Source organism: Bidens hawaiensis, unplaced genomic scaffold (assembly GCF_021521415.1).
Source record: "Bidens hawaiensis isolate Kalapana, Puna unplaced genomic scaffold, B.hawaiensis_p1.1 tig00003244_1, whole genome shotgun sequence".
NCBI classification, from domain to species: domain Eukaryota; kingdom Viridiplantae; phylum Streptophyta; class Magnoliopsida; order Asterales; family Asteraceae; genus Bidens; species Bidens hawaiensis.
Window position 1 is genome coordinate 675275 of NW_027491178.1, and position 71097 is coordinate 746371.

Sequence of the window (71097 nt, forward strand, 5' to 3'; positions counted from 1 at the left end):
AGCAAGTAAAAAGGCACCACATAGAAAGCCAACTGCAGTGGTCGTATTTTATTAAACCTTTCAGCATACAGGTATCCTAAATACTTAATGAAAGCAAGAGACTTGAGTACTGACCATAACTTACATTATACTTTCAGCTTCAATGACAGCCTCTTGTTTAATAAGATAGCGGTTGAAACTGTTCCGGTCACCAACACATAATATTACTCGAATTTCACAAAACTAGGACACATTACCAAGTAACATCATGGTACACGCAAAACTGGTCACATAACCTAAAACAAAAAACCTAGCAATTAGAAACCAGAACAAGATACAAAAAGACTGGACATTTTTACCTCACCGATAACCTCTCTTCGGCTTCCGAATATTAAGAAACCGATCCAACGATCCCAACGCGTCTTCAAATTTGCGAATTTTAAGGAAACCCATAATCACACTCACTTCATTTTCTTGAAACTTTGCAGTTTTCATAACCTGATCCACTATCTTAACCAAAGTATCCTCCATTTGCAGGGCAAGAAGCCCTTCAGCCAGCATGTATATACAACCAAACTCGGGTACATAACCTTTAGAACTCATCTCAAACACAAAATCAACCGCCTGCCCGATGGGCCCGTCACCCAAACACAATCCTTTTAAAACAATCTTGTATGACACCTCATCAGGCGGACAACCCTTTAACTCCATTTCTCTAAAAAACTCCATTGCAGCATCCACACCGCGCTTTTTAAACAGTGTTTGAATAATGGGATTATACGAGTGTGGTGTAACAGCCATGTTTTTTAACTGAATGGTTCTAAGTAACCTACAAGCAACATCTATCCTACCCGCTTTGCATAGCCCTTGAATCAACGTTCCGTACGTGACTATATCGGGCTCGCACCCGTTTGTAGCCATAACTTGAAGAACATCAGTTGCTTTTTTAATATCACCTGCTTTACAAAAGTGAGAAAGAATTGAATTATAAGTGAATTTATCGGGTTTCAATCCTTCGATTATCATCTGGTCCATAAGTGTAACCGCCTCTTCAGCCCGTTTGTTTTTACAAAGCCCGTCAATAAGCGTGTTGTAAGTAACCACGTTTCTTGACACCCCGTGAAGCTCCATCCTGTCAAAGATTTGACCCGCTTCTTTGACTTTCTTGTTTTTACAAAATCCGTCTATAAGCGTGTTATAAGTTATCACGCTTCGTGGGCAATTGCTTGATTCCATTTCTTTCAAAAGATTCAAAGCGGGATCTAGTTTTCTTTTAGAACAATAATAACCGATTAACATGTTATAAGTAAACTCATCCGGTTGACAACCTTTAGTTTTCATTTCATTAAACATCTGTAACGCAGGTTCGAATTTGTTGGATAAACAAAGACCTTGAATTAGAGTATTAAAAGTGCAAACATCGGGCGTGATTCCTTTATTTGTTAAAGAAAGAGCAAGTTCAGAGGCTAATTCAACTTGGTTTTCCTTACATAAACCACTAATTATCGTGTTGTATGTTATCGTGTTGGGGGACACGTCACGTGCCAGCATTTGGTTAATAATTTCTTTTGCCTCTTCAACTTTACCTAATTTACACAATCCCGAAACAATCGTGTTGTACGTGTACACATCCGGATCAAAACCATCGTGAACCATGATATCCAAAAGCTCCAACGCATGTTTCACATGGCCTGCTTTGCATAGCCCGTTAACCAAAGTGTTGAATGTAAACCGGTCCGGATAAAACCCCTCCTTTGACATTTGTTGAACAAAACTCAAAGCTTTTGAAACTTGACCTAATTTGCAAAATCCATGAACCAAAGTGTTGACGGTTATGTTACTCGATTGACATTGAGCCGATACCATTTGGTCTTTGATTCTCAATGCACCGTCAAAATTCCCGTCTTCGATAAACCCATGCATCAGGGTCGTATACGTCTTTTCATCGGGTACTAATCCGTGAGTAAACATATCTTCCATCATCAAAACCGCCGGCCTCATTTGATGAGCTTTACAAAGAGCTTTAATCAAGATATTAAAAGTAGAAACATCTCGTTTAATTCCTTTACTCGACATTAACGAGTTAACATCCTCGACTAGCTTCAATTTGTTTGCATCAACAAGAACATTCAGTAAAAAGTTATAACTATACATCCCCGGTTTCACTCCAAACTCTTCTTCCATAATAAACAAAACACAAACCGCCTCGTCATACAATTCAACCTTTGCAAAACTTTCAATTAATATAAAGAAAGTATCTTCAGAAACCTTACACGAAGACCGTTTCATATCATTCAACACGCCCCTAATCGAATCAACCGAACCTACTTCACCAAGCTTCTTAAGCATTTCCTCAAAAACGCTCAAAGACGGTTCAAAACTTGGTTGGTTCAAAGCCCATTTAAACGCATCAAGCACCGCATGTTCAGTGTTTTCACCACGTACAATATCGAGAACTTGTTGTTCGATAGGGGAAACAGTGAGTTGTTCATGGTCTTTAGTGGATGCAAAAGAAACGATACTTGATGGTTTTGCGGGAGAGCAAATTACAGATGGGTGGTTTAGATTTTGAGGTAGTGTCCATGGGTCACAACTTAAACAAGAAGAAAGGGCCATTTAACTTATTCAATTGATTTAAACTCATTCAGGCATTTAAACAAACACCTGGCGGGCAACTACAGTTTCGTATAGTTTTAGTCTAATAAATCAAAGCCCACAAAAAACCATCCAACAAACTGAACATAGAGTTAAGTTGCGCTATCAGTAACACCAATTTGATGAGTTTGATGTTGATTTGTTGGATTATTACACGAGAATTTGACTAGTGGAAGTGAAAGAGACGAAGAAACCGAACCTGGGTATGTGACAAGCGATTAGAAAACTGCAAAGATGAAATCTTCGAGATGATTCAGTGAAGTGAGAAATGAGATATGACAAGTGGAAGAACAAAGAAGATTACAGAGAGAATCAAGTGAGTGCTTGTGTGACGTTTAAATGTTTAATGGATAAACTATCTTTTACGAGCATCAATAGATTGCTAAATTTGGTAACTTGCAACTTATGATATTACCAATTTTACCCTTGCCCTTTTCTTTTCTTTTCATTTTCTATTTTTGATTGATTTGCGGTTTCGTAACTATGGTTTTTACAAATCTGCATTTTTAGTTCAATAATTTCAAACTTGTGATTTTCGTCCTTGTGGTTTCATTTCACATGCAATTAAACCCAAATTCATTAGCCATGTTAAGTATGGTCGTTAAAACCATCAACGTGCCCCTCACATGAGGACCATTTTTGTCATTTTTTTCCCAAATACACCACAGCCCCTCACGTGAGGGGGCTTGTGAATTATAACTTGGGTTTATTTGGGGAGAAAAAAGACAAAAGTGTCCCTCACGTGAGGGACACGCTGATGGGTTTAACGACCAGAGTTAGCGGGGTTAATGAATTTGGGTTTAGTTGCAAGTGAAATGAAACCACAAGAACGAAAAATCACAAATTTGAAACTATTGGACTAAAATCGCAGATTTGGACAAACCACATGGACAAATACCATAATTTACTCTTTTTTTTTTCTTAATACTTTAATAGTCAATTTTAGTCATCGTTAGCAACTTTGACCTCAATACAACTATATGGCTTGTATCATTAGTAGCATGTATGAAAAACAATACAAGTTTGTACTTCGCTAGCCAGATGTGAACCTCGAACTTTTATATGGAGAAGGGACTCGATATGTATAAAAATTTTCCGAGTAAACGCGTAAATTTACATTATTGAGTAAAAAAAAAGTTAATGTGTGTGTCCCGCGGGGGGGGGGGGGGGGGGGGTGGAGTTGAGATCACCTAGTCTCTTCTATGTTTCACCCTTGTTGATAGCACTTCAGCACTTGATACCTCAATGGCAAGTTTGTATTTTGATGGCATTTTATGTAACAGTTACAAGTGACAATGGATATAACTATCAACTCACACACTTTCACTAAACGTTGCAATTGTTTTGACTTCCCGTTCCCTATATACGAAATTCACTTGATATGGTTCAAAGTGGTTGAATCAAAATGGGTAAATCAAAAGTCGAGTTTGACTATGGCTAAATCAAAATGGGACCAAATAGTCAGGTTTCTCGTCATAGGAAGAAGTTACATAATGGTGTTACTTGATGAAGAGCCGACACATGTGGTGTTTAAGAGAGTAAAGAACGTTTTTTTTTGAGTTGTGAGACCGACCGTTGTGGGCGTTTTGGCATGGGGAAAGCGCCCCAAAGCGTCGGGGTACACCGCCTCCGGGGCACTTTGGGGTGTTTCTTGGTGATGGGCGTTTTGCGCAAAGCGCCGGTGTGTAACAATCTTACCAACCATTTTCCCCCCAATAAATCCGACGAATCAATATTATATTATAAAAGTTAATTAATTCATGGGTAATGATTGCAAGGGCTTTATATCACTACACCACTTTATACAAAATCTGGATTGTTGACTAGGAAGTCACATGTAGCAAAACGTCCAAGTTTGGGGCTTTACCACTACACATGATTTAATCAATCCAAAACATCCGGTGCCTATTTGTAGTACATATTGGGGGAGATGGTTTAAAAAAACGGTAAAAATAAGGCTAAAAATCCTTTATACGACGGCTAATAGAACACACACGGCTACAACCAGTTCCACTATAGTCAGTTCTAAAATGCCCGGTTCCAAACCAGTTTCTTGGAAACAAATAGGAACCGATGTCAACATGTCTGGTAGGTTCGGAACCAGTTTCATGAATCATTTTTCACATTTCTACTTGTAGCCAAACTTACAACAATCTAAAGTACTTAATGTGTTGTTAATTGCACAATATAAAAATATGAAGGAGAAAACACAACACTGTCAATGGTAGAAACTTTTTATCTTACCCTTTTGCCATTCACCTTATGAACTTTATCAGGTCCAAAGTTGTCGTGTTTAACAAAGCTAGGACGATAAGTCATCCACCTACCTGGGTAATGAAGGCTCAACGTCAGGCTTTTAATAGTATTTGTGTTGAGACAATATGCCACAGGTGGACCTTGAACTATAAATATACTAGCTCCGTTTAAACCACCCATGAGACACAACGGCCGCCCACGAAGAATACACCCTAATACTTCATCTTGGATAGCTATCTCTTTACACCAAGATTCCTCATTCACCATCCAAACCTCTAATCGTGACGAACACCAAGAAAGCCGACTTAACCTACCTTTTAGTACCCCCAACTTATGCTTTGATTCTTGCTCGTGTCCCTCTATGGCCGGAGGGGACGGAAACAACTCAAATGTCTCCTTTACAAATCAAAATCATATACTTCCTTAATTACCAAGAAGGAAATACACATGACTATTCAGAAACACGCCAGCATGTGGACTATAATACCATATATAAGGTACCACTTGCTCAATCAAAGTAATCTGTCCTACAACTCTCCAATGAACCGTACCAAGGGTGTACACGTCTACTTCAACGACGTGATCCACGGACACTTTACGACAGCAAACCCGTACCACTTTGTATTCGCCTGCTTTTGAAACACCAAAACGATAAAAGTAAAACAATGGCTTCCAATTAAAACGCGGTTCAGGGAGGGTGATATATACTTCGTAGACAGGATTGAATATGTGAATGGAATCATCATGTGAACAACAAGCCACCAAACCGTTGACGGAGCCCACTTGAGCTATGAAGGAAGAACCATGCAGAGGAGGAGCACGTACAATTGTTAATATCAATCCTCTTGACAAGGCAGGTGGGATAATAGGCTACGGCTTCTTCGTGTTGGATCTCCACCCATGCTAAACATCCTCCTGGCCGAATTTTGAGATCTTGAAGCACGGAATCGTCAAGCATTAGAGCCTCACGCGATCTAGACAGGTGAAGGTGGACAAAGTAAGGATCGGAAGCAAGATCATGCCAACTTTTGGACACGCACTTGCAAAACATGATTGATTTCACCGGAAGTCTTGAAAAAATGTCCAACATTAGACTTGAAGGTAATACTTCTTCCATCCGGGATGATTTAGAAGACGTATTTAACGTGACTACTAGCGTTTGAAGGGTATTGAATCATGAATTTGTGCTGTTAGCCAGGGCTTGTAATCTTTTATGTATAGTTTGATTGGGCTGGACCCAAGCCGATTAAGAGTTGGTAACAATGTAACAAACTAACTGTTATGTTGCCAATTAGAGGTTTGAAAAATAAGCACATCTTTGGATAAAGGTTCTTGCATATTAGTGGTAGTATTTTCAGCTAGCAACGATGCGCAAAATTTTGGAGCCAAACAACTTAAAATAAAATTTTAATTAGAACAATTTTTTGCATTATAAATCTGATACAATACACACTATTTATCCAGATTACATGCTACACACATTTATACATAATGATCCGGTACCTAGCTACCAACCATTGCAAGTTTGCAACTCTTTAGAAGAGATGTAGCGGTTGTCGGTTGATGACCCATAATGTTTTGACCCATACATACTTATACTTGTCTCCCTTTTTTTTTGAAATTAATGTCAACTTTTTTGTGTGTTAGGCCACCACACTCTCAAAATTTGGAGAGTCATGTTGCCCCAATCCAACCAAAATTAATAAGACTAAGAAGTTTTAAGAAAATAAATAGTAATATAATAATAAAGAGCTCATTTCAATTGAACAATGTTTTCAAAAGGTTGGTTGAACCAGTAATACTGGGTTGCGCACAATAGGTTGGCACTTTGAGCTATTTGCTAGAACAAAGTACCGACGGTTTTTTTTCTAAAATTTTAGGTTTTTCTTCTAAAATTTTAATTTAAACCGGCAAATCAGTTTTAAGACCTAGAAATTTTTTATATTTTGTAGCCCATAATTTTTGAAAATGAATTTTAATCTAACAATTAAAACTAAAACTAGTAAGCTGAGAACATCAATTGTGATGGCGACAACACTTCGATGTCCTAAACCTATCGCACGCTTTTATTTTAAAAAGAACTTTGTTTAAAAATCGAGCGCTTTTGTATTATTGATTTTTGAATTATTTTTTAGTATGGAATCATGTAATTTTGGGTTATTTTTAAATGGAATCATGCAGTTTTGGCTTGTAATATTTCATGTATAGTTTGATTGGGTTGGACCCAAAGCCATTAAAGAGTGGTAACAAAGTAACAAGCTAACAATTGATAAATTTGTTACAAGCTAACAATGTTATATATGTTGCCAATGTTAATATTTCATGTATAGTTTGATTGGGTTGGACCCAAAGCCATTAAAGAGTGGTAACAAAGTAACAAGCTAACAATTGATAAATATGTTACAAGCTAACAATGTTATAAACAAGTTTGAGAGTAAGAGGCACAATGTTATATATGTTGCCAATTAGATGCTTGAAGAACAAGCGCATCTTTGTATAAAGATTCTTGCAGGTTAGTGGAAGTATTTGCAGCAACTATGTACAAAATTTTGGAACAAAGCAACATAAAATAATAATAATAACAAAAAGAGTAATAATAATCTTTTGTATTGTAAATCTGATACAGATCACACACTACACACATTTATACATAATGATCCGGCACCTACAGCAACTCCTTAGAAGAGATGTCGCGGTTGATGACCCGTAACTGTTTTGACCCATATATACTAATACTTGACTTGTTATGTTACTAACATATAGAAGAAAAAACAACAATGTCAATAGGTAGATTTTTTTCCTTACCCTGTTGTCATACACCTTATGAGCTCCCTTCCATGATCCAAAGTTGTCGAGTTTAATAAAGCTAGGACGATAAGTAATCAAACTATGGAAGCAACCCCGCAATTCCAGGTATAGAACAGTATTTGTGTTAAGACAATATGCCATCAGTCTTGATGTACTATGATCATATAACATAAAAATACTAGCACCATTTAAACCATCCACGAGACACAAGGGTCTCACCCCTTGTGGTCCAAGTTTAAACCTTACAATTGCATCTTTGATAGCTATCTCTTTATACCAAGATCCCTCCTTCATCACCCAAACCTCTAATTGCGAAAAACACCAAGACACTCGACTTAATCTACCTTTTAGTACCCCCAACATATGCTTTGATTCTCCCTCATTTCCCTCTCTGGGACCCGCACCTGGAGGTGACCGAAATAACTCAAATGTCTCCATATTCAGATCAACATCATAAATATCCTTACCAAGAAGAAAATACACATGACTATTCACAAATACACCAGACATTGGAGCATGTGGATATTGATCAAGTTCCACATACCCAGTTAGTTGGTAAGCGGTTCGACCCAAAGCTCTCCAATGGAACGTACCAAGGGTGTACACATTAACTTTAACCTCGTGTTCCAATGGATCTACGGATACTCTATGACTGCAAATCCGTATCATTTTATACTCCCCGGCAGCTGAAACTCCAAAACCATAAAACCGTGGCCGCAAATCTGAAATCAGTCTAGAAAGGGTGATATATTCTTCCAAGACGGGGTTAAATACGCAAACAAGATCATCCGGTCGTTGACAGGAGACCAAACCATTCACGGAGCCTACTCGAATTATCGAGGTACCATCTAGAGAAGCACAAAGGTTAAGATTAAGGCTCTTGTGTCGATAAGGGAGGTAATCGGCCCACTCTACCCACTCTAAACTTCCTGGCCGATTTTTATTCAAATCTTGATACGCGATCTCGTGAATTATTAGAGCCTCACGTGATCTCGACAAATGAAGATGAGCGAAGTACGGATCGGAAACAAGATCACGCCAGTTTTTGCACACGCACTTGCACAACATGATTGATTTTACAGTAAGTCTTGAGAAAATGTCAAACATCAGACTTGAAGGTAACACGTCGTCTATCGATGATCCGTGATCATGTCGAGAAGACATAACTAGGATTTGATATGGTTGTGAATATGCAGATCAAACTGGAAGTAATATGTAAGGCTTTGTAAGTACTAAGTACTTATGCTTGTCTGTAAAGTGTAAATGGCTACAAGGATTCCACTTGCTAAAGTTTGGTGGTTGTCGTATGCAATAAATAATGGATGATTTTGGATTAATATTTGATTCAACCTAAGTTTAGAAATTCTTATGAGTTTTATCCTAAGTTTGGATTGAACTTAATTGTATTATTATTATTGTGTAACCTAGGATAGGATAGTAAATATTTAAGTTGGTTATGTCCGGTTCATAAACTGGTTGACTACCAAGAAATATTAATTTTAAATATTTAAGTTGGTTATGTCCGGTTCATAAACTGGTTGACTACCAAGAAATATTAATTTTAATCCCTCCATTAGTAACTAATAAGCATGATTCTTGATCAATAAAAATTCTGGTTATGTAATTCAATCCGATATGTTAATCCAAACTATCCCATTATTGGCAAGGTTGAATTAATCAAGAGACTAGAAATGTATGTAAGCAATCGATCAAAATAAAATCCCATAATTGCGATTAAACAGACACAATTGAACTGGAAGTTGCACAACCGTTGATGATATGCAACACTGCGTAGAGAAAACACGTTCACTTCGACTTAACACTTTTAAGAGTAAACTGCGGCTTTCGTCCATGTGGTTGTCCAAATTTGCGGTTTTAGTCAGATAGTTTCAAATCTACGATTTTTGTCCGTATGGTTTCATTTCACTTGCAATTAAACCCAACCCCACTAACCCCGTTAAGTGTGTTCGTCAAACCCATCAGCGTGCCCCTCACGTGAGGGTCAGTTTTGTCCTTTTTTCTACCCAAATAAAGCCAAACCCTAATTCACAACCCCCCCCCCCCCCTCACGTGAGGGGCTGAGGTATATTTGTGTGTGTGTGGGGGGGGGGTAGAAAAAATTGTCTCTCGCGTGAGTGGCACGCTAATGGGTTTAACGATCATACCTAACGGGGTTAGTGGGTCAAATTTAATTGGAAGCAAAATGAAACACATGGACGACAATCAAACATTTGAAACTATTAGACTAAAACTGCAGATTTAGACAACCACGTGAATGAAAACCGCAGTTAGATCATTATGGTCATTATATCACATATATTTAGCATTTTTTTATAAGAACTAAGAGATAATGTATGTGGAAGCCACCAAGTATTAAACTTTTTCATTTAGGCAAGGCTACGCGAGTATGCATCTAGTTTAGTTTACATCCATCTAAATATGCTGGAATATGTTGCTTTTCGATGGAGATAAATACAAGGGTATTTCGTTATTTGGCATGTTTTGACCGAATTTGATATAAATGAAACTGGATACATAGTTAGAAGTTTTAAAGAAGTTGAAAACAAGACTCGTTTTGCAACCCCTACTATTAATGATTGTATTGATTTGACGACAGGCAAAGATGCATATAGAGAATGGGGGCATTCAAGGAATCATTTGAAAACGTGATTTCCTTTCTACAAATTAACAATTCATCAACACCAAACATCCAAAAATGATAATAATGAACAAATGTGATCAGTTAAGCTTTGTTTGTTTCCTATAATACATGGAAAAGATTATACACGTGTTGTATAAATAAAAGTATAATAAAGTTATGGTATACCGTATAAGCGTATACATACCTTTTTGAATCTAAAAAGCTTGACGTATGGTCAACCTATCATCCGCCGTTGACCAAAACCCGGTTTATCACACACACCGTCGTAAACTCCTCACTATTCTCGGTATGCTTCCGATTCCCAAACACACGTAAATCAGTTAATTAGTTAGTTAATCAAACAAGCTTTCATCTGTCCAATCGGACTCGATTAGTTTTTAATTTTAATTTCATTTTGGTAGTCGTTTCATAAGAGGAGTTAGGGTTTGAAGAAGAGCATCAGCAATGGTGCCTTCATCACTCCATTTCACCGCCTTCGTTTGTTGCATCAGTTCGTCTTCTCATCGTTTGAAACCTCGTGTCGAAAATGGCGATCGTCGTGGTAATCTTAGCTAACACACCGTCTGTTATTCCTTTTCTTTTTCGTATTGTTTTTTCGCTTTTTATTACTGTGTTCTCTGTTTGATACCGGAACTGTGAATCGGACCGATCGATAAGTGGAAACCGCCTTGGACGTTTTGAATTGTTACGATTTAGGTTTGTGTTGAAGTTTGGGGGCAAACAGCTTTGATTTGACTCAGAAGGTACATTTTGGATACGTATTTGACCTAATGTCGCTTTTGAATCGTTATGTTGTTGATTTCTGTTAGATTTACTTCATGTGATTCGCAGTTTCTGATTTTCTATGTGTTTTATTACTAGTGCATTGTTTTGAGTTTTACATGTGATCTAGTAAACTTGAGTTAGTTGTTGCGTTTAACGATTGTGTGGTTTCTAGATGGTGCAGGCTTATGTGAATTGATGATAAGCAACTGATTATCTTTGGCATTGTGGTTGTGTTAACTTATCTGGTTAGTTAAGAGTTAAGGCAATCACTGTCCGACTACACATGTTATATTTGCTTTTTTGGTCAATGAATGAAGTTGTAAATAGATGTATTTAGTCACAATATTGATTTGATTTACTAAAATCATGAAACCGAGTTAACTTTGTTTTGTGGTCTTACATGTGGTATTTACGTGTTGATTCTTAGATGCTATATATTTATGGAACTGTAGGTTGATTTTACTCTTGAGTTTATTAAAATTGATTTGTTCACTAAAAGTAACGATTTTCTTACTACTTAATTCGTAAGTACATGACAAAAAATTTCGTTAGTAGTTGGTGTCAATGTGTCATGCTACCAGCTTTCTTATCATTTTCGTTTTGAAAATCTTATCCTTAGTACCATGTATATATGTGTGATGTTGGATAGATACTAACAAATTCAACACCACTTCAGCATATATGATAAATATATGCCTGTGTGCATGTTGATACGGCTTGAATGCTAGTCTACTATATCATGCTGGAATGTTAATCTCTTAGTATATGAATCGCGCACTCGTTGATTGAAGATGATATTAGTATAATGATAATCTGGATGGCTTGAATAAAGAGTTGCATGCTGTGTTATGTGTAATTTGTTTTCAATGGGCTTAAAACTGAAATCATGTTAATGTTGGAATTTCATATGCCCGAGACACATATTTATATTAATGTGGCTAACTGTGTTTGATCCAAGTCGGGTCATACCCAATAACAAGCTAGACAACACCAAATGTATTCTTTTTAGTGATTTGATCACTTAAACGAATACCGAACACTGCGCAATTAGAAAATTGGTTTTCTAAATAATTACACTTGATGATTTAAATAAATTATCTGGATAATTTATTTATATATAAATTAATTATTTAATTGGTTAAATAATTAAGATAGCATGTATGTTTTATAAAATTAGTTTTATAAAGTATGAGATGGAGATGTTTTAATTGTTAAAACAAAACAAAAAAAAAAAAAAAAAGGAAACCGTCCACCCCTCAAGTGGGTGGAGGTTTTGGTCCAATTAGATTGCATGCTACCTTTGCATGTTATGATGTCTTGTTTTAAAAACACTCCATACAACATACATGCAATTTTGACCTACTCTTGGTATCTTTTTCAAGTGTTTTACAAGCTTCAAAATCTCTCTCTCCCTCTCCATAAACTCACGGCAGCAGCAGCAGCAGAAAAAGGAGAGCTTTGTGAGCTTGTTTTGTGTTCATAAATCCTAGCAAAACAACTTGGTGTTGTCACAAATAGCTTGGGGTATCACACTCTTGAGGTCTTCTTCTTTGGAGGCTTGTCATTCATCCACCATCCCTTCAACAACCCACTTGTTCTTCTAAAGGTAGAAGAAGGTACAATTTACATTTTGTGAGCATCTTGTTCTTGTAATTTTGATCCTTGGCTTCGGGTTTTTAGTTTTAACATAATGGTATGTTCATAACAAGTTTTATAACACTAGCTTCCGTTGCGTTTTCTAGTTAAATATGGTTAACTTAGACTTTGATAAACTTGCATAAAACCAACAGTTAACACATACATGTGTAAGTTCATGGACTCCACGATGTCATTTGATGAATGCTATATAATCCGACAAGAATCCTTTAAATTTCATACAACTTAAGTTACAACTGATAACATGAATTGATCTGTGATATTTAATTTCAACCAGTTACGGTGTGATTTGTCAGTTTATTGTTGATTCACAGTTTATTACATTTCAGTTTCAGTTGCCATATGTTGACAATGGATATAGACATGCCAGCCTCTATTGATGTAAACAAAAGCCATGGGTTGTGTACACTTGAATCTACCAATGCAGCCACTGAAGATCATTCTGTGAATAAACTTGGGAATGATGTAATCGAGTCTCTGAATATTGACAAATACGAGGTTCCAGGATCCAAACCACCATTTGATGATTATAATTTTCAAAAGAAAGACAAAGCTATAGATTCATCTTGCTCGTGTTCTTCATCTCCTCTGTCTGTAAGCATTACCTTTATTTGCAGTAGTTGACTAGTTGTAGCAAGTTCGACCACTTAATTTTTTAATGGGCTGTCTTTTACCTTAAATCTGTCAAATGAGTCGAAGTAGGTTTGTGAAACAACCGAGCGTTCAGTGAATCGTTCATTAACCGTTTGTTGGGTGGTTAGTTTATTTGTTAAATGAGTGAACATGAACAAGGTTTTTTTGTTCGGTGTTTAATGAACATGAACACATGTCTTATTCGTTCATTTACACTCTTTTATATATTCATTTAAAATTAAAATTTGTAAGCCGCTACAATTTGTTGTACTTTTAAGAAAATAAAATATCACCTCTTATAGTTTAGTCTAGTTTTATTAATTTCTTAGTCTCAAGTTCTCAACCTATTGATGTTTACGTTTTACTTTTAATTGGTGTTCATGCGCTTATGTTCAGTCATCTAGGTTCAACTATGCTTCTTTGTCTACATTCATGAACCATTCGTTACATACTATTAACAAATTAACATAAACGAACATGAACAAGAAAACCCTGCCCGTTTTGCTGTTCGTGTTCGATTGTTTCTTTTGGTTTAAGTTAAACGAACGAACACGAACATGCCCCTGTTCATGTTTGTTTGGTTCTTTTGCAAGCCCAAGTCAAAAAAAGGATTCAATTAAAAGAGAAACGGGTCAAATAAAGAAAAGGGACTTGATATATTATTTTATACATTGGTTCATATTGTTAGTGCAATAATGTTGTTCTGTAATCATAATTACCGCATTCACTTTTATAAAAAAGAACACTTTTTATTGCCCTGTTTATGCTTTGGTTTTCCGCAGCCGACGGTAAAGCCTGTATCTGCAATGAAAGGTAGTCGAGAGGGCCCACCTCAAAAGCGGACTGTGAAGTGGGCCCCGGAAGTTTATGATCCAGTTCCAACCTCAGTTTCTCATGCAGTAACAAACAACAAGCCTCAAAAGAGCAAGAAGAAGTCAAAGTCCAAACAGAAAAATGGAAGCAAGTCATCACGTGGAAATAAACACAAAGACAAATTGGCAGGTAAAGGAGGAGGCGTTTAGTTCTTTCGGTCAGTGTGGAAACTTGGTTTTGGAGAGAACAGGTATGGTTCTTTCAGTCGGTGTGGAAACTTGGTTTTGGAGTAGTGGTACCTATGGGTGCTATGCCACCATTCTATTTTGCTTTGAATTGAATCTCTTTTGCTGATAGAGATTACTCATAGAATCGTTATTTGTATGTGTGTTTGTGTGTGTGTGTGTATAGTGTGTGTGTAAGCTCCAAACGAGAACCACTAAAAGTTTGAGAAGCGTTAAAAAAAGGAGAACCACTTTTTAGCATCGGATAAGCTTGCTGAGGCGATGATAGTTTTGTTACTAAAGTGAAACATCTTCGTTTTTACCGGATATAGTCTATTTACCGTTCAATAGAGATCTCTTTACATGATAAATGATATACCATTTACCAAAATTGAAACTCATTTAATTGAATTGTATGTTTGTAGTTAAACAAGAAAACTGAAGCTTATTTGAAATCAATAGAAATTAATAAAAAAAAACATTATGATATGGAACTACATATCGAGAGAAAGTTGAAATCAATAGAAACTAAGAATTGAGACATTTAGGGGGTGTTTGGGTGAACTTCTAAAATTTATTATTTGTTTGTTAAAAATCAAAAAGTGTTTGATAAAGCAACTCCAAAAACTTCAAAATGGAGCTTTTTAAAAGTTGTTTTTGCTTTTCAAAAAACAAATAAGTAAAAAAACAATTTTAAAAGCTCCCCCAAACACCCCCTTAATAATGGTTAGTATCAAGCTTTATGATATAAAACTAAGAATTTAAAAATATTAACATACAAAACGAAAGACTAAATTATGAAAATACAAATCAATAAAGTGAAAACTATTAAAGATTATGTCGGTTATTGATCAAACAAAATACGGAGAGAACTTGAAAGATAAAGACCGCATACTTCATCCATTGTCCTTGGGGCATGCCTGTAGCTAAGGTGAAAAGGGTGAGACAGGTGGGCTATACATCAAACCCACTTGGGTATGAGAGAAGGTGAAAAATCCGTCTATACATACGGCCATACGGGTAAAGCGAGAAATAGGGATGAGAGAGGGCTAGCCCACAACATAGAGTTGTTTATTTTCTTGGTTGAGTTGTGTAGAATGAAGGGTAATTGAGAGTGATATGATATTTACGTGATACATAATTGAAAAGAAGAGATGTTCCATATTTATAGTATAATATATTTTTTGTGTTTTAATTTTACGTGATTATTGGTCTATTATATGTAAATCTATTACTTTTAAATCTTAAATTGTACATTATTATTATTAAAAACAGATTCACCATTAGACCCGAAGTAGAGGGGCGACGCCCTTTCCACATCACCTTTTATTTTTAGTTAAATCATTTCACCACTTTCAAATGGGCGCCAAACAAAAAGAATGTCCTTCGAGCACCAATGCATTAACGAAACAAGAGACTAAAAAAGTTTTCAGCTAAACCATTACATGTTTTTCAATGAAAAATTGGTAAACACCTCATACGTACGTAACAATAGCATAACAATAAGTTTATTTTTTAGTTAAACCACTCTATGTAACTTTACAATATATAAAAATAGCCTGACTTCCTACAGTTCCTAGTTCCTACAATAGTTGAATACCAGCTTCAATAAAATTACCAATTGTGACAATCGTCAATTTCAGGTTAACTCCGTTAACTCAACTCCGTCAATTCAAACTTAAGATCATTGAATCTATAACGCACACTTCATTACATTTAAACTAGGGTTTAAATGACGCTTAACACTTACTACATGTGTAGTCTTTCGGGATTGGCACCGAAACGCAAACGAGTTGACGCAAACGATTGATAAATAAACGAAAAACGTCAAAACAGTAATTATGTGATAATTATGTGTTAGACTTATGTGTTATGTGATAACATGGTTATAAACATTAACTCAAGATGTAAACTAGTTAGTTAAGTTAGAAAAACAACAATTGAAAGTAGAGGGACTTGAGTGTAACTTGTATGTCTATAAATATAGCCTTAATAACTTAACCCTAACTTATTATCATAACCCCAAGCTCCGATCGGCCTCCTTCCTTGTGAACCCTTGGCTGCCGTCCACTTTATACACACATTCAACCAAGAAATCAAGCTTGTGATTGAAGAACTAGGTGCTAGAAAGGTATAATTGATCATCCTATACATTCTTGTTGCTTGATTTTGATGTTTGTTGGGTTAACCACAAACCCTAAGCTGCCGATTTTGTGTATGTATATAGCTAATATGATTGTGGTTGATTGAATGATGATTTGATAACTAGATTGAATCTTGTTGCATGTTGATTGTTGTGTCTTTGATTTGAGTTCAAACAAAAATCCTAATCTTGTATGTAATGTGTAATTGATGTGCATGGATGGTGTTTATGGAGTCTAGAGGGTTATATGAATGCATGATAGTTCATAGATTGTTATTATGTTGAGTTTGGATGCAAACAGTTTCTGGACAGAATGTGTATATGATGTTTAAGTGACTGTAACGAAGTGTAAACGTGAAAATTGGTTGAGATTATTGGTACTACAGTAAACTAGGTTGAGTCTAGTTTCTATAAAGTATAAATTTGTAATTTTTGGACAAGTAGAAGTTAACTTTTATGATTTTACAAAAACGTTGTGCAAAGCTGAGCTGTTAGACCTGCTGTTAGGTTGTTTTGTAAATGTTATATCTCATGAACTACGAGACCAATTGGGTTGGTTCCACTTCTGGAAGTTGACTTATTGAGTTAGGAACCTAACCCAAGTGGTCTTGCATTTATTGGATTTTTCGTTTAACGGGAATTGCAAATAACATTCTGTTGCGCATGAACTTGACTGTTATGAGTTTGCTGTAATGATTTGATGATTGTGAGAAAACTATGTGGAATAAAAATATAATTAAATATGTTCTGGAAACCTAAGACATATGTGCTTCTGTGATGATTTTTGGTAAATTAATTGAGATGCTATGATCGGTGAAATAGTACAATCTTTCTAGTAGGATTTCTGTCTCGGTGAAACTAGCTGCTGAGTTGGGTAAAGATGCATGAAACATGATACTTGCTATATAATTGTTATGTTTTGACCAAAATGCCCTTACGGGGAATAATTGCTAGTAATGTACGTTATGAATACATGGCACGTATATGATTGCTTACACATGTAATGTGTCACAAAAACACTTGTTAAAGTCACACACGATTCACGAACGAAGCACGAAACATATTATGTGGATAGGTCTTATGTGCCGGGTCTAGAGACTCGATAATATTCAGACACTTAGAAAAATCTCTTTGTTGTTTTAGAACGTTAGAGAGAGTTTTTCGGTGACGCGCATCTTGGTGATTTAATTTGGGAAATTCTTCGCAAACAGTGAGTTTCACTTTCCCCTCTTTAAACTGTTTTCAAACGCTTTTCACTTGGGGGAGATAACATACTCCACAACGCATTTAAGATTTTGTTATAAATTATATATCACTTGTAAAGGCTAAGTGGCAAACGAAACATTTGAAGTCCTACACATTGAACCGGTTAATATTTTGAATAGCGAGTCACTGTTGAGTAGTACTACTGGGTTTGACAAACCCCACCCAACGCTAAACTCGACTGGAGGTCGAGCGGGTGTAATTTTGGCTAACACGTACCATGGTCTGGAGGACCTGGTGACAAGGCACTTAATAAACGAGTCAGCTTCGGTGTCGAACACTTAGTAATACTTGTTGTATAGACTAGCTACCTATCGATATATAATTTGACATAACACTATCTGGTAACGCAAAACGCTGTAACGCTGTAACGCAAAACGCTGTAACGCTGTAACGCTGAACGCAAAACGCTAAACGATTTATTTTTATATAACTTGTGAACTCACCAACCTTGTGTTGACACTTTTAGTATGTTATTCTCAGGTAGCCGAGGCGGGCGCGCGGTTTAGGAACATGCATTGCTTGATAAACTTTTAACTATGCAAACTTACTTTTAACTGTTATCCTTGGTTTTAAATCGTCCTGCGTGACGTAACGTTGTTTCTATGGTTTTACGCTTCCGCACTTATTTTCATTTAAACGTTTTTATGGTTTGATTATAACTGATGATTCCGATCCTGTTAGTTCACACCCTCTGACGGTAAAACTCCGTTAGTGGATTTTGAGGGTGTGACACCAATAACAAGACAGTATAAAAACAAAGAAACAATTAAAAAAGTACACGTGTAAATATACCAAGTCAACAATCCGAGTGATACCACCATCAACCAATCAGAACCAACCCCCAATTCCAATATAAACCAAACCCTCACCACCTTCATTTCACCACCCACAACCTCATTTCAATCACTCAATACAAACCCTAACAAAATGGCACCAACCAAAGCCGAAAAAAAACTGCCAAAAGAATCCACCATCGAAAAGAAGATAAAAAAGAGCACTGAAACCTACAAGATCTACCTCTTCAAGGTACTGAAACAAGTGCACCCCGATATCGGGATATCAGGTAAAGCTATGGGTATCATGAACAGTTTCATCAACGACATATTTGAGAAACTCGCGCAGGAGTCATCTCGGCTGGCGAGGTATAACAAGAAGCCCACGATTACTTCTCGTGAGATCCAGACGGCGGTGAGACTCGTGTTGCCTGGTTAGTTGGCTAAGCATGCGGTTTCTGAAGGGACTAAGGCGGTTACCAAGTTTACAAGCTCTTAGATCTGGATCTGGGTTTATTGGATTGGTTATGATATGATATTTGTTGATGTTGATTGGTGTTTTGGTGTTTGAGATTTGGATCTTGGATCGTATAATTGATTGATAATACATTTTGGTTTTGGTTTACATTTTAATCGACGTTTTCATATTCTTAATATTAATACGTGAATTTGGATTTTAGGGTTTGTGGTATTATGTTTCAGAGAAAGCTACCTAAAAAGGCAAGGTGCGTGTGCCATTGAACTTGATGTATTGTGGTTTGGACTCGACTCTAAATGCTAAGCTCAAATTTTTTAATCGACTCAAGTCCAAACTGTATATTATCAAGTTCAATACTGGATAGCTATTTGGACTATTTTTAAAGCATACAAATAATTTGACTTAGCAAATAAACCCATAAACATTTTTTGGAAGGTTCAAAATACATTGTTTCAAGTGGGCCCTTTAAACGGGTTGATCTCATATTGGCGTCCAGCGAGTCAGCGACTGCTATTGCATATTAAACTAATATTTTCAGACCCGGGAGGCGGATTAGTGTTTGACCTGGATGATGTCGTATATATAAGTTTTTGTTATAAATACATATATTTTTATTTGTATGCATACGTGTAGTAATAAATATTATTTCAAAGAACGGAAAATATTCTTTATATTATGAGTGTATATGAGTTATTTAATTAGTTCAGACACAAATATCCTTCAATGCAGTTGTTAAATGCACTTTCATGGTTTGATCCTTGGATTTGATTTTTGGCCTATGTAAAAATTTTCTATCACAGTCCACGACCAACTTACATCTTCGTCCGGTTCAAATGGTTTTCGGAATCTGGTTCACCCCGGTCCGATTATAACCCGTCCGGATATTTAGAAAACGGGTTTTATAGTGCGAACCGGCCGGACCGCTTGACACACTGGGTCCTGGTTCAACCGGTCCGGGTTTCAAAACATTAAACCATGTGTTGGAACTTGGAAGAGTATATGAACCTCCATTGACCACAGTTGGTTTCGTGCCCCATATTTTATGGTTTTGGACTCTCGGCTGGGGAATATAGTCATACGAATATGCAAATGCAGTTATTCCAAGGGTTAAAACTCATTACGGTCGCATGGAGAGTTTTGGGACAAACACTTTACCGTGTTCAGCAAATGGGATTTGTCATTTGTGTATCAGACTCGTGCTGATGGTGTGTTTATGAATAGTCATGTGTATTTGCTTGTTGGTTAGGAGATTTATGATGTTGATTTAAATACAGAGACATTTGAGTTATTTTCATCGGGAGTGTTAAATGGTAAGTTAAGTCGGGTTTCTTAGTGTTTATCGGGATTAGAGGTTTAGGTGATGAAGGAGGAATCTTGGTATAAATAGATAGCTGAAGAAACGTGGATCGGCTCACTGGTAGACGATCAACTTTCCTCGGGTATGAGTATGCTATTTCACCGATGGTTCTCTGGAGTATGAATTCTTCCACCTACAAAACGAGCAGCACCGTGAACTTACCCCTCAGAAAGGGACAGAGGGGTCCTCTTTGGGGTAACCCTCCGGTGTGAGAATAAGAGATTGTAGGAGAAGATAATAATAATCTGAGAGTGAGTAAGGAATTGGAATGTATTTTCTTGCTTACCTCCCCTTGTGGAGGTGGTGTGGTATTTATAGTGTTAGGGTTTCCAATGATTGGGCTCAGATCCCATTAGGGCCTTTTTGGCCTCCTCCTGTTGCTTTGCGCCACGTGTCCTTAGGACACCTGGTGCTTTTTCATTGATTATTCTCTGACCCAGGTATTTCACCTGACCCATGTGCAATCACGTGGTAGCACATGGGTTTTGCTGAGTTGTCCACCTTTCATTGGCAGCTGTCAACATCAGCATATTCTTATTCCTTAAAGGATACCTTCTGGAAGGTTGTCTGACGAGCACAATCAAGGTTGTCCTTATCCTGATTTGGATAAGGACGAGGTTGATTATGTGCACGTGTGATATGCGCCTATCCTGAGGATGCGCGAGGTCTTCTCTTTATTCTCACGCGCAGATGTTTCATGCGCAGATGTGATATGCGCCAGCATATGTAATATGCGCCACGCGCAGATGTGATATGCGTGAGCATATATGATGCGTGAGCATGTGATATGCGCCACGCGCAGATGCGCCACGCGCAGATGTGATATGCGTGAGCATATATGGTGCGTGAGCATGTGATACGCGTGAGCATATGTGATGCGTGAGCATATGTGATATGCGTGAGCATATGTGATGCGTGAGCATATGTGATATGCGTGAGCATATGTGATATGCGCCATGCGCATAGGTTTTGGCTTTGTGCCTTCATGATATCTTGATTTCAAGCCTCGTCTATATCTTGTGGGTTGACCCGCCCCGCTCGATGTTAAGGCGGGTACATACCTCTTCAAGCCCCCCCAGTCTAATGTTTGTCTTGTCTCGCGCGAGCGAGGTAAGATAGATATTAGACTTAATAGTTCTCTTTTAATAGGGTTTGTCTTTTCCTTTTTTATTTCTCATCGTTGCGCGAAATTCTATCCTTTTGGTTGAAATGAATCGTCCATGTACGTGGTTGGTTGGTGCTGACATGCGTCAGAGATGGAGACATGTGTCTGACTTTTCGTGTGCTCGAGGTGCTACAGTTTCCTTTCATGTCCCCTCACACAGTGTCAGGAACACGTGTAGCGCTCGCGTTGGCCTGCACCTGCGAGTGGGGGCGCGTGAACTCTGATCAGTACCTGTTTCGTTCCCTTTTATGTCCCCTCACACAGTGTCAGGAACACGTGTCGCGCTCGCGTTGGCCTGCACCTGCGAGTGGGGGCGCGTGAACTCTGATCAGTACCTGTTTCTCTCTCTCCTGGGCCTATAAAAGCAAGCCTTTTGAGTTGTTATTCTTCATCTTCATTGTTATTTCAGAGCTTTTTCTTTCCTTCCATTTTTATTCCGATTAAGAGCTTGTCTTTTGCTTCCAGATTTCCGTTCTTGAAGTAACCTCTGTTTGATTCACAGTTGTATGTCTGATAACCCAGACGCCACAATCTCCCCCAGCAAACGCCGTGTAAAATCATTCGTCATGTCCACTTTGAAGAAGACCGGCAAGGGAAAACGGGCTGCTGAGGCCTCGTCGGAGGAGGTGGGGAAGGGCAAGACAGTGAAGAGGTGGGATGAGATTCCCTGCAAGTTGAGACAGTCTGATTTCGACAGTCTCATCGCCTCTCAGGGTTTTCTCCCTGAGTACGGCTGTATGCTCCCGGCGGCCGGGCAAACGGCGGCAGATCCGCCCACCGGCTATATCTCCTTATACTGCCATTTTTTCACTCACTGCAACCTTCGTCTCCCGATGACAAGGTTTATGGGTGTGCTGCTTAAATTTCATGGGATTCACATATCCCAAGTCCATCCTTTTGGACTTGTGCGCATGACTCATTTTGAGTTCATGTGCAAAGCTCAGCGCGAGGAGCCCACCCCTCGGCGCTTTCAATATTTTTATAAGCCAAAAATACAAGATTCTTGGTTCTCGTTCATTCCTCGCAGTCAGAAGGTCAAGTGCTGCACTGTTTCCTTCAAAAGCCTTCATGACTGGTCTGAGAAATTTTTTTATATTAAGGCTGGTGTGGTTCCCATCCACATGACCATGCGCGCGATCACCTCTGCGCCCGCGGATGAGAATGTTCTTAAAAACCCAACTGGCGCATGGGTTAATAAGTTGACTGCTGAACCATCCCCCGCCAAGAATATTTGCGAGGAGGCGCTGGTGGGGGTTGGTATGAGCAGGAGGTGGACCGACAGCGCGACTGAGCCTGTTATCCAAGTTGATGGCTTATGTGAGTTATTAGCTCATTGCATTATTTCTGCGCGAATATAATTCGTTTTGCTGATATCATTTGTCTTGTTTATGCAGTAAGCAAGGAGTACGTCCATGCCGCCTATGATGAGCATATGGAGGGTGGCTCTGTCGCGCTGGGCGCTGGGGAAGTTGGTTTCCCCGATCGCTTTGATGATATGTTCATCCCTGTTGATTTGGGATTTTGCTTTGACAGCGATGCGCCTGGTAGGCCTTTGTACTTATGCTTATGCCTTTAGAATACCAAATTTGGTTAACATTTCTGTTGCACGTATTGTAGATGCGCTCGAGAACTATGAGCTGGAGCTCGCGGAAGAAGAGGTGGAGGAGGAAGCTGAGGTGCCACAACTCAAGCGTAAAGCTAAAGGGAAAACTGGCGCAGGGGCCAGTAAAAAACAGAAGAAAAATGATGCCCCTGTTGCTCAGGATCCTCCTACTCAAGCGAAGGGACTTAAGAAAACCAAGGGGTTTACCTCCAAGGTTTCCTTGTCTTCTTTGCCTCAAGGTGTGGGCAGTCCTCCTGTCCACACGAGGTATGGTGCCGCCACCTCCTCTCTTCGCGCGGCGGAAAAGGGAAGCGGCGTTGCGCCTGCTGTTTCCTCTTCAACAGGTATACTTTATACTTTATGGTTTTACGAGCGTGATTCCGATAGAGTTATTAATGAATCTTTGCTCACTCAAATGTTTGTAGAGCCGGCGACCTTGGTGGATCAACCTCAGGCGCAACAAGGTACCAAGGCTGCGCCGAAGGTTGCTTTGAAGTCCCCTGTTTTATCCTCGAAAAGGGGGAAAATGGACTTCATGGCAATGTTTAACTCGCGAACGGCGGTGCAACAAGGTATATATTGCGCTTTTATTTTCTGACTTTTTTCTTTTAGATCAAGTCATGAATCATTTCTCTTTGTTGGTTTTTTCATAGGAATTATAGCTGGCACACAAGCTGCTGGCGGCACTGCTGGCGCCGGCGCAGTCATGAATCATTTCTCTTTGTTGGTTTTTTCATAGGAATTATAGCTGGCACACAAGCTGCTGGCGGCACTGCTGGCGCCAGCGCCAGCGCCGTTGGTTCTGCTCCTGCTCCTGCAAGCACTGAATCTCCCCTCATTGGGATTACTAAGGAGCAGGAGGCTGTTTTACGCGCTGATCTAGCGGCGTCGAGACCTCCCTCACCTCCTCCTGCGCGCAGCCCTCCTCGCGAGACTGGTTTTGATTTTTCCAAGTCGCAGGAGAAAAGACCTGTTACAGAAGATGATGAGGTCAATTTTGAAGACTCCGATGGTGGCCGCGCAAGCCCTGTAGCGCCACGAGATTTCGTGGCGCAGCCTTCTCGTGGGGCTGGCGCTGACTTTTCTGCTTGCTCTCCGCCTTCGTTTTGCTCCGCTGCGCGGACTTCCATATTAGTGTTTAGATGACTAGAACGTTGCTTTGTGTTTGCAGGAAGCCGATCACATATACCGCCCGAGATGGAATATTACTGAGGATAGCTCATTTCAGTCCATGGGTGTGTGTGAAGACTTCTGGGCTCACTCCGTGCCTCCAGCTGAAAGGAGGTTTCAGGAGGACCGCGCTCGCGTGGACTTGCTCAATGACCATATTTTTGCTGGGTCTGCGTTCTTTGCTGCCTCCCAAGAGCTTCGCTATGATTATGTAAAGGTACGTGATGCTCTTGCGGAGGCCAAGCAAGAGGCTAAGGTGTCTGCTTGGAATCTTTCTGACGCTCGAGAGAGAGCTGAGAAACTCCAAGCAGAACTCAGCGAGAACCGAGCAAGTGCCAACGCTGCCTTCGTGAAGCGCGGGCATGAGCTGCAGGCAGCGCGGGAGAAGCTGCAGGCAGCAGAGGCGGATGCGGCCAAGTACGCGCGGCGAGTGCGCGATTTGGAGCTAGATGCAGATGCGCGTGATCAAACTCTTGTGCAGGCTGTCACTGACAAATCTTTATTAGAGAGTGAGGTTGCGCGCCTGAAGAAAGAGCTTGAGGCCGCGCGGGCAGAGAAGGATGAAGCCCTGGCGATGGCAGCGTCTGGCCAAGAAGAGCTCGATGCTGCGTGAGCGGAAAGGAATGAGGCCTTGGCGGCAGCAGCGTCCGACAGAGAAGAGCTGAAACAGACCAAGGAAACTGTTGAGTTGTTAAACTCTCAGATTCCTGCTCTTGAGACGTCTGTTTCTTCCCTCGCGCAGGATCGCCAATGGCTAGTCTCACAGGGTATGACTCGTTGCGCTTATGCGATGAAATACTCAGATGAGTTTCAGACCCTTGTGATGGATTGCAACGCTGCCTCGCGCTTGGTGGGTCGAGCTGAAGGGTTTAAGGATGGCTGTGAATATAGCATGCTGAAGAAGAACCCATCCGACTACCCTTATCAGCTCGACGTCGTCTGCGCTGACATGGCCGAGGTGGGGGAGAAGTATTTGAATACTCCCATTCCCATCCTTGAGCAGGTACTTTAACCCTAATGAGTTTACCTTGACTTATTTTCCTAGTCTTTTTGTACTCATACTTTTCCTTATGATTTGCAGATAGCCTTGCTTGCTGATCAGCTCGATCTCGGCGCTCTAAAGAAATTACTTGACGAGTGTGAAGGGGCTGGTGGCGGCGATGATGGCGCGGGCAATGCTGCCTCTGCTAGCGGCTCTGGCGTGGCCAAAGGACCAGCTCCTGACACTATTGTGATAGAAGATGACTCCATTCAAGACGAACAGCTTGACTATGGCAAGTTTGGAGATGACGAGGAGCGGGCTGCGCCAGATGCTGAGGGAGGTAATGATGAGGGCGATGAAGAGGCTGACGTTGATATAGAGACTTGAGAAGCCCTTCATGTTTTTTTTTTTTATTTGTAGTTTGTATCTCATCATTTTGTAAATTTGTAAATTTCTATGCTTTGGAATGAAATTTTGTTTTTCCCTTATTCGCATCTTGCGCATTCCCCATTCATCTCTTTATATTGCATGTTTGCTTGTTGAATATAAGATATGCTTGCACGTTGAAATTTGAACAAGGTTGTAAGGAAATTATTTTACTTAATCCTTGTCATATTCTAAGTGATTTTGCAATATCCTGACTATGCTGACACGTGCCTTGGCGTTTCATTATTCCTCTTTTGCGCGACGTTATCGCGCATTTATTATAGGGAATTATGAGTTTTTTTTAGCCTTTACGTGTCAGTATGTGTTACTCTGATATCCATTACAATTCCATGCGCGATCTCGACCTGAGACCTTAACAACTATGTTTTGGCATGTGCTTTGCCTTAGTTGTGCTTAGGTATTTTTATGGTCTAGCTGCGCAGCATGTAGGATGGATGTTGTGAGTGATTTGAGCTAAGGCTCGTATTATTGGGCTAAGGCCCTGAGCTAAGGCTCATATTATTGGGCTAAGGCCCTAACGTTTTAGAGTTAAAACTCGTTAACGCGTTTGAGCTTGAAGCTCGCGCATGTATGTTTTACTTCGTTTTATTTTTAGTTTTGATGTCAATACAATGTTGTCAAATTGCTCAAAATTAATAAAGGGAAGTGTGAAACATGTATGCAAAAGGTAATAGAACACACATTAAGAGAAAATAGCGCTTATCATTATTCATAATGGCTTAAAAGCCTTGATTACAAACTTGACAATTTTTACATGAAACATTTTCTAAGCTGTGCTGCGTTCCATGCGCGCGGGATCTTCTTTCCATTCAAATCTTTTAAAGTGTATGCGCCTTTTCCCAATTCTTCCGAGACTTGATAAGGTCCCTCCCAGTTGGGGGACATTTTTCCCGGAGGTATTGCGCGGCTAGCTTCATTGTTCCGAAGGACAAAATCGTTCTTTTTGAAGTGGCATTCTTTCACGCGTTGATTGTAATATTTTTCTAGTTTTTTCTTGTATTTGGCTTCACTGATGATAGCCGCCTCTCTGCGCCCTTCAAGTAAGTTGAGATCCAACCTCTTTTCGCGCTCGTTATCAATTTTACTCATCATGAGCACTCTATGGGATGGGCATCCAATTTCTGCTGGAATCATAGCCTCCGTTCCTTAGGTTAGGCTGAACGGGGATTCGCCATTGCTGGTTTTGCTTAATGTCCTGTGCGCCCACAGGACATTAGGTAGCTCCTCGACCCATGAATGGGATTCTCCCTCCAACCTTTTCTTCAGCCCATTCAGCAAGCTTTGGTTCGCGCGCTCCACTTGGCCATTCCCCTGAGGGTGGTATACTGAAGTGAAGATTTGGTTGATGCGCAATTCCTTGAGCCAACTGGATATCTTCCTGTTGGTGAATTGTTTGCCATTGTCGCTCACAATTTCCATGGGCAGGCCAAAACGGCATATGATGTGGCTCCAAATAAATTGCTTCATCGCCTCGGCTGTGATTTTTGCTAGTGGCTTGGCTTCAACCCATTTTGTGAAATAGTCTACTGCCACTACCAAAAATTTTACTCGCCCATGCGCTTGCGGTAGGGGACCCACAATATCGATTGCCCATTTGTGGAAAGGCCATGCGGAGGTCACCGGAATCAAGTTGTTCTTTGGCCGCATGGTGTTTGGCGCATAGCTCTGACACGCTTTGCATTTTTGGATCTCTTTTAACGCGTCCAAGTACATGCCTGGCCAATAGTAACCTGCGCTCATTGCCTTGGCAACCACCATGCGCGGCCCAGCATGTATTCCACAGATTCCTTCGTGTATCTCTCTGATCACATAGCTTGCTTCCTCAGCATCTAGGCATTTCATGAGCGGTCCAAGATAAGAGCGTCGATATAACGTACCATCAAGCAGTTCGTAGTTCTGCGACTTGTGTCTTATCTTCCTCGCCTGTGCGCGATCGTCCGGTATCTTTCCCTCCTTCAAGAATTCCATTAATGGAGTTATCCATGATGAAGGTGTTGTATGAATTACAAGGACCGACTTCGCTCTCACCGACGGGTTGCTCATTACTTCCACCCTGACATCTTTGCCAAAGTGATCGAAGCTGGTTGATGCCATCTTACTCAGCGCGTCGGCAGACTTGTTTTCACTGCGCGGAATATGTATGATTCTGAAGAAGTCAAATTGCTCGATGAGTTTTCTCGCCTGCTCTAGATACAGAGGCATGGTGTTCTCCTTGGCATCATAAAGGCCATTGACCTGTGCTGCTACCAAGTATGAATCAACATGGGCCTCTAGCTTTTTAACTCCGAACTTGTGCGCGATGCGCAGACCAGCCAGCAGGGCTTCATACTCAGCTTCATTGTTGGTGCTCTTGAAATCCAACCTGATTGCGTAAGTATACTCATGACTTTCTGGATCCACCAGCTTGAGGCCTGCGCCGGACCCTTCATTGTTTGAAGCTCCATCAGTGAATAATCTCCAAACATTTTTTTCATTATTGGCTTGCGGAGGGTCTACCTCGCGCTGAGCCTCTTCAATTTTTCCTTCAGGGATTTCTACGATGAAATCAGCTAAGACTTGTCCCTTTATTGCTGGACGGGGCTTATAGGCGATCGTGTGCTCTCCTAATTCCAGCGCCCATTTTGTCAGCCTTCCTGAGAGCGCGGGACGCCGCAAGACTTGCTGGATGTTGTAACCAGTCAGAACTTCAATAGGATGACCATTGAAATATCTATGAAGCTTGCGCGACGCGTGTGTTAGTGACAAAACTAACTTTTCCATGATGGAGTAGCGCGTCTCAGGATCTGTCAGCACCCGACTCACATAATAGATTGGTGTTTGGATTCCCTTGCGATCCACCAACAACACTGCGCCGATGGCGCGCTCTCCTGCTGACAGGTACAATGTTAGAGTTTCGCCAGGAAGTGGAGCTGTGAGCGCAGGCAGATTTATGAGACATTCTTTTATCCCACTGAAAGCTTGCTCAGCCTCAGGCGTCCACTTGAATTGGCTTTTCTTTAGGCAATTTCTCAATGTGTTAACAAACGGGGTAGATTTGCTTGCATGGTTCGCTAGGAACCTGTTAATTGATACCAATCTACCATTCAACTTTTGAACTTCCTTCATGGTGGATGGTGAGGGCATGTCAAGGATAGCCTCCACCTTCTCTGGGTTTACCTTGAAACCATTCTTGGTGACCATTACACCTAGAAATTTCCCTTCTTCTACGCCGAATATGCATTTTCTCGGGTTGAGCTTCATGTTTACTTCCTTTAGGCGCCAAAGGGTTTCTTCGATGTCTTTGAGCATTTGTTTTTCCTCCCTGCTTTTAATCACCAAATCATCCACGTAGACTTCTAGGTTTCTTCCAATTTGCTCGTTGAAAACCGCATCCATGAGTCTTTGGTAGGTGGCTCCTGCATTCTTCAAACCAAAGGGCATTTTTGTGTAACAAAAAACACCCTTGTCAGTTCTGAAGGCAGTCTTGTCCTCGTCTTGTGGTGCCATTTGAATTTGGTGATAGCCCTTGTAGGCGTCCAGGAAACATTTGAGCTTAAATGGCGCCACAGAGTCCACTTTCGCGTCAATGTTTGGGAGGGGGTAACAATCTTTTGGACATGCTTTGTTGAGGTCCTTGAAATCAATGCACATCCTCCATGACCCGTTGCTCTTCTTTACCATCACAGGATTGGCTACCCATGTTTGGTATCGTATTGGGCGGATGATATTTGCGCGCAGTAGATCTTCTACTTGCTCATTCATGGCCTTTGCCTTCTCATCCCCCATGACTATCTTCTTTTGAGCAATTGGCTCTACAGACTTGAAGGTGTTGAGAGAATGTTGCGCAGGTCTCGCGGAACTCCAGTCATATCAGAATGTTGTCACGCGAAGACCGACATATACGTTGTGAGCAATCTTTTCATTCTCAACCTTGTGTCGTCTGATATCGTAGCTCCAATTGTGATTGTTTGCTCTGGGAATTTTGGGTTGAGAATCCATTCCTCTGGCGCGTTGTTTCCCATTGGAAGTTTCATTCTCCCTTCCCTCGGTATACTTGTCACTGCGCATAAATGATCTCGGTACACAAATGTTACACCTGTTGGTGTTGGGAACCCCAGCGCGCCGTGCGCTGGTGATGGTATGGCGTTGAATTGAGCAATCGTTCCTCTACCCAAGATCATATTGTGGCATGAAGTGGTGGGCAAGACCAAGAAGTTGACAATTTCGGCTCGCTTGTGTTTCTCATCCCCCATGGTTAGTTCAAATTGTATCTGACCTAGGGGGTGAATGATTTCATTTGAAACACCCGAGATTGGTGCATTCACAATTTCGAGCCTTGCTTGGTCTGCTGGATCCAACTTTCTGAAACATTGCTCATACATGATGTCTGATTCACTGCCAGTGTCCACCAAGACTTTTGACACTTCATAATGAGCAATGTGTGTAGTGATGACTAGAGGACTGCTGATAGACGGGCCTCCCCTGATTCTTGGGAAGATTACTTGTTGCTCGCGCCAATCTCCTTGGACTTGCGCGCTTCTCTTTCTCGATCTTTGCCCTTGCCTTCCTCCCTCGGCTACACAGATTCTTTTGAACTTTTTGCTGGCTGAGGCTCCATCTGGTTGTTCATTCTCTGGTCCTGGGTTTTTCACCAGGTGAGCCAACTTGCCTGATTTCACATCTCTTTCAATCGCATCCTTCAAATGGTGGCATGCATCGGTGTTGTGCCCTGTGGACTTGTGAAACTCACAATACTTGCCACTGTTTGATGGTCCCTTGCGGAGTAATGGCTTGGGGCTTTTAAACTGGACATTCTCTGTGCTTAACACTTGTGAAGGCGTTTTAGTGAGGGGAGTCCATATTCTTGGTAGAGGTCTGTTAGGCTCTCTGCCGCCTTCCCTCTTGTCACTTTCTCCGCGATTACGGATGTCTTTTTGAGGCTGGGGTGAACTTGGTTGCGCCTGCTTTTCTGCGGGAGAAAAACTGGTTTGTTGCAACCTGGACCATACGGAGTTCTGTTTGCCCCTCCTTTCATTGTTGCGCGGTGCTTCTGTTTGATGCCCTCTGTCTCTTGCTCTATCTTGGGCAATTTGTTTTTCATTTCGCGCGAAGACTCGCGATGCTTCCATTAGCTTGGCCCAAGTGGTTGGCATGCCATCTCTGCTCACGAGAGCTCTGCGGAGTTGATCACTGCGCGCACCTTGAATAAAGGCCACGCGCAAGAGTTGTTCAGTGATACCTCCAATTGCCAGAGATTCCTGATTGAAACGGGTTATGTAGTCTTCAATGGTTTCATCATTCCTGCGCACGCAGTGCATGATGTCATCGGGGTTGCGCGTGTGTCTGCGCTGCTGTACGAAGTGAGCCTGGAACTTCTCCAATAGCTCTTCGAACCCATCGATTTGTCCAGTCGGCAAGCTTTCGAACCAGACACGCGCTGCGCCCGTGAGGCAGCGAGCAAACATGTGACACCATGTTGGCATCGTCCAGCTTTCTAGGTTTCCAGTGTTGTAAAAACCTTGTAGGAAATCGTCTGGATCAGTTGTGCCGTCGTACTTGCCCAAACCACTTGGCATCTTGGTTTTGTGCTGAATGGGAGCCTTCGCGATGCGCTCAGTGAATTTTGAATGCTTCACCAAGATGGCTGGCCTGTATGGTGTGGTTACGTCCACTTGCCCTCTCGCTGGTGGGTTGTACGGTGTGTACAGATCCATATCGGCTTTGGCCCCAGGCGCTATGTTCATGTGCGCGCGGAGCTGTGAGCCTCCTGCATGAGTATCTCACGTCTTCCTCATGCTGTGCACTTCTTCATCACTAAAATCAGCGTGTTAAGTGTGAGCAGAGTGACCATCTTCCGGCGCGCGCGCCCTTTTTGTTGTTCCTTGAATGGTTTGCTTATCAAACGCGAGCCTTTGTGTTAAGTCGGCTAACTTTTTGTGTTTGACCAGCTCATTGTATTTGTCCATTAAACGTCGTTGTTCGTTTATGAGCCATTTTTTAGGGTCATTGGTTTCAACTTCTGGACCCATTGGTCCTTTTTGTTTCGCGCCAGTCAGATTTTGGAACGTGAGATCGTCTGGAGGAGTTTCAGTCTGGCTATGAGGAGTTGTGATGAAGGGATGGTTACTGGTGGTGCGCGCAGAATCACGCGGCACCCTCAGAAACTGCTGTCCCTCATTAACATCCTCAAGCTCAATATCCTCCAGAACTTGATCGCTGTTTCGAACACCAGAAACCATGGTGAAGTTTTTCATAGAGAACTGATGAGATGGTGATTTTGTTGCCGTTGTAACAGGTGATGGCGCCAATGAAGAAACGTGGATCGGCTCACTGGTAGACGATCAACTTTCCTCGGGTATGAGTATGCTATTTCACCGATGGTTCTCCGGAGTATGAATTCTTCCACCTACAAAACGAGCAGCACCGTGAACTTACCCCTCAGAAAGGGACAGAGGGGTCCTCTTTGGGGTAACCCTCCGGTGTGAGAATAAGAGATTGTAGGATAAGATAATAATAATCTGAGAGTGAGTAAGGAATTGGAATGTATTTTCTTGCTTACCTCCCCTTGTGGAGGTGGTGTGGTATTTATAGTGTTAGGGTTTCCAATGATTGGGCTCAGATCCCATTAGGGCCTTTTTGGCCTCCTCCTGTTGCTTTGCGCCACGTGTCCTTAGGACACCTGGTGCTTTTTCATTGATTATTCTCTGACCCAGGTATTTCACCTGACCCATGTGCAATCACGTGGTAGCACATGGGTTTTGCTGAGTTGTCCACCTTTCATTGGCAGCTGTCAACATCAGCATATTCTTATTCCTTAAAGGATACCTTCTGGAAGGTTGTCTGACGAGCACAATCAAGGTTGTCCTTATCCTGATTTGGATAAGGACGAGGTTGATTATGTGCACGTGTGATATGCGCCTATCCTGAGGATGCGCGAGGTCTTCTCTTTATTCTCACGCGCAGATGTTTCATGCGCAGATGTGATATGCGCCAGCATATGTAATATGCGCCACGCGCAGATGTGATATGCGTGAGCATATATGATGCGTGAGCATGTGATATGCGCCACGCGCAGATGCGCCACGCGCAGATGTGATATGCGTGAGCATATATGGTGCGTGAGCATGTGATACGCGTGAGCATATGTGATGCGTGAGCATATGTGATATGCGTGAGCATATGTGATATGCGCCATGCGCATAGGTTTTGGCTTTGTGCCTTCATGATATCTTGATTTCAAGCCTCGTCTATATCTTGTGGGTTGACCCGCCCCGCTTGTGGGATTTGTCATTTGTGTATCAGACTCGTGCTGATGGTGTGTTTATGAATAGTCATGTGTATTTGCTTGTTGGTTAGGAGATTTATGATGTTGATTTAAATACAGAGACATTTGAGTTATTTTCATCGGGAGTGTTAAATGGTAAGTTAAGTCGGGTTTCTTAGTGTTTATCGGGATTAGAGGTTTAGGTGATGAAGGAGGAATCTTGGTATAAATAGATAGCTATCCTAGATGAAGTAGTGATGCGTATTTTTGGGCCATTAGGGCAGAGACCCTTGTGTCTCATGGATTGTTTAAAAGGTACTAGTATGTTGATGTTATGTGATCACTGATCAATATACGTACAACAAGATTGATGGTGTATTGTCTTAACATGAATACTCTTCTAGACCTGGAATTGTGGTGCCACTTCGGAGAGTTGATGGTTTATTGCCCCAGCCTTATTAAACTCAACAACTTTGAATCACGGAGGGTAGTTCATATAGCCCGAAGCCTCGAACTTGGCTTGTGAATACTTTTCTAAGCTCGATCTCAACTTGTTTATTATTTATTTTGATCAATTATTTTAATTATAAAGTTCCTTCATTATAACTAGACGGGTGCTCACGCGATCAAAGATGAAATAGAGAGAACTCAGACCCTAATAATCATGTAACAAATTTATGCGTGTTTATTCTTTGGTTTGGCCTACAGTTTAACTTCAAAACTATCAACCTAGACCATGAACCCTTACGTAACATGTTAGTTTTTTCTAAATTGAAATAAAATATTAGTAATATCATAATAAAATTACAAAGAATAGTATGGTTAAAGACGATGAGACAAAACTGTAACTATTCTTTAAATTGATAAAATTGTACTTAATATTAGGGGAAAATGTTGTAACTTTATTTAGGAAAATAAAGATGCTAGGATTACATCCTATATATCTACATCTATTCAGCTTTTGCATATCGACGGCTACCAAACCCAAACCCTAATCATGTCTTCTCGACAGCCATCGATGGAAGTCGTGTTACCTTCAAACATATTATCCGACATCTTCTTAAGACTACCACTGAAATCAATCATGTTGTGCAAGTGCGTCTGCAAATACTGGCGTGACCTTATTACCGATCCTTACTTCGTTCATCTTCATATATCAACATCACATGAGTCTCTAATCCTTCACGAGTTCGATCATTCAGACCGCTATGGTTTACCAGGAACTCTACAATGGATAGATATAATCCAACACCAACCGAATAATAAATACTACCTACATTATATCAAGAACCTTAATCTTGATCGTTGCACGGATAATTTCCGAGGTTCCCCAGTTCTAGTGGGCTCCGTAAACGGTTTGATCGCATGTTTCCGTCCTGATGGTTGTATCTGTATATTAAACCCGGTTTTGGAAGAGTATATTATCCTCCCTCGACCAACGATAAAATATTGGTGTCCGATACTTTATGGTTTTGGAGTCTCGAAAGCTGGGGAATATAAAGTGATACGGATAACAGGTCGTACCGAGGTTTACACCCTCGGTACGCCAGCATGGAGAGATTTGGGAGAAAGAACTTACCCTATTCAGCAAAGGCCGGGACATATGTATCAGCGTCGATCCGATGGTGTGTTTTTGAATGGTCATGTGTATTCGCTTTGTGGTCGGGAGATTTATGATTTTGATTTGGATACGGAGACATTAGAGTTATTTCCAATATCCCCTTTGGTGCACGCGGGCTTTAAAGATTTAATGCTGGGTGTTTTGAAAGGTAGGTTAAGTCTGCTTTCATGGTCTTCGTTCGAATTAGAGGTGTGGGTGATGAAGGAGGAAAACTGGTGTAAAGAGATAGATATGCTGATGTTTGGATTGCTAAGTTGGAGTCCCTTGCGTCTCATGGACGGTTTAAAGGGTACTTGTAATTTGATGTTATGTGATCAAGCTGCAAGAAGACTGATAATGTGGTGTCTTGACACGAATACTATTCAACAAGTGGATATGCAGGGAAAATTCGGGGAGTTGATGGTTTATCGTCCTAGTTTTATTAAACTCGACAACTTTGTGTCATGGCCGTTTGAACTTCGTAAGGTGTATGAAACTATGAATACAATGTAAGGAATAATTAATTCTACCTATTGACTTTATTTTTTGTAATGGATTAAAACTAGTTCACAACACATTAAGAACTATTATGTGATAAGATTGTTGTAAGTTTGGCTATATATTATCTGTCTTTAAAGAACTATATATGGATTGGTGATACTACTAACTCTGCTTATGCTTGTTCAGAGATATCGAAGACCCGAGGAGAAAATGCATGCTTGGTAATCCTGTAGGGGAGGGGTTGCATTGTGACATAGTATTAGCATCAATGGACGAAAACAGTTATGGGTCGTCTCTTTTAAAGAGTTGCATTGTTTAAATGTAAGGAACCTGAATCAGTGGTGTGTATTGAATCAGATTTATAGTACAAAAGATTATTCTATATTTTTTTCCCTAATGTTGTTTGGTTCCAAGTTTTCTTCAATCCTTTTCATATAATATTAGTTTGCTGCAACAACCTCTATCCAATGATTTGATTATTCTTCAAGCATATAATTGGCACTGTGTCTCATATTTGGTTTGTTACCACTCTTTAGTTGGGCTTGGAGCCCACTCAATTTTGAATACTTTTTCAAAAGCCTACTCAACTGAATCTCATTCAGGAACGTACACGATAATATGGCTAGTGAAGTTGGAAGGATGCAATCAAGACCCTTTATAATGTAACTAAGAGGGGCAATTGCTCTTGGCTTCCTATGTTAGCGGACGAGATTCAAAATTCGTTCAGGTTTACAACGAAGATGACACAAACGGCAATTATTTATTGATTAATTATTTTAATCATATAGTTTCATCATTATAACTAGACGGGTGCCCGCACGATAAAATAGAGAACTCGGACCCTAGTAATCATGTAACAAATTTATAAGTGTTTATTCTTTGGTTTGGCTTACGGTTTAACTTTAAAAATATCAAACTATGCCATGAACCCCTACATAACATGTTAGTTTTTTCTTAATTGAAAAAAAGTATTAGTATATCATAATCAAATTACAAAGAATAATTTGGTTAAAGATGTTGGGACAAAGTTGTAACTATTTTTTAGATTAATAAAATTTTAGTTAAAATAAAAAAGGGGGTATTTTAGGAAAATAAAGATACTAGGAAATATTACAATATATAAAAGACAATTTTATTTTTCTTACAAAGCTTTATGATATGTACCATTGGTATTAGGAGTTGTATAGATTTTGATAATATAATCTATATTTATCATAATTTTACATTTAATAATAATAATTATATGAATATCCTATATATACATCTATTCAGCTTCTGCATATCGACAGCTACCAAACCCAAACCCTAATCATGTCTTCACGACAGCCATAGATGGAAGTCGTGTTACCTGCAAACATATTGTCCGACATCTTCTTAAGACTTCCACTGAAATCAATCATGTTGTGCAAGTGCGTCTGCAAATACTGGCGTGATCTTATTACCGATCCTTACTTCGTTCATCTTCATCTATCAACATCACATGATGCTCTAATCCTTCACGAGTTCGATCATTCAGACCGCTATGGTTTACCAGGAACTCTACAATGGGTGGATATAATCCAACACCAACCGAATAATTACTACCTACATTATATCAAGAGCCTTAATCTTGATCGTTACATGGATAATTCCCGAGGTTCTCCAGTTCTAGTGGGCTCCGTAAATGGTTTGATCGCATGTTGCCAACCTGATGGTTGTATTTGTATATTAAACCCGGTTTTGGAAGAGTATATTACCCTCCCTCGACCAACGATAAAATATCGGTGTCCGATACTTTATGGTTTTGGAGTCTCGAAAGCTGGGGAATATAAAGTGATACGGATAACAGGTAGTACCGAGGTTTACACCCTCGGTACGCCAGCATGGAGAGATTTGGGAGAAAGAACTTACCCTATTCAGCAAAGGCCGGGACATATGTATCAGCGTCGATCCGATGGTGTGTTTTTGAATGGTCATGTGTATTCGCTTTGTGGTCGGGAAATTTATGATTTTGATTTGGATACGGAGACATCAGAGTTATTTCCAATATCCCCTTTGGTGTACGCGGGCTTTAAAGATTTAATGCTGGGCATTTTGAAAGGTAGGTTAAGTTTGGTTTCATGGTCTTCGTTCGGATTACAGGTATGGGTGATGAAGGAGGAAAATTGGTGTAAAGAGATAGCTAGCCAAAACTCACTGCTACTAGGAATGCGGACGTTTGGATTGCAAAGTTGGAGACCCTTGCGTCTCGTGGATGGTTTAAAGGGTACTTGTAATTTGATGTTATGTGATCAAGCTGCAAGAAGACTGATAATGTGGTGTCTTGACACGAATACTATTCAACAAGTGAAAATGCAGGGAAAATTCGGAGAGTTGATGGTTTATCGTCCAAGTTTTATTAAACTCGACAACTTTGTATCATGGCCGTTGGAACTTCGAAAGGTGTATGAATACAATGTAAGGAATAATTCTACCTATTGACTTAATTTTTTGTAATGGATTAAAACTAGTTCACAACACATTAAAAACTATAATTATGTGATTAGATTGTTGTAAGTTTGGCTATATATTATCAGTCTTTATAGAATTATATATGGATTGGTCATATAATTACTAACTCTGCTTATGCTTGTTCAGAGATATCGAAGACCCGAGGAGAAAATGCATGCTTGGTAATCCTGTAGGGGAGGGGTTGCAAGGTGATATAATATTAGCTAGCTAGCATCTATTGGCGAAAACAGTTACGGGTCGTCTCTTCTAAAGAATTGCAATGGTTAAATGTAAGGAACCTGAATCAGTGGTGTACATGTATTGTATTAGATTTATAATACAAAACATTATTCTGTTTTTTTCCCCTAATGTTGTTTGGTTCTAAGTTTTCCTCAATCCTTTTCATATGATTAGTTTGGTGCAAGAACCTATATCCAATGATTTGATTATTCTTCAAACATATAATAATTGGCATTGTGTCTCTTATCTGGTTTGTTACCACTCTCTAATTAGCCCACTCAATTTCGAATACTTATTCAAAAGCCTACTCAACTATTTCTCATTCAAGAACACGACAATATGGCTAGTAAAGTTGGAAGGATGCAATCATGACCCTTATGTTAATGGAATTGGTACCAGGTATTGAGCACAAACGCACAAACGAATACGAATATTATTATTGAGAAACTTCACAAAACTCAATTACAATCTTTAAACCTCAAAGCACGAGTATTTATAATCTAACCTATCACGTTTAAACTATAACTAGGATTATTAAATAATATAACATAATAATTATATTACAATTAAATTTAAGCACATTTATTTATCTATAATTATCCACTCCTTAAATCTATTTACTTAACCTTGCACGTCAAGTAACGCACCAAAACCAAAATTCCCAACAAATGCAACTCAAAGAGGCAATTGCTCCTGGCTTCCTATGTTAGCGGATGAGATTCAAAATTTGTTCAGGTTTACAACGAAGATGACATAAACGGCAATTTATAATTCGCTTACTTTATATTATGAATCAAATACAATATTTTTTTGTTCAGATGACGAAACCAAAGAGGTTGTAAATGACCCGATTCAAGCCCAGGCTCGGCTCAATTTAAGCTCTTTTTCTAAAACTCGAGCTCATGAATTGATTTCTCAAGATCGGGCTTGGCTCGCTTATTACTTATTCATTAATTATATATGTTTTTAATTAGTTTTATGTATATTGAGAAAAACTCTAAACGAGCAAAAGCTCAGCTCGAACTTGCTATGCATCGCGAAATTAATACATAGTAATCCAAAAGAGATAAAAGTCATAAAACTTAAAAATATATACAAGGTTCGACGTGCCTAAACAAACTTCCATACAGTCACGACTTGAATAATTACTAAATAAGCTTCCCATACAGTTAAGGCACAAGCTTGATAACTAAACAAGCTTAATTTGAGACTCGAGCTCGAAAAATGATATTGTTATTTTAATTATTATTATTAATTTGTCATTTTTTCATCAAGTTCTCTAGTTGTATAATTAGTTTGAGTTTGTGCATGTCCACAATATATTACCACAAAACCCTAGTTATATACGTATATATTTTGTTGACGTATTATTTATCTCCAAATCTGATGTTTTAACTTTTAAGCAGCCATCAAACCCTAATTAATAATAATGTCATCTCAAAAGGATCGATCATTGATAGATGACGTATTACCTTCAAGCCTGCTGCTTGACGTCTTCTCAAGACTTCCAGTGAAATCAATAATGTTGTGCAAGTGCGTGTGCAAAAACTGGCGTGATCTTGTTTCCGATCCGTACTTCGTTCATCTTCATCTGTCTAGATCGCGTGAGGCTCTATTGCTTGACAACTTCCAGATTCATGCTTTTGTCAAAAGTCGGCCAGGAAGTTTAACATGGGTAGAGATTGAACACAAACAGGAAGCCGAAACCGATTATATATCCACCTGTTTTGTCAAGAGACTTGATCTTAACCACTGTGCTCCTCCTATAAATGGTTCTAGTTCCCTCATTATAGCTCAACTCGGCTCGGTCAACGGTTTGGTCTCCTGTTGTTCACGTGATGCAATTTACATATTCAATCCTGTCTTGGAAGAATATATCACCCTCCCTATACCGCGTTTGAATTTGGAGCCATTGGTTTATATTTATGGTTTTGGAGTTTCAAAAGCGGGTGAATACAAAGTGGTACAAGTTTGTGGTCGTAAAGATCACGTCGTTGAGGTAGACGTGTGCACCCTAGGTACGTCGCATTGGAGAGCTGTGGGACAAACTCCTATTGCTATTGAGCAAGTGGAACCTGACGTGTAAACCGCTTGCCAGAGTATTTGTGAATAGTCATGTGTATTTCCTTATTGGTAAGGAAATTTATGATTTTGATTTGAACACGGAGACATTTGAGTTATATCCGTCCCCTCCATCCGTAGAGGGACAGGAGAAAGAATCAAAGCATATGTTGGGGGTGCTAAAAGGTAGGTTAAGTCGAGTTTCTTGGTGTTCGTCACGATTAGAGGTTTGGATAATGAATGAGAATCTTGGTGTAAAGAGATAGCTATCCAAGATGAAGTAGTAAGGCGTATCATTAAACGACCCTTGTGTCTCATTGATGGTTTAAAGTAACGGTGCTAGTAGACTTATCGTCTATGCTCCAACATATTTTAGACTGGTAGCATATTGTCTTAACACGAATGCTATTAAATGCCTCCAGATGCCGAAATACTTAGGTAGGTGGATGACATATCGTCCTAGCTTTGTTAAACTCGACAGCTTTGGATCTGTTAGGATTCATAAAGTGAATGACAAAAGGATAAGAAAAATAGTTTCTACTATTGACATTGTTGTTTTTTCTCCTTCATATTCTTATCGTGCAATTAGCAACACATTAAGTACAATTAAGTGTTGTTAGTTTGGCTATAATCGTTATCTGTCATGATAGAATTATTTATAGATTGGTCATATATATATTAATTACTTTCTCTGGTTATACTTGTTCAGGGATAACCAAGACTCAAGTTAACGCATACACATACAAATCAGTCAAATACTAGTATCTATGGTCAAAACAGTTATGGCTCATCAGTCGCTACGTCTCTTATTACGCGTGAGTTGCACTGGTATAATGGTTGGTAGCCTGGTATGCACCAGCTAGGTTACACTTGTAGCAAGTAATCTTAAAAATGGTGTGTATTGTATCAGATTTAACATACAAAAGATTATAATGTTTCTTTTTTATTTTATGTTATTTGGTTCTAAGTTTTCTTCAATGCTTTTGAATATTAGTTTGTTGCGAATACTACCACAAATTAATCTGCAAGTGCCTTTATCCAAAGATGTGAATATTCTTCAAACATCTAATTGGCATTGTGTCTCATGTCTGGTTTGTTACCACTCTTTAAATCACCCTCCGGTCCAGCACACTCAAGTTTCGTATACAGATGAATCGAGTATTGAAACTTCAAATTGTTTGTCTGGTGTTTCAAGCATGAAAAGTTTACCTAAGCATTGTAGTATTTACTAATGGTAGCATATATTGGATTTTGTAGGGTGTCAAGGTCGGTGGGTACGTACGGACCAGAACATGGACGGATTTGGGTTCCCCATCTCACACAAACACACACACACACATGTATATACACATACATATTTAATATCTTGTGCAAGTTCGGTTTTGTGGAAGAAAGTTGAGTGTTTTTGAGAAAAGTTTGTAAATTGATATGGTTGTTTGTGGAGCTATTGGGTTGTGGATGCTCTAATCTAACTATGGACTAGCACTATTTCCTTTGCACCAAATCTTATGTTATAAGCTAGCACAATTATTTAAAAATAAATAAATAAATAAAGGGATGTGTTATTTATACACCCTTTATAGGGTGTATATAGGCTTTAAATGTGTGTTAAAAGGGTGTGTGAATAACCAAAAAGGGTGTATGAAAAAATAAAACCTCAATAGACAATGATGTAACTATCTATTACTTTCTGCATGTTGGGTTATGGAGGCTCGATCGGTATTGGGCCCGGTTCATTCTAAAGACGTAATTAGTGGCATAAATTAAAAAGGGCAGCGGCCCGGTTTTAATTTATATTAGGCCCGCTTATTGTTTTCCTGGGGAACAAACTGTTAACCCTAATATGTAATTATAAATAGTTATCTATCAAAGAGTTTCCTGGTTGCAGCCCATGGATGTGGGTTAGTTTAGACCTAACCATTTTTTATCCTCGTGTTTGTTTATTGCTTTCTTTTGTGTGTTTGCGCGCGACATATATATTCACAACCACTAAACCCTAGTTAATTATGTCAATGGATGACGTATTACCTCCAAATCTAATGTCCGACATCTTCTCAAGACTTCCAGTGAAATCAATCATCTACTGCAAATGCGTTTGCAAAAACTGGCGTGATCTTGTTTCCGAACCGTACTTCGTTCATCTGCATCTGTCAAGATCACGCAAGGCTCTAATCATTAACGAGTTCGAGAATCAAGAAATCTTCAAACGTCGTCAACCAGGAAGTTTAACATGGTTAGAGATCGAACACGAACATAAACACAAGATCACCCATCGTGTCAAGAGCCTTAATCTTAACCGGTGTGCCCGTCTACAAGGTTGTCACATAGTTCAACTGGGCTCCGTCAACGGTTTGGTCTCTTGTTGGTGTTCACATGATTTCATTTGCATATTCAATCCTGTCTTGGAAGAATATATCACCATCCCTAAACCAACTTTTAATCGGATGCCATCGTTTTACTTTTTATGGTTTTGGTGTTTCAAAAGCAGGCGAATACAAAATGGTACGGGTTTGCTGGGGTAAAGTATCTGAGGATCATGCCGTTGAAGTAGACGTGTACACCCTTGGTACGCTCCATTGGAGAGTTGTAGCACGAATTATTTTGATTGAGCAAGTGGTACCTGATATATGGTGTTATAGTCCGCGTGTTGGTGTGTTTCTGAATGGTCATGTGTATTTCCTTCTTGGTAAGGAAATTTATGATTTTGATTTGAACACGGAGACATTTGAGTTGTTTGCGTCCCCTCCAGCCGTTGAGGGACAGGGGAAAGAATCAAAACATATGCTGGGGATACTAAAAGGTAGGTTAAGTCGAGTTTCTTGGTGTTCGTCACGATTAGAGGTTTGGATAATGAAGGATGAATCTTGGTATAAAGAGAATGTAGTTGTAAGGTATAATCTTGCATTTCTAGGATGGAGACCCATGTGTCTCATGGATGATTTAAATTGTGCTAGTTTTTTTATGTTAAAAGATCGAGCAAATATAAGACTAATGGCATATTGTCTTGACACAAATACTGTTAAACACCTGGAGTTGCGGGGTTACTTGGGTAGGTTGATGACATATCGCCCTAGCTTTGTTAAACTCGACAACTTTGGATCTGGAAGAGTTCATAAGGTGTATGACAAAATGGTAAGAAAATAAAATCAATTGTTGGCATTGTCGTTTTCTCTCCATATTCTTATTGTGCAATCAACATGTTTAAGTACTATTAATTGATTAGATTGTTAATTGTTTGGCTATTGTCATTATCATTTTTTGTAGAACTCTTTTATGGATTGATCATTTTACTTTGCTTATACTTGTTCAGGGATAAAGACCCATGGAAAGAAAGCTTTCTTGGTTGTTAGTTGGTTTATAGTTTCTATTAAGTGATTAGATCGTTTGTAGAGTGGTTATATTGCATACTCTGGTTGTTCGGTTTAGGGATAACAAGGAAAGAAAGCCTAAGCTTGCTTGGTAGGTCGGGATAAGTTGAAGTCGCCCAAAACTTATTGTTGACGCATACACATAATTATGTTCAGTACGTAATCTGAATAAGTGGTTTGCATTGTATCAGATTTAACATACAAAAGATTTTTCTCTTTTTCTTATGTTATATGGTTTCAGGTTCTTTTCAATCCTTTTTAATATTAGGTTGCTCTTCTCTGAAGATGTGATTACTCTTCAAGCATCTAATTGGCATTGTGTCTCTTATCTGGCTTGTTTCTTTAATCGGTCTTTGGTCCAGCAGACTCAAGTTTTGTATACAGATGTTATCAAGATTTTGGGGTGCAGGGTGCTACAACATGCAATATGATAGAGATCTTATTATAGTTTGTTACTTAATAGTCTATGTTAATTGTGGGAGGGGGTAAGTGTAATTTCTATTTCTATAAATAATAATCAATAGTCATTTGGGGGGGGGGGGGGGGTGGTAAGAAGAGATATTACATAGTTGTTAGGCTCATTACAGTAGCGTGAGAAGGGCATAGCCCTGGACCACTTCGGTGGCTAGTTACCTAATTGTAAATCCTTGAGATCATCTTCTTCAATTCAATATAGTTTACACTTTTGATTTCATCTATTCTATATTCAGTTCCTATCACAATACGTCCGCCAAAATATCGACAATGGCTTGTAATTCCTTAAAAGTATGTTAACGTCTATATGACGGCGTAAGAGTGCACCAAGTAAGAACCATGTTGGACCGAAATACAAGAAGGTTTGGTCTAAAACAACACGACGAAAGGAAGCCAATGTTTGTTGTTGGCTGTCACGCATGGCTCATGACCATACTTGAAGTCATTTTCCATAAAATAAACATGTCTATTCCCATAACACTGGGAAATCAAAGGGGCATCAATACACAATGATCAGATCAATAGGTTTTACAATAGTTTTCAACATCATCACCAATTTAAGTTACCAAAGTTGCTTAATTGTTACCTTGTATCTCTTAACGCCTCAATCCCTCCACAATGTAATCAGCGTAGGCATGTTTAAAACGGTTTGGGACTAGGAACCGGAACCGGTTCCTAACCGGTTCCTATATTCAAAACCCCCTTTTAAACCGGTTCCAGGCTCGAACCGGTTAGGGAACCTAACCGGTTCTCCCACCCTCGGACCCCTAACCTATCTAACCGGTTCCTAACCCGGTTCCTGTACCGTAACCGGTTCCAATCGGTTACAGTGTAAAAAATTTTTTTTTTTTTTTCGTTTTTCGTTTGCGATTTGGATTCTAAACTACGATTCGTATTTGTATAACATGAAAAATAAAAAAAAAAACAATTAACATAAAAATAAACAATTAACTGATGAAGAAAAGACAACTACTGAAGATGTTTGCCACTGAAGACAACTACTGAAGGTTGCCACTGAAGACAACTACTGAAGGTTGCCACTGATGACAAGTTGACAACTACTGAAGGTTGCCACTGATGATAACTACTGAAGGTTGCCACTGATGACAACTACTGAAGGTTGCCACTGATCACAACTACTGAAGACTGCCACTGATGAGGAATACTCATCAGTGGGAAAGCTGCCACTGATGAGGAATACTCATCAGTGGGAACAGTCATCAGTTGAATCAGTGGAAAAGCTGCCACTGATGACAACTACTGAAGGTTGCCACTGATGAGGAATACTCATCAGTGGGAACATTCATCAGTTGCAGAGTTTGTTGTCACCGATGTAAAATATGAATCAGTGACACATCAGTTGCAGAGTTTCATCAGTTGGAACATCATCAGTTAAATATGTAACCATTGTACAATGTAAACTTGTTCATTGGATTTGCAATACAAGTGCATTTAGTTTTTTTTTTTTTTTTCGTTTTTCGTTTGCGATTTGGATTCTAAACTACGATTCGTATTTGTATAGCATGAAAAATAAACAAAACAATTAACATAAAATTCATTTTATTTACTTTAAGAAGTTCAAAAAAAAAAAATGTTACATGTTTTAAAATCTTCAAAAACAAACTAACAAAACATTAAACTTATAAATATAAAGTTGTGACATATTATTTCTAAAAAAGTCTTCTTGTTCGTCGTAATTATTGAGCGGCGACTTCTTCCTCGGAATTACTTGTAGAAATACCTTCTTGTTCGTCGTGCACTCGAACATCAAGTGGTGTTTCATCTTCGAGAGTGGTTACGTGTTGAATACGATCGATTGAGTCCAAGTGATCCTTTAAGCAAATGCACATCTCCACCGACTCCGAATTTAGTCTTGTTCTTCTCACCGATATTACCCTGCCACTAAGAGAAAAAGCGGATTCCGAAGCTACCGTAGAAGCTTGGACGGTTAGTAAATCACGGGCCATGGTGGCAAGAATCGGAAACTCGGTTTCCTTTACCTTCCACCAAGCCAAAACATCAAAAGTGTCATATTCCTCTTCGGATAAACCGGTAGAGTAATCATTTGCACTATACCTTCCTAGTTCGCTTGAAGGGGTGTTACCCCTTTGTTTTTTAGCCGTTACGTTGCGAACGGTGTTCATAAGGCTAATCATGGGATCTCGTACTCTAGTAGCACTTGAACTTGATGAAGACCCCCCCCCCCCCCCGGCATAGGCATGTGTATGTTTGACCCATATTTATTTAAATAAAAGTCATACATAAATTTAAAATTCAAGTTAAAATCATTTTTTGCCTCTATTGAAAAGTTTGGGTCAACTTCATGCATATCTAAGGCTGAAAAAATTTCGTCTATCACACATTCAACCCCCGTAACATTTAACATTGGGTTTAAAGCGGCGGCGCAAGTAAAAACCGGTGGCAATTCAAGAAAGTATTTTTTTAATTTAAACTTCATTGGTAATATGATGTTTGAAAACATTGGACTTTTATTTTCAAATTCTTTAAGATTGTTAACGATTAAAAATAACTCCGAAAGAACCAAGGGACTTGTCGGATAATACGTTCCCGATAGTTTCGTAGTTGATGTTTTAAAAACTTCAAGAAAAGTCGATAAGTCATTAATAATTTCCCATTTCTCATTTGAAAAGGGGATTGCCAAATCATTCTCGGCAAGACTAGAATGAAACATTTGTAAAGTTTCTCTTTGTTTCAAAGCACTTTGAAACATTATGCAAGTGGGATTCCATCGATGAGGTACATCCCAATTAGCTCCCAAAGCTTTTCTTCCCGTATCTTTACAAAATTTTCTATATTCCATTTGTCTTTTTTTACTTTTCTTAAAAACTTTATGTATCATTAGTCTACAATCGTTTATAACCGATGTAACCTCATCCGAAGCAAGTCCGTCTTGCACGATTAAATTAATGATATGTGCAACACACCTTGAGTGAAAAAATACACCATTGCAAATCGGCGTATATTTTAATTTTAATTTATCAACCGCCGATGTATTATTCGACGTGTTATCAAATGTCATTGAAAATATTTTATTTTCTAGTTTATAAGTTTTTATAACATAATCTAAAATTTCAAACAAATTATCTCCCGTATGTGGATACTCAAAGAGTTCGAAAGCAATGGTGCGTTTTATCATTTCCCACGATGACGGGTCTACCCAATGAGCGGTGACACAAAGATAAGATTCGGGTAGACCATGTGGAGCCGACCAAACATCACTAGTTAAGTTTATTCCCGTATTTATATTTTCAAAATATGCAATTAGTACTTCTTTGGCCTTCTTCCACAATTTTAAACAATAACGTTTAAGAGTATGACGACTTACGTGAGTGTATTGTGGTTGAAGCGTATCTCGAATCATGGCGGTTAAGCGAGGGTTGTCGAAGTGGCTAAACGGCAAAGCTTCTTGAATCACAAACTTCGCCATACGATCTTGAACTCGATCAATTTGGTATGTAAATATTCCGCCTTCACTATCCATTTGCGTTTGTTGCGAATCGACGTTCTTTTTCAACGCCTTGCAATACGGTTTTTCGATGTGTTTCTTCAAATTTGAATTCGAAAGTGGGTTTAAATAAATCCCACAAAACTTGCACCGAGCCTTCAATGAATGGTCATCACTCAATTCAACCAAATCCCAATTGCACCAAATCTCTTGATTACGATTATGAGGTACAATACGAACGAAACTTGGTTCAGCGTTGGAACCTTGACCAACCGATGATTGTGAGGCAGCCATAACAACAAATATGAATATAGAAGAAGAGAAAACAAGAGATTAGAGAACTCAAAACGTTGTAATAGCGTTTTTTTGTATTTTTTTGCGTTCGGGTTTGCGTTTTGAGTGTTGTGATGAACCCATGACACCAAATACCTATTTATACTAGTAGTGGGGTGCTTGGGGGAGCCAAAAAAGGCTATTTTTGACCCCAACGGTCAAAAAACGGCCAAAAAAACGATTTCCAACGGCTATATTCGATCCAACGGCTAGAACCGGTTAGGAACCGGTTCCAGATGGTTCGGTTCCAGAACCAGTTCCGGTTCCTACCCGCCCCCACTCAGAAATGCAAGAACCGGTCACGGATCATCGGGTTGAATCAGATAGGGTCCGGTTCCTACAAAAAAACGGGTAGGAACCGGTTCGGGTCCGGTTCGAGAACCGGTTCGGGTCCACCGGTTCGGTTCCAGGAACCGGTTTCGTTGAACATCTCTAAATCAGCGTATAGATCCCTTCAGTAAATAAATGAGTATATATACAGTTAAAAATGAGAATATAGTTAAAAACGAAGCTAAAAATAGAGACGGGCAAAAGTCATCACTCTCAAGTTTTATTGAAAACGTTTGATAAATATTTGAAGTAAATAGTTTGTAATTTGTATTATCTGATGTAACATATTGAATATTTCAAAAACCCAAAAAGGGGGGGAAATGTGTTAACAGTTTGACCCAACCCGTTAGGACCTATATTAAAATGGTACCCATTATGACCCTAACCTATTTGCAATTGCGTGTATTTACGATGTATGTGTTGTTTGCATGTATTGTGTGTTACCTCCTACAAAAATCTAATGCTCTTAAGCATCATTGGTAATATACATTTGTAGTAAAATTAAATGCTGATATATACGATTATCTACCTGTATTCACTATTCGCATGCAACAATTTAAATGTAATCAAACACGGTTCAAATTTAAATGTATTTTATAAGCATTTGAAGTTTTTACTTACATTGAATATTTCACCGCCTCGATTGCCTTGTCAGCTGGCAAGAAATCATCAACAGCGACCTCCTTATTCTCGTTCTTCTTATCTAATCACTCAAGTTAAGATAAAACAGAACTTGCATCAGGTGACGTATGTTGTTGCTAAACGAGTAATTTTTTCTCCAATTACTTGTAAATGAGTCAACTCATGTGATGTTTTATTCAAAACATTGAAACAAGTAAAATTATATATATGGCTTAAAAGGAAACAGGTCAAATGGGTCAAATTCATCAAACTTAAAGCATAAAACATTAAAAGCTTCTAGAACATTTATTCAAAAATGATATTATTATAAAAATATAAACTCTGTTATCATTTTAACAAACTAATTTTTTCTTCTAAATTCAGAAATTTTCAACCAAAAGTGAGGTCAACCCAACCCAACATGTTATGACCCGTAATTAGCCCTCTCTCATAAGAGATCTCAACCCAACTTAGCCTGTTTAGCCCATTACCCAACCAACCCATTTTACCACATCTATAAATCAAAATATAAAATCTAGTTCTGAAAGGATACAATCTTCAAAGAAACGACGGATCTCAGCTAAACGATGTGGTGGGAGCTCTTTGATGTCAGTATAGTCCTTATACTCGGGATCATCAGCACAAACTGCAATTATCTTATCATCTTTTTCTCGCTAATTATAACCACAAAATGCTGGTAAACTTTTTTGATGAGCAAAAGAACAGAAATATAAATGTATTATTAGACAATATAATTACCTGATCAATCATGGGCATGAGGCCTATTGCTTTGGCCCGTAAGAAACAACCTGGCAGTATCGGCTCCTGTATGCGTGCAAAAACCTCAGTAACATTATTAAACGTTTTGATGATACTTACAATATGTTGAATTCACTCACAGATAAAAAAATATATATAACTTTGCATACCTGCATGATAACCAAGACATCAATCGGGTCGTTGTCTTCACACAGAGTACGAGGGACAAAACCATAATTGTGTGGGTACACGACTGACGAGTATAGAACACGATCAACCTGATGAGGCATATTGGAAATACGTATGAATATTAATTTATTGATTGTTATGATAGTTATTATCTTGAATTACCTTAATAAGTCCGGTTTTTTTGTCTAGCTCATACTTCACCTTGCTCCCCTTGCTAATTTCAATCACCTAAAAATACAAATACATAAGTATATGACCAAATGTTTGAATATTTAGCAAATTTTGACTATTTATTGAATTAATATATAAGAAAGAAAAAAGAAAATACAAAAAAGGAGACATTTTGTAAAATGAGGGTAAATTTATGTTTAGGAGAAGAGATAAATAGGTAACTTCATATTACCCTTACATGATCAACATTGTTGAGACAAGTATAAAACTCACTATCAAAAACTGATTATTTGACCCCTTAAATATTTGGATAATTAGAAACGAAATCACTTTAACAAAACATTAAAAACATGTCCTAAATATTAATCTTACACAGTTGAAGATCGTTGGTGCACCAGGTCCTGCATTGGATCAATAAGAAAATCACATTCATGAAATTGAAGATGACTGGAAACTTGTAAGAAACTAATCAAATTAAATACCTATTTCAAGATCATGCCAAGGATGCGCAGCAACCGATCTTTTGTTCATTGATGAAAGTATTCTTTCATTAAGTGGAGGACGTGAAGTCATACCTGCAGCCTGCACCATGTGGTCATACATAATACATTAAATCATAAAGCAGAAGCTTGTAAAACAAGAGCATAAGGTCAGCATCAAACTCATGTTTAACAAACTTTAACACACCAGAAGAGTAACACTTGCAATGAAAAATACCACCCACTACTACATAAAACCACTAGTTAAATAAAAATTGCTCTAATATCAGTTTCCTTTTTACTATTAACATGCAACCTCAAGATAAAGGTTGGTAGTAACATTTAGCGTGAAACAAAACGATAATTCTGTTCATAACATTATTCGTGAATCTAGAGTGCAAATTATAATCCAATAGCTTTTTCCATTGTCGCTTGAGCCAAAAATAAACCATATAAGCATAATAGTATAATTCGTGAAAAGATTGTTAAGGCATACGTCCATAGGCCCATCTTTTTTTTTAAATAAATCCAAAAGAGCGACTATGTTAGGTTTTGTTGCTTTCATTCATCCATGCAATATTCATCATTCTTCACTGCTATGGTTAATTCAGATTTACAATTCTTCTATGGTGCATTCTTCTACATTTTCTTCATATCTTTGCTGCAATTTTTCAACTTGGTTATTGACTTGGTACAAATATTTTTCTAATGGTAAATTGGTAATGTTGATATCATTTTTTATTAAGATACATAGCCTAAGGTGAAGGAATGTTGAGTGTTGTCCATCATTAGATACACATTTGAAAAAGAAATTTAAATTGCCTATAGAAAGGATGTAGTGAAACCAACCCTAGATATGTGGCTACATGCTAAACATTTGTGCCAATAGGAAAAGCACTTTGATGTAGCGTTAAAAATCATACACACTTTAGACTTTTCAAACCAAGTCCTTGAACACTAAAAAAGTACACTTTTTGCGTATACAAGAACTTGGTTTGAAAAGTCTGGAGTGTGTAGGACTTTTAACATTATATCATAACTCTTTTACCGTTGACACAAATGTTGGGTGTGTAACACATCCCAGGTTGGTTTCACTACACCCCCGTCACCAAGCAATTTAAATTCCTTGTTTGAATGTGTATCCAATGGTGGACAACATTCAAAGAAACCTCTATCCCAGGTAGTGCATCCTTGATCATAAAAACATTACATGAGCAACATTACCGGTTCATCACATTTGGAAAGGTACTTTGCACCAAGATAAAACCAAATTGCAATGTGTGTCTAACGAGAACAAGGTTATGCTTATGCAAGTGCCTTTGCTAACTGTAAGCTCAGGCGTCTGGTACAAAAGAAGTATAACACAATGCAAATAGGTTAGGTTATAGTAGCTTAGATTTTCTTCGCAACATAAACCCCAATGACCAACAAAATAGCTTTTCCCTAATTAGAAGGATTTAAATTGTCCTTCTGTAAGTTGAAGCTTTGGAACATTTTATATCTATGATAGAACAACTTATGCTTTTACGCCTATTCATCCTTTTGTAATAGCATTAGATTTGATTCTAATGCTAAGTATTTACAAGAATAAAGCAAAATGTACCGAATAAAACAAAAAGAAAAGAACATCTTGGTTACAGAAAAGCAATTAGGGGGTGAGGCTGCACGATTGCAAAAGGTGGTGATGCGGCAGAGCTTCACCTAAGGCGGCACCACATGTATATCCATAATGAAGGTGCTTGGATATAGTATTTCATATTGCTGGAGTGAAGCCATAGTTAGAGGAAGAAGGCAAGGATGTGGTGTTGCACCACAACGTCACGAGAAAGAAGAGTAAATTGGAAGGCTTTTAATGGGGAAATGAATGTTAAACATATTGTAACTGCATAGTAATGCATACTAAATGCAAAGTAAATGCACAACTTTTTTTTAGTTTTAAATGATCTTTTTCTTGTAGTTTTATTTCTGATCTGACTTTTTTTTTCTTCTGATTTGTTCTCTTACTCTTTGGTTTCTTTTTTAGTTGTACAATGAACTTGTGTTTGTACAATAAGCTTTTTTGGGTTATACATGATTAAAAAAATCTTACAAAAAAGACTAATTGTTTTTTACATGACCTGCGTGTGCAATTTCAAGGACATTTTATTCTTTCAGACCTAAACGCCTCGGAGTGGCAAACGCCTTTTAAAACCAATGACACACAACAGATTAAAATAATTGCATTGAGTGAGATGAATTACACGGGGCACAAGGCGATTATGTGATCTAATATACATACAAGAAATAGAGAAAAAACAAGACCATGTTTTCCAATAGTGTTAACTTTCATTACTACAGAATACCCTAAATTTGTGTAAGTATTGTGCAGCCAATAACAAGTAACCATAACATAGATAAGTAGCAAGACGCAGCCAACAAAGTGAGTCGCTCAAGATCATCTTACATGTGTTCTAATATTACCTCATAAAATCATCTTTTACTCATACAAAGAAGCACATTATATGACCTCTTAGACTCCTGATGTGAAGAAATATCAATGTAAATTTGTACCAAAAAAATAACATCTAAAGTTGATTAAAAAAACTTTATTGCCTCTTTATGCCATTATGGACTTCAACATTTCATCTGACACCATCATCAATACATATTATGTGATTTTCCCCAAACATAACCAGCGTTGTAGAACTCGCTAGGCACTAGTCAGGCAGTGGAGTACCGACTAGCAAATGATAGAGATTAATCGGATTGTACACGTAATTTTATATATAATTTTTCAAATACTTAGATTTTGACCAACTTTGACCAAAATTTGACTGACTATAGAATACATGAAATTGAATCAATAAGCCACCGATTACCAACTAGTGGCCGAATAACACCAAATTTTACAATAATGAACATAACCCTAAGTATAAACTATTTTGACCCAATTTTGACCTGTTGGGTTCGTAGGCCTTGTTGGCCCGGTTTATTATATGAAGTCAAAAGAGGTGACGGGTGTGGGCGGTCGGGCCCAAGCCCGGCCCGGTTTAGATTTCTTGCATAATAATTTACTAACCCTAGTTCAGTCTCTATATAAACAACATTATGTACTTGTAATATTTGTCACTCAATAAAGATATACCTAGTTGCCACCCGTGGACGTGGGTCAGTTTAGACCGAACCACGTTAAATCCTCGTGTTCGTTTATTGCTTTCGTGTCGTGTTCAGTTTCGTGTGTGCGTTTAATCCTAACAAGTGGTATCTAGAGCTTAGGTTCAGATCACGCGAAGAACACGTTGAACCAGCCGAGTCGCCGCCAAACCATCCAGCCGCCGCCACCCTACTGCGCTAGGGTTCCGCCGCCGCCTACGGTTTCCCGATCGCCGTTAGGGTTTCCGCCGTCGTTTCGCCGCTACTAAACCCAGCCCGCGCGATCTGCGTTTTTTTGTTGGTTCCGTTTGAAAGCTGTAAGCATCGTATTGTTCGATTCCAGGTTGTCTCTTTTGTTTCCGCTAGTGGCGTTTGAACAGAGAAGAAAAGAAGGGTTTGTATTATTATTTTTCTCTTGAGATTCATGCCAGACTAGGAAAAGACAAGGAAAAACAATATTATTTTGTTGACAAGGGAGTTCAATGGCCACCAACTTTATCCAGATTGTTTAATTTTTTGAGAGGGTCTAGCTTGTTTATTTTGTTGGGCCCGAGATCCATTTAAGCAAGGGTCGAGATTCTATTTTGCAAAGTACGAGTCAAGAATAGTTGAATCAAGATCCTATTTTTCGTTGAAGAACAGTTTTAAGTCAGAAGAAGCGTTAAAGAAACGGAGAACCAGTGCCAACCGCGTTTGTCAGGTTTTATCGTTTCAGTTTCTGATTTTCAGTTCGATATTCCGCTGCGTATAAATAGGTTGATTTTTTAACAGAGTTCAGTAGAACAATCGTTAAGTTCAGGCTCGTGTTGCTGTGTCTGTCTCTGTTTTATCCAGTTTTTCGTTTTAGTCATTGCCATGGCAGAAGACGGAAAGGTTTCGATACAGAAGTTTGACGGACAGAAGTTCGGTTGGTGGAAGATGCAGATTGAGGCACTACTTTGTCAGAAAGACTTGGATGTAGTGTTCGAGGATGAAAAACCAGAAAAGTTGTCAGAAGCAGATTGGAAGAAGTTAGACAAGAAAGCTAGGGCTTGTATTACATTGTCGTTGTCGGAAGATGTGGCGTTTAACGTCATGAAAAAAACCACAGCCCGTGGTATGATGGACGCACTATCCAACATGTATGAGAAGCCTTCGGCAGCGAATAAGGTCTATCTTATCAGAGAACTAGTGACAACTCGAATGAAAGAGGGTGGGTCAGTTACAACTCATATCAATAATCTTAATTCGATCTTGTCCCGCTTAGTGTCAGTTGACATTAAGTTTGATGATGAAGTTCAAGGCCTCTTGTTATTATCCTCTTTGCCCGACAGTTGGTCGCAAACAGTGACTGCAGTTTGTAGTTCGTCTACAAATATTACTTTCGATGGGATTCGAGATCTGATTCTGGGAGAAGATTCAAGACGCAGAAGTTCAGGTGAATCATCAGGCAATATGCTAGTCACAGAAGGTAGAGGTAGGGGAAAACAGCGAGGCAGTGGGAGCAGGAAGAGGAGTCAGTCTAAGACTCGTAAGGATATTGAATGTTGGGGTTGTAAAGAGAAATGACACTTCAGGAATCAGTGTCCGAATGGTAAGAAAGAGGTGAACGTTACAGAAGACGACATAGATGACGGGGTCAGTAGTGATGAGGCTTTGGTTTGTAGTGTTGAGAGTAGCGTTGATGCTTGGGTGATGGATTCTGGTGCATCGTTTCATGCCACTCACTGTAGTGAAACGATGAAGAATCTTAAATTTGGGGATTTTGGAAAGGTTCGACTAGCGAATGATGATATTTTAGAGGTTACGGGTATGGGAGACGTTGATTTGATAACTTCAGCCGGTACTTCTTGGACTTTGAAAGACGTGAGGGTTATTCCAAGTTTGAAGAAACGTTTGATTTCAGTTGGGCAGTTGGATGACCAGGGGCACGATGTTAAGTTCGGGAATGGGCAGTGGAAAGTAGTCAAAGGGAATCTCGTGGTTGCTCGTGGCAAGAAAATGGGTTCGTTGTATATGGTCGATATGTCACCGAAAGGAGTGAATCCAGTTTTGGTGAAAGACAAAGTCCGGTTCACAGAATCTCGTGGGCAGAAGAAGGTTCGTTTTGCAAGTAACAAACCCAGAGCCAAAGTGAAGATTCAGGATGAACGAGCTAGGAAGGTTAAATCAGTTGGGGGACATCGTGACAGTGGGAGCACAGGTCGTGTTTCAGTTACAGTTCCAGGTCGACAGTGGATTAAGAAAACCAGTATTCCAGCTGTAAAAGTCTCTCCAATGAATTACTTGCTGAATATGGAGAGTGTTTGTTCTCAGGTTATCTCAGGATCCGGTAGTTCGTTACAGTGGGAGCCGGTAGGGACAGAGAATGGGTCAGGGGCAGTTTCAGCCGTGACTGACGTGTTGGAGCTCCGGGGAGCTTCAACGGGCCTTCAGGTTAATTGATGAGAAGGCGGTGGCAACTAGAAGAAGTTTAATGTTCAGATTACAGAAGTACAATCAGGAGTGCAGACGAGAGTACTCAAGGCCTTCGAGTGGGAGATTGTTGGGTTCGTAGGCCTTGTTGGCCCGGTTTATTATATGAAGTCAAAAGAGGTGACGGGTGTGGGCGGTCGGGCCCAAGCCCGGCCCGGTTTAGATTTCTTGCATAATAATTTACTAACCCTAGTTCAGTCTCTATATAAACAACATTATGTACTTGTAATATTTGTCACTCAATAAAGATATACCTAGTTGCCACCCGTGGACGTGGGTCAGTTTAGACCGAACCACGTTAAATCCTCGTGTTCGTTTATTGCTTTCGTGTCGTGTTCAGTTTCGTGTGTGCGTTTAATCCTAACATGACCAACTTTTGACCGGATTATGGGTCCCAACACATTAAATCGACTCGATAAGCCACCGATTACCATCTAGTGGCCGATTAATACTACATTTTACAAAGCTGAATATAACCTTAAGTATGAACTATTTTCTATCTGTTCTATACTTCTATCAAGCATTTCACCGGAAGCCGCTAAAACACTAGCATCAATCCAGATAGTACACTAATAAACCACAAAACCTAACTCGTACGGAACTCGATAAACAAATACGTAAATCGCACACAAACAACGATCGATACCGCATCTACTCAAAACCTATCGGAAAACGCACATAAAAATACTAACGATTAGAAGTTTAGAACTAACAGTTTCATCAAACAGGCACAACTTAAGAGTATTAATCGATTGCAGTATGTGAAATAATAATGATAATAATAACAGTAATCAACAGACCTGCAACGATATGTGGAACAGCAAGCAGGAGGTCCAGATCTAGATATTTGGCGAGAAATGTGCGTACGAATTAGAACTGAAGTGAGTTTGTGCTTTAGCGTATATAGAGACACGTCTTTTGTATGTATGTATGTATGTGTGTGTTGTGTGTATTCAGTTACGGGTCAATATCCCCACCCGTTTTCGCAGGGGAAATATGTCGCCCTACATATCAGAGGAATATACCTTATGCTCATTTTTATTTTCTATAATATATTTTTTCTAACCACAATAATATCATGCTTTTAAATTGAGAAAATTCCTAAAATAACATTTTAGAGGAGAGATTTCGATTTTGACCCATCATTTTGAAAATTCCAAGGAAGATCCCTCTCAATAAGATGAGATTCAACGACGAATGATGAATTGCCACGTGCCTTCAAATCTCATCGTCATATGTCAACATCTAATTGGGTCATTTGAATCTCATCGTTGACTTTCAAATTTAAGCGTTGACTTCCGAATTTATGCGTGGATATGAAGTTGGGATTGGATATTTTGGGATTTTTTTAAAAATATATGTTATTTGAGGAACCTTACTCTTCAAATGGGTTATTTGAGAATTTTCCCTTTTAAGTTCCATCCATCCATCCATCCATCCATCCATCCATCCAATGGGTTACACATGTGTCAAAATTGTGTAACCTAATGAAGGAGAAAGGTTATAATAAGAATTTGATTTTTAATAAGAAGTGTAGTAAGTGTGTTTTCACCATTAAATCTAATAAAACACACGGCACAATAAACACAGTGCAACTAAAATAAAACACACCGCACAATAAACACACTTTTCATATCCACCATCAGATCAACATATCTAACGCACTAGATTACTTCTTACACTTCTTAGACACACTCCATTTCTTATTATAACTCCACCTTATAATGAAGTTAGTGGTGAGATATGTAACCTATATAATTGTGGCCTTATGGCTCTCCTTGTTTTGAGTGTCATACATACATGATCATGTTAGAATAACCTAATGAAGTTAACAGTGAGATATGTAACCTTATAATTGTGGCCTTATGGCTCTCTTTGTACTCATGTGTCAAAATTGCAGTCTAAGAGTAATATTAAAGTCATGAGTTACACACGTATTAAGAGTGAAGATGGATACTTAAGTATGAGTGGTGTACCATTTAGTGCGAGAAGATATAAAGGACCAGGGACACACAAATTCAATAATCCATTATGTGGAAGACATATGTGAAGGTTTACAAATGTGTTATGCTTTCTTCAGATTACCCATGTAGGAATATACAATATAAAGGGATTCATGTAACAAACTATCCCTACCAATATGGAAAGGAAATCATTCTAAATAATACAAATATAATACTCTAATACGCCCCTGCAGTTTGAACGTGGTTTTGTCGAACACTCAAACTGGACCGAAAATTCTGAAAGAGCTCCCGTGGTAAACCTTTAGTAAATATATCAGCATATTGATATGGAGCCGGAACATGTAGTACACGAACTTGTCCGAGGCGTACCTTCTCGCGAACAAAATGGATATTTATCTCAACGTGTTTGGTTCTTTGATGTTGAACCAGATTTCCAGACAAGTATACGGCTGAGATATTATCACAATAAACGATAGTGGCGCGTTGAAGAGGCACGTGCAGTTCCAATAACAGATTTCGAATCCATGAGGTCTCTGCCACCGCATTAGCTACCCCCCTGTACTCGGCCTCGGCACTAGACCAAGAGATCGTGGGCTGACGTTTGGACGACCATGAAATCAAGTTGTTACCCAAATATACACAATAACCCGACGTTGAACGGCGAGAATCCGGACAGCCACCCCAATCAGCATCAGAGTAGGCTGTCAAAGTTGTCGGAGAGGACAAGGAGAGCCGTAACCCATAATCAAGGGTCCCCTTCAGATATCTCAATATACGTCGTAGAAAAGCAAGATGCGGTTCCCGTGGAGCATGCATGAAGAGGCATACCTGTTGGACGGCATATGAGATGTCAGGTCTAGTAAACGTGAGATACTGTAACGCACCAGCCAAACTGCGGTATGATGTGGCATCATCAATTAGGGGCCCAGAATCAGCCGTTAATTTCGAACCAGTTTCAACCGGAGTAGCACATGGTTTGCAGGACGACAAAGAAGCGCGAACTAGTATATCTGACGCGTACTGAGATTGTGAGGGAAACATACCAGATTTATCACGGGTGACATGGATACCCAAAAAATGATGTAATGGCCTCAAGTCTTTCATTGCAAATTCAGAAGAGAGTGATCGAATGATGCGATGTAAAAAATCCGTAGATGAGGCCGTTAAGACGATGTCGTCTACATACAGTAGTAAATAAGCCATAGAGTTTCCGTCTCGGTATACAAACAACGAACTATCACAAACACTAGGCTTGAACCCCTTGGAAATAATATAGGAGGAAAACCGTTCAAACCATGCCCGTGGGGCCTGCTTAAGGCCATACAACGATCGTTTAAGCTTGCACACAAATTGCGGTACACTAGGGTCCACAAAACCGGCAGGCTGGTGCATATAGACTGTTTCTTTTAAGTTCCCGTGGAGAAAAGCATTTTTGACATCCTTTGATGGATGGGCCATGAGCGAGACAAACCAATTGACAACACTACTTGAATAGTAGCCGGTTTAACGACCAGGCTAAAAGTCTCATCACAATCAACGCCCATCGTTTATGATTTGCCATTTACAACCAATCGGGCTTTATACCGTTCAAGTGAACCATCATGTTTATATTTATGCCGAAACAACCATAAACTACGGATAACCGGTTGTTGAGCCGAGTAAGGCACCAAATCCCATGTATCGTTATCTTTTAAAGCATTATATTAATCTATCATGGCCGACTTCCAATTGGGGTCGGCTAAGGCTTGTTTATATGATGTTGGCACAGGGGAGATGGTTGGTGAAGTTGTAATGGTATTTAAGTTGTATTTAGGATTGGGTTTTGTAATTCCTGATTTGGCTCGGGTTTGCATGTTGTGTGGAGCATTTTAAATAATATGTGGAGTGGGAAGTGTTGTTGGTATGGGATTAATGGGTATTGTAGAGGGTGTAGGTTGGATGTGAGTTGTGTTGGATATATTGGTTTGGTCAGTGAGTGGTATAGTGGGATAGGGCTGGGCGGAAGGTGGTGGTGTAGTCATTATGGGTTGCGTAGGTAAAGAATAAATATGTGGAGCCGGTTCATCGTCTAGAAAGTTGTAGGTGTGGTCGGGTAAAGGAGTGGTAAATGGAAAAGAGGTTTCGTCAAAATCAACGTGGCGAGATATGTGAACTTTCCCGGTAAGTGGGTCAAGGCATCGATATCCTCTATAGTCGGAGGGATATCCAAGAAAGACACATCGGGTTGATCGCGGGTAGAGTTTGTGTGGCATGGTGGTGGACATGTTTGGATAACATGCACACCCGAAGACCCGAAGATGATCGTAAGTTGGATGTCGACCATAGAGGGCAAATGTGGGAGTGAAAAAATTTAAACGTTTAGTGGGAAGAATATTATGCAAATAAGATGTCGTGTGTAGTGCTTCGACCCAATAAGACGGAGGTAGATGAGCATGCATAAGAAGTGGTCGGACGATATCATTTAACCGTCGAATCATACGTTCCGAGCGACCATTTTGGGATGACGTATGAGGGCACGAAAACCGAAAAACTAAGCCGTGTTGATTGGCAAAATTACGAAATTCGTTATTATTACATTCACCCCCTAAACCACATTGAAAGGTTTTAATGCGTTTATGAAATTGAGTTTCAACAAACTTGTGAAACTTGGAGAAATTTGTAAATGTTTCGGATTTGAACTTCAAAGGATATATCCACACATAATTTGTAAAATTATCTATTAGAACCATGTAATATTTGTAGCCGGAATTGCTAATGACCGGAGATGTCCAAAGATCACAATGAATAATATCAAAGGGTGAAGTGGTAACGGACATGGAATCATGAAAAGGCAAGCATTTACTATTAGCAATACGACAAGAATGACAAAAACTTGAACAATCTTTATTACAAGGAATAGAAAATTAACTAAAAAGTGTTGGTGCATAATGTCAGTAGTTCATAGTCTAGTGTCTGTAATCCAGTCTGTAATGTTAATTGTGTTTTGTTTATGTTTAAGCGAAGTTACTGACAAGTTCGCTTATCAGGCGAACTTGTTAGTCAAGCGAAGTTAGCAGCAACTTCGCCTGAACATATCAGGCGAAGTTGTCGTGTATTTATATGCTAGGTCACGGCTTGTTTAGAGGAGTTGAAGGTAATCGTATACAGACGTGTGTGAGTCGAGAGACGTGAGAACCTGAGAGTATTGAGTCTGCATTCAGTGATTATATCACGTGTTTCGGTTATAATATAACGTGTGTTCGTTTATTCGTATCGTGTGTTTGCTTGATTCGTGTTCTACGCTCGTAACAACCTACGCAGGGATTCCGCACCTGTGTAGATCGAGATATCCCGTGCAGATCCATCCAGGGAACCTACAGTTGGTATCAGAGCTATTGCTCAATTGTGTGGTTCGGGATATTCACGCGGGTGTAGAAATCGTCCCGTTTCGACTATTCGCGGGACGTGTTTTCTGTGTTTTTGTGTCATTCTTACCTCCTACCATCGTATTCAACCCTTTACACCGTCAAAAACCTCGAAAAACCCAGAAATCAGATCTGTAGAAACTTCGTGTTCATCAGGCGAAGTTGCCGTCACTGTTCGTAGGGTTTCGGCGAAGATATAAGGTTAAGCGAAGTTAGCCACAACTTCGCCTACCTTCTCAAGTTCGCCTAACTCAAGCGAAGTTCTCTACAACTCCGCCTACCTCCTAAGTTCGCTTACCTCAAGCGAAGTTAAGAATCAGCGAAGTTCTTCAGCGAAGTTCTTCAGCGAAGTTAAGACTTAAGCGAAGTTATCCGTAACTTCGCCTACAGTACTTTTCAGAAGAAATTTTTTTGTTTTTCGGGTTTCTTAGTTTTTGAGAAAGATGTCGTCAATTAACATCTCAGAGTTAGTTAAGATGGAAGTAGAAGCAGGGTCAGCTACTAAGGCCCCAAAGTTGCTTAAAGGAACCGACTTCGTTGCTTGGAAGGATCGGTTAGAACAATATGTCAAGTACCAGGATGCGAAAATGTGGGTATGCATCCAGGATGGTTATATTCCACCAACTATAGAGTACGAAGGTCGTGATCAGATCAAAAAGTACAGCAAAATGGAAGAAGAAGAGAAAAAGATGTATGAGGCCGAGAGCAAGGCTCATGCTGCTATCACTATGGCTCTTCCACAAGAGATCCTTCATACTTTTAGAAAGTACAAGACAGCAAGAGAGCTTTGGGAAGCTCTTGAGAACCGGTTTGAAGGAAATGTGGGAATCCGTGCTTCGAAGATCAAATTGCTCAAAACTCAATTCTCGGTCTTCAAGTATCTGAAAAACGAACCACTTGATGATATCATCACCAGATATTATCATATGATGACTGAACTCAGCAACTATTCAATTGCATACAAAGAAGATGAGATTGTTGAGAAGCTTCTTGATGCTCTCCCACCAAAATGGGAGATGTATACTGTGTTGATGAGAGAAGATAAAGACTTTGCTGACTATAACCTTGAGACAGCAGTTAACAAGCTCCGAACCTTTGAGCTTAACATGGTTAGAAAGGAGACACCTACGGATCAGGTTTAAGATCCAGGTATGTATGGTGCTAAAGTCAACTCTAGTTCAGGTTCGAAGACTGAATCAGCTGCCTACTACTCGAAGGGAGAGTCGGGCGCCAACTCATCACATGAGAGGCATGTGTCAGTCAACACGAATGGTGATGTTTGCTTTGTAGCAGGTGGATCTAGTGCATCTAAACCGCAAGCAAGAGTAGTTGCTTTCCAAGTATTCCTAGCAACAACTACTCTAAGATGCCTATGAGTGTCAAATCTGCTGAAGAGCAGTTTGCTCTTTATGCTTCTTTTATTGCTTCCTATGAGAACTACATTCAGGGGAAGATTGTTGATCCAGCTATGTTGGATGAAGACTATGACCAGATTGATGCTGATGATCTGGAAGAAATGGATCTGCAATGGCAGATGGCTATGATCGTGAGAAGAGTGAAACGGTTTATGAAAAAGACCGGAAGAAAGTTTGTCGGTGGAAGGCCAGGGTTTGACAAGACGAAGGTAAGATGCTACAACTGTCAGCAAAACGGCCACTTTGCTAAGGAGTGCAGAAATGAGCGTGTAGAACGTGGTCAAGGCAAGTCTACACAGCATAATGGGGGTAGTAAAGATTATAGTGCCATGATTTCCAGAGAAGATGGTGAATATAACTGGAACCTGCATTCTGAAGAAATCTTTGAACAGACAAATTTGGCGAATGTGGAAAATGAAGAAAGTGAGAAAGCTACTGGAGAAGAAAAAGCTTTCATGGCTGATGCTAAAGACCAGCTCTCCGAGGTATGTCCTAAACCTACTTGTTCTAAATGTGAAAACTTGTCTGAGCAATTAGCAACTATAACTGATCAGTATGTTAGTCTGGATGCTGAGTTTAAAACTCTAAAAGAAGATCATCATTTTACAAAAGCAAGAGAAAATAGCTATAAAGTTAAAATAAAAGCTTGTGAAAAAGATATTAAAAGTCTAAAAGCAAAACTTGCTGAAAAAATTCAAGTGATTGATCTAAGCTATGAAGTTTTGGAAGAAAAAACCAAACTAATAGCTGAAAGAGAAAAACAGATTGCTGATCACCAGGTGAAAGTGGTGGAACTGAATAGAAAACTTGAGCAGTTCAGAAATTCCTCTGCTATTCTTGATTACCTTGTTAGTGATCAAGGTTCCTCAGTTAAGAGGGGAGGAATTGGTTATCATGAGGTTCCACCACCTTATAATCACAATTACACTTTTAATCCTAGTAATCAGAAATCTGTTGACTTTGAGGTTGTTCAGACAGTTCCAATTAAGGTAACTAGTAAAGAACCAGATGTTAGTAGAGGCGAAACAAGTCCGCCTGTGTCAAGTGTTAAAATTTCTGTTCCGAGTCCGGTCTCATCAGATTCAGATAAGTCATTCGAGTCGGGTAAGACAAAGGAGGAGGTTGTATTACCAAATAGTCGAGAGAAAAATAAAACAACTAAAAAGAGTTCTCCGCTAAACCCTTATGTCCCACCATATGTGAGACGAACGGGCGGTAGTACAGCCTCGACATCCAAAACAACTGTTGAAAAGAAAGTTGAGCATAGGTGTTGTTTTAGGTGTAATCAATTAGGGCACCTAGTTGCAGATTGTCCTCTGAAGCAGCGATTCAGAGGTGTGAGGCATACCAAAACTGAGACTAAGCCTAATGGTAATTATAATACTGGTAAAAGTGAAAACCATTCAAAATTCAGAAATCAGACTAATTCAGGTTTTCAAAGAAACCAATCTCAGTTTCACACTGCTGATAACCAAACAGTAAGTTATAATTCTTTCAATTCACAAAGGTTTGGAAGGCCTCACAATCAATCTACAAGGAGGTATACTAATAGGACTTACAGGAATTATACAGAGACTAACTTTGGAAAGCCAAAGTTCGGGATGTATAGATCCAAGACCAATTGGTCTTGGGTCCCTAGATTCTAATCTTTTGCTTTAATCGTGCAGGAACAGTTGAACAGGGCTGCCAATAATCTTTGGGTTGTGGATAGCGGCTGTTCCCGGCACATGACGGGTAACAAAATCTTGTTACACGATTTGAAACCTGTTCAAGGAGGGAGAGTGAGCTTTGCTGGAGAAAGTGGAGGCAAGATTACAGGAATGGGAACGGTGTCTAATGGAAAGATGACTCTAGAGAAAGTAAACTTTGTCGAAGAATTGAAGCACAATCTGCTGAGTGTGTCGCAGATCTGTGATAAGGAGTACACCGTACATTTTACAAAGAATGAGGCGATTGTGTTGCATCCTGGTTTTCAGATACCAGAGGAGTGGATTGTGATGAAGGCTCCACGTGAGAGGAATACGTATATTATGGATATGAGGTCGACTGAAATGGCCACGGAAGAATCATGCCTTATGACAAAAGCGAGCGAATCGGAGTCCAAATTGTGGCATAGGAGAATGGGGCACATTCATCTTCGGAAGATGAACCACATTGTCAAGAATGGACTTGTGTTGGGCGTTCCCTTGAAAAGTTTCAACTTTGAAGACAAATTTCTAGCGTGCAAGAAGGGAAAGCAGCACAAGAAATCCCATCACACCAAGAAGGTCAATTATATTGTTAGTACTCTAGAATTGCTTCACATGGATCTCTTCGGTCCCGTGAATGCAAAAAGTCTAGGAGGTACTTCTTATTGCTTGGTGATCACTGATGATTACTCACGATATTCGTGGGTATATTTCCTGAAATCAAAAGATGAAACGGCTCAGATGGTGAAGAATTTGATTACCAAAGTTGAGAACGTTATGGATAAAAGGGTTAAGTTCATCAGGAGTGACAATGGAACGGAGTTCAAGAATTATGAAATGGAGATCTTCTGCCTTCAGAAAGGGATTGAGCACCAGTACAGCGCTCCGTATACTCCGCAACAGAATGGAGTGGCTGAGAGGAAGAATAGAACGTTAATTGAAGGAGCCAGAACTATGCTGGCTGATTCGAAGCTTCCTGTGGTGTTCTGGGCTGAAGCTGTTGCTACAGCCTGTTATATCCTGAATAGAGTCTTAACTGTTAAAAGACTTAATAAAACGTGTTATGAGCTTATGCATGGGAGGAAGCCCAACTTGAGTGGTCTTGAACCATTCGGGTCCCCTTGTTCGATTTTAAAGACAAATTCTAAATTTGGTGAAGTAGCCGATGAAGGAATCTTAGTCGGTTATGTTGTTGGGACTCCCAACAGACGTGTCTTTAATACATCGACCGGCAAGGTTGAGGTGGTGTGTAACACCGATATCACAAGTTACAAACCGCCAAAACCAAGCAACGGACCTGCTGAGTTTTTCGACTATGATAGACTTTTTAAGTCTTTTAACATACCTTATTTGGATAGTGCAGAAGTAGAAGAAAGAGTTGCTACGAAGATGATCCTTGATGAGGAAGAAAATCTAGTGCAAAGACAGCTGTTTGATAAATGTCAACCTTCCTCATCAAATGCTATCGATACCCCTGCTGCCTCTCCTGAAGAAGAATTTTTCAATCCGTTTCACTCTCAGCAAGGAACAACCATTGACGAGCTCTCTTCTAACTTGGAAGACAATTTGCATGTCGGTTTGGTTCCGACCACGAGAATTCATAAAGATCACCCTTTGGAGAATGTGATTGGTGATGTGTCCTCCGGTGTACAAACAAGACGTAGCTTGAATGAGCACACCTGTGTTTACACAAGCATTAAGGAGACAGGCATAATCAACGAATGCTTGTACACCTGCTTTATCAGCCAGATTGAACCAAAGAATTATCAAATGGCTCTAAAGGACAGCTCGTGGGTCGAAGCCATGCAAGAAGAGCTGGCTCAATTCAAGAAAATGGAAGTTTGGACTTTGGTTGAAAAACCAAAGAATGTGCATGCGATAGGCACAAAATGGGTTTTTAAGTGCAAGTGAGATGAGAAAGGGATTATTATAAGAAACAAGGCGAGGCTAGTCGTTAAAGGTTTTAATCAACAAGAGGGGATTGATTATAATGAAGTGTTCGCTCCTGTGGCAAGATTGGAAGCCATTAGATTGTTTTTGGCATTTGCTGCTTATAAGAAGATGAAGGTATTTCAGTTAGACGTGAAAAGTGCGTTCCTAAATGGGAAAGTTGATGAGGTTGTGTACGTTGAGCAACCTCCGGGTTTTCCTGACCCAGACTTTCCAGACCACGTGTACAAGTTAAGCAAGGCGTTGTATGGACTACATCAGGCACCTCGTGCCTGGTACTCAACCTTATCAGATTACTTGCTTGAAAATGGGTTTGAAAGAGGGAAGATAGATAGCACGTTGTTCTTCAAGAGAGAAGGAAGCGACTTCCTGCTGGTGCAAGTCTACGTGGATGACATTATCTTTGCTGCATCAAAAGTCTCCATGTGTCAGGAGTTTGAGGCCGTCATGAAGAAAAGGTTTGAAATGAGTGCTATGGGTGAACTAACTTTCTTTTTAGGATTGCAGGTTGATCAGAAGAAGGATGGGATGTTCATTCATCAGACCAAGTATGTCCATGATGTGCTCAAACGCTTCAAGATGGAGGACAGCACTCCATTCGATACTCCAATCTGCGTCAACCATAAATTGGGTGCTGAGACAGACAATGACGCAGATGTGGACCCAACTCAGTATCGGGCTATTATAGGTTCTTTAATGTACTTAACTGCTTCTAGGCCTGATATTATGTTTGCAGTTTGTCTTTGTGCTCGTTTTCAGGCAAACCCAAAGGAATCTCACATGAAGGGTGTGAAGAGGATCTTGCGATATCTCAAAGGCAAACCTAAGCTGGGGTTGTGGTACGCGAAGGGAGGAGACTTGGAGTTGGTAGCTTACACAGATTCTGATTATGGAGGGTGCAATCAGAGTTGGAAGTCAACTACTGGAGGATGTCAGTTTCTAGGAGGCAGATTAGTGTCCTGGCAATGCAAGAAGCAGACATCAGTCGCCATTTCAACATGTGAGGCAGAATACATGGCAGTATCCAACTGCTGCTCCCAGGTTCTGTGGATTCTCACTTACTCCAATTTGTATTGATAACACTGCTGCGATCTCAGTAACTAATAATCACGTAAAGCACAGTAAAACTAAGCATACTGACATACGTCATCATTTTATACGGGATTGTGCTGAGAAGAAACTGATTGTGCTTGAAAAGGTGGATACGCTTGATAATTTCGCTGATTTATATACTAAAGCGTTTGACAAATCAAGATTTCAAAACCTTGTTGAGTTGAATGGGATGATCAATCCCGAGTAACCATGCTTTGTGTTTTTTATTAAAAAAAAAAAATACGTCACTATCGCTTAGAATTATGTCGGTTGCCTCAGTTTGAAGGACATGTCTTAGGATATGTTTGGTCCTCATTTTCTACTTGTAGAGTTTGAGGGTTTCCATTAACCAGATGACTGAATGTGACCAGGGCGGTTTATGATGTGTTTTTATTCTTTCGCTGAAAATTAGTCGTTCATACTTAGTTAGAAGGACACATACTTGTATGTGGTCGGTCCAGCGGATCCATTGGATCCTCAGAATAACCGTTTACCTGAAGACTTTGAACTGATCGGGGCGATTGAAGTCAAAAAAAATTTTTTAGGGAAATGAAATTATTTTTCAAGTCTACTACTTCGTAAGAAGTTCTGTTACTATGTTTTAACAGAAAATTGATCCATCCTTGGAAAATGATAGATTTACTAATTCTGTGTGCTTAACTAGTGAAGTTATTAGGCTTAAAAGGCTTTAGAACAGTCATTGTATGTCATGGTAGCTTTTTATGGTGCGTAAAAGTAGATGTGATACAAACTAAATCTACTCGATTTTATGTGGAAACTTCTTAAGAGTTCTGCATGTCTTCATATATATCTTTCCAAATGATAGGCAGAAAAGCGATTACCCAGTCATACACGAGCCTGTTAGTGTTCTGATTCCCGTGAAGAAAGCGTGTCAAGAGACTGCAGTGATCCAGATTCAGGACTTGCAGTTGTTCTCTATGTGTTTGATAAAAAAAATAAAAAAAAATAAAAAAAAATAAAAAAATAAAATAAAAAATAAAAAAATAAAAAAAATTTATAAGTCATTGAGACATTCTTTAACTTGAAATGTCAATCATGATGTAAGAAAGAGAACGGGAAGCAGAGTCTAAAGATCGAAGAATACTTACAACTTAATCAGACACTACGGGTCAAAGTCAATTCGGGGTGACTTGGGGAAAGCCAAATACGCTTTGAGAATAGATAGGAGGCATCATAATCTCTGAGTTGTTGCCCACTTAATTTTTGAGCTTAATTGAACTTAACTCGTATCACAGAAAAACGATGAAAACCATCTTAAGTTATTTACCTGCCTACAACCTGTTTCTTTATGTCATAATACAGCTAAACACGGATCTATGTGACAGTCACGTAATTAGTATGATTTATGTTCGGATCTTTTCTAAAACGTAGTAGTCCCTGTCAAGACTGAAATTTGATCCCTTGTACTTTAATTTTTAAAAGTTTTTCGTACTTAGGTAGTTTATGATTTTATAACTGGTTACTTGGACTTGATCGTGTCATTTAATTCTTAAAGGATGTTTTTAAAACTTTATTGAAAATTATTAAAAGTATAGGGGTGTGTTTTGTAAATACAGGCGAACTTGTTGATAACTTCGCCTGGAATAAGCGAAGTTGTCGATAACTTCGCCTGTACTAACTTTGACCCTATATAAAGAAGTTTTAAGGTCAAACAGGATCATAATTTCAAAAACCCATTACACTTCACAAGGCCAAGCGCCACGGACGTTCCCGTGGTGGCTACATCATCATCTGTTGGCCTCCCATCCATCACACTCCAGCTGACGACTCCAGATATTGTATCGTTGCCACCTCCAACGCTTACTCCGTCGGAGGTTGTTGCACAGGTTATTGAGTCGACAGTGGTTCACACTGCAGGGTTGTCGGTCACGATACCACCTACGGTTACGTCCACAGCTACTTCTGATGTCCCGGTTTCATTCGAAATCCCTCCTCAGTATACTCAAGACATATCTCACATGAGGTTCGATTTCGATGTAACCCTATCTGACTCGGAAAGAATAGCTGCACTAGAGCGGGTCGTGGCAGAGCAATCTAGGATATATCTTATCCAGACCCAGGCTATTCAGCGCCTAGTAGCAGAAAATCAACTACAGCCGTCCCTCCTGGTTGAACATGGAAAAATTATAGATGCTATGAAGGAGTTCTTGGCATCTCAGGGGGAGACGAACTGTAAAGGCGACTAGCTCAGGACAAAGAAGAAGAATGACAGAGACGATGATCCCAATGCATCGAAAGGTGCAGGTGGTGAGTTGCCAAGAACTACTCAAGCTCTTGGGACAACCACAGCTCAGGGGGAGTCTGCAGGTGCAGCTGGCGGTTCTGGTGGTGATGAGGTGGTGATGGTAGATGACGAGGAGATGGGAGATGATGTGATCGATGCCTTGAAGGAGTTGGATGATGATATGTTAGATGTTGATGATGTGTGTGATGATGATGTGCTGCCATTGGAAGAAATTGAGAAGATTGGTGCACAGATAGTGATAGAAGATGATGTTGAAGAAGGTGAAATTGTAGAGGAGAATGTTGAACACGAGCTTCCAACCGTTGAGAAGTCGAATGTATGTGAAGATACAGTAGTTGATGATACAGAATGGGAGGAGCAGCCTAGATGGAAGGAAGGCTATGCTCATTGGTTTATCAAAACGAAGAAGCCAGTGGTACCTACAATGTTCAAGAAAAGTTATAATATTAAAGGGTACGCTGAGTCAAAGAAAGGCATTATCTGTTGGTTATATGATGAACAGCTAAAAGTGTTCGTGGTGAAAAGATATGATGGGATCCAATACTTTAAGAGGACGTTGAGATCTCTAAATACCTTACCTGAGTGTGAGGTAAAGGATTTGGCCAGACTTGGGGTTGATTAATAGAAGTGATGATAATATGGCCAGAGTTATTGGGAAGATAGTATGGAAAGAAAGTATTAAAGAGAAAAAGTTTGAGTTGTTAAAACCACAGAAAGGGAAATTAGTTGAAGATACTGAAAGAGGAATGAGAGCAGATGGCAAACCTTGGATGGTGATGAAATATAAGCCGATTCGGTGTTTGAAAGAGGTTTCAATGAAGACTATGCCTCAAGATGTGCTGAAAGATCTGAAATGGTGGTATGTGGATTGCCAGACTGCTGAAGCCGTGATGGAAGACGAAGACGAACAAGAAGTGCTAAGAGTGTATGATCCGATGCATCTTGTTAATTTATCTAAAGCTGATCTGCAGGTGTTAAACGAGAAGAAGATATTCTATATTCCTGCTTGGAAAGGCGAAGCGAGGAAATATCAGCGTGTAGTCACGGTCTGTGTAAGAGAGGGAGTGCATGCATGAAGATTACAAGACAAGTGCTTAAAGATAAAGATATGAAGCTACTGCCAAGGGGGAGTCTGTTGGTGCATAATGTCAGTAGTTCATAGTCTAGTGTCTGTAATCCAGTCTATAATGTTAATTGTGTTTTGTTTATGTTTAAGCGAAGTTACTGACAAGTTCGCTTATCAGGCGAACTTGTTAGTCAAGCGAAGTTAGCAGCAACTTCGCCTGAACATATCAGGCGAAGTTGTCGTGTATTTATATGCTAGGTCACGGCTTGTTTAGAGGAGTTGAAAGTAATCGTATACAGACGTGTGTGAGTCGAGAGACGTGAGAACCAGAGAGTATTGAGTCTGTATTCAGTGATTATATCACGTGTTTCGGTTATAATATAACGTGTGTTCGTTTATTCGTATCGTGTGTTTGTTTGATTCGTGTTCTACGCTCGTAACAACCTACGCAGGGATTCCGCACCTGTGTAGATCGAGATGTCCCGTGCAGATCCATCCAGGGAACCTACAAAAAGTAAACTCAATAT

General features: G+C 39.5%; 9 protein-coding genes and 1 pseudogene across 11 annotated transcripts; 6 read left to right on the forward strand and 4 right to left on the reverse strand.

Moving 5' to 3' along the window:
• Positions 1 to 181: 181 nt before the first annotated feature.
• On the reverse strand, positions 182 to 2926 carry LOC143622949 (uncharacterized). Its single transcript, XM_077093961.1, has one exon. It carries the CDS (start codon positions 2593 to 2595, stop codon positions 340 to 342), a length of 2256 nt encoding a protein of 751 aa, XP_076950076.1. The 5' UTR covers positions 2596 to 2926; the 3' UTR covers positions 182 to 339.
• A 1943-nt stretch (positions 2927 to 4869) lies between these two features.
• LOC143622873 (F-box protein CPR1-like) lies at positions 4870 to 6007 on the reverse strand. Its single transcript, XM_077093897.1, is given in 2 exon segments — positions 4870 to 5519; positions 5716 to 6007. Coding segments are annotated over 2 exon segments (942 nt in total).
• A 1517-nt stretch (positions 6008 to 7524) lies between these two features.
• On the reverse strand, positions 7525 to 8931 carry LOC143622874 (F-box/kelch-repeat protein At3g23880-like). Its single transcript, XM_077093898.1, has one exon. It carries the CDS (start codon positions 8860 to 8862, stop codon positions 7525 to 7527), a length of 1338 nt encoding a protein of 445 aa, XP_076950013.1. The 5' UTR covers positions 8863 to 8931.
• Positions 8932 to 10636: 1705 nt separating this feature from the next.
• Positions 10637 to 14721, forward strand: LOC143622791 (uncharacterized). 3 transcript variants are annotated; one of them, XM_077093841.1, is made up of 3 exons: positions 10637 to 11103; positions 13096 to 13375; positions 14197 to 14721. In XM_077093841.1, exons 2-3 carry the CDS (start codon positions 13124 to 13126, stop codon positions 14434 to 14436), a joined length of 492 nt encoding a protein of 163 aa, XP_076949956.1. In that variant the 5' UTR covers positions 10637 to 11103; positions 13096 to 13123; the 3' UTR covers positions 14437 to 14721. The 3 variants fall into 3 exon arrangements, with proteins under 3 accessions (XP_076949956.1, XP_076949954.1, XP_076949955.1); XM_077093839.1 differs by having other exon boundaries at positions 13111 to 13375; XM_077093840.1 differs by lacking the exon at positions 10637 to 11103 and having other exon boundaries at positions 13070 to 13375.
• Positions 14722 to 18787: 4066 nt separating this feature from the next.
• Positions 18788 to 19147, forward strand: LOC143622793 (histone H2B.8-like). Its single transcript, XM_077093842.1, has one exon. The coding sequence runs from the start codon at positions 18788 to 18790 to the stop codon at positions 19070 to 19072; it is 285 nt and encodes a 94-aa protein (XP_076949957.1). The 3' UTR covers positions 19073 to 19147.
• A 14949-nt stretch (positions 19148 to 34096) lies between these two features.
• On the forward strand, positions 34097 to 35191 carry LOC143622875 (putative F-box protein At1g47790). The gene has a single exon (XM_077093899.1). The coding sequence runs from the start codon at positions 34097 to 34099 to the stop codon at positions 35189 to 35191; it is 1095 nt and encodes a 364-aa protein (XP_076950014.1).
• A 1320-nt stretch (positions 35192 to 36511) lies between these two features.
• Positions 36512 to 37639, forward strand: LOC143622876 (F-box protein At3g07870-like). Its single transcript, XM_077093900.1, has one exon. It carries the CDS (start codon positions 36512 to 36514, stop codon positions 37637 to 37639), a length of 1128 nt encoding a protein of 375 aa, XP_076950015.1.
• A 1678-nt stretch (positions 37640 to 39317) lies between these two features.
• Positions 39318 to 40569, forward strand: LOC143622877 (F-box/kelch-repeat protein At3g23880-like; annotated as a pseudogene).
• Positions 40570 to 41961: 1392 nt separating this feature from the next.
• LOC143622878 (putative F-box protein At1g14315) lies at positions 41962 to 43265 on the forward strand. The gene is made up of 3 exons (XM_077093901.1): positions 41962 to 42467; positions 42589 to 43081; positions 43260 to 43265. The coding sequence occupies exons 1-3, from the start codon at positions 41962 to 41964 to the stop codon at positions 43263 to 43265; spliced, it is 1005 nt and encodes a 334-aa protein (XP_076950016.1).
• Positions 43266 to 43565: 300 nt separating this feature from the next.
• On the reverse strand, positions 43566 to 56743 carry LOC143622879 (soluble inorganic pyrophosphatase 1-like). The gene is made up of 10 exons (XM_077093902.1): positions 56526 to 56743; positions 50143 to 50242; positions 50033 to 50061; positions 49652 to 49717; positions 49471 to 49578; positions 49301 to 49366; positions 49095 to 49215; positions 48542 to 48623; positions 47973 to 48042; positions 43566 to 43730 (listed from the first exon to the last, which is right to left on the reverse strand). Exons 2-10 carry the CDS (start codon positions 50231 to 50233, stop codon positions 43566 to 43568), a joined length of 798 nt encoding a protein of 265 aa, XP_076950017.1. The 5' UTR covers positions 50234 to 50242; positions 56526 to 56743.
• Between the last annotated feature and the right edge of the window lie 14354 nt (positions 56744 to 71097).

Excerpts from the sequence above, each read along its gene's own strand:
- LOC143622791 (XM_077093841.1), top strand. The coding sequence starts at position 13,124 with ATGTTGACAATGGATATAGACATGCCAGCCTCTATTGATGTAAACAAA. Across the intron at positions 13,376-14,196 it reads GTTCTTCATCTCCTCTGTCT|CCGACGGTAAAGCCTGTATC; the intron begins GTAAGCATTACC and ends GGTTTTCCGCAG.
- LOC143622793 (XM_077093842.1), top strand. The coding sequence starts at position 18,788 with ATGGCACCAACCAAAGCCGAAAAAAAACTGCCAAAAGAATCCACCATC.
- LOC143622876 (XM_077093900.1), top strand. The coding sequence starts at position 36,512 with ATGGAAGTCGTGTTACCTGCAAACATATTGTCCGACATCTTCTTAAGA.
- LOC143622875 (XM_077093899.1), top strand. The coding sequence starts at position 34,097 with ATGGAAGTCGTGTTACCTTCAAACATATTATCCGACATCTTCTTAAGA.
- LOC143622879 (XM_077093902.1), bottom strand. The coding sequence starts at position 50,233 with ATGACTTCACGTCCTCCACTTAATGAAAGAATACTTTCATCAATGAAC. Across the intron at positions 49,367-49,470 it reads ATGTCTTGGTTATCATGCAG|GAGCCGATACTGCCAGGTTG; the intron begins GTATGCAAAGTT and ends GCACGCATACAG. Across the intron at positions 49,216-49,300 it reads TCATGCCCATGATTGATCAG|CGAGAAAAAGATGATAAGAT; the intron begins GTAATTATATTG and ends GGTTATAATTAG.
- LOC143622878 (XM_077093901.1), top strand. The coding sequence starts at position 41,962 with ATGGATGACGTATTACCTCCAAATCTAATGTCCGACATCTTCTCAAGA. Across the intron at positions 42,468-42,588 it reads AATGGTACGGGTTTGCTGGG|TCCGCGTGTTGGTGTGTTTC; the intron begins GTAAAGTATCTG and ends ATGGTGTTATAG.
- LOC143622949 (XM_077093961.1), bottom strand. The coding sequence starts at position 2,595 with ATGGCCCTTTCTTCTTGTTTAAGTTGTGACCCATGGACACTACCTCAA.
- LOC143622874 (XM_077093898.1), bottom strand. The coding sequence starts at position 8,862 with ATGTCTTCTCGACATGATCACGGATCATCGATAGACGACGTGTTACCT.